This window comes from Ursus maritimus, unplaced genomic scaffold (assembly GCF_017311325.1).
Source record: "Ursus maritimus isolate PB19 unplaced genomic scaffold, ASM1731132v1 scaffold_9, whole genome shotgun sequence".
Lineage (NCBI taxonomy): Eukaryota > Metazoa > Chordata > Mammalia > Carnivora > Ursidae > Ursus > Ursus maritimus.
Window position 1 is genome coordinate 80600048 of NW_024427107.1, and position 70773 is coordinate 80670820.

Here is a 70773-nt window from a genome sequence, read left to right on the forward strand (position 1 = left end):
AATACTGAAAACCATCTCTGCTAAAAGAAGATTCAAGAAATCCATGCGCTATTAGAGGTTTCCTGACACCAAGGATTTGCTAAACTCAGACAAGATCAAACAAGCTACCACTTGCTTGTTTTTCTGCCCGGGCCCTGCTTAGTGTCATACAAAAGGTGACTGAAAGAAGGCAGTTTTCATGGCAAAATTACAAAGCAACATTTCAATATCGATTTAGCAACAACAAAAAGTGTTTAAGTATTGCAGGAGAGAACACTGTTTTCTTTATAAGTACCCACTGAGGCAGATAAATATCCCACAAAATATTGTTAAAAATTTAGTCCAACTTTTCATTTCACTGTTGTTGATTTTAGTATCTCCCTAGTGTTTTGTTCTGATTTTTACTTCATCAGGCTTTAGTGCACAGAATAAGACAAGTTGGGACAATCTTATTTTTCATCTATATTGGCATTTTTCTATTTTTTCTTATTTATAAAAGTAAAATTCACAATTAACTACATTTTAAAAAATTTCCATAGTCTTTGTACTCACCCCACTAAGTACAAAAATTCAAAACATGATTACTCTGATAAGATATTACAGGCATACCTCGGAGATACTGCAGGTTGGGTTCCAGACACCACAACAAAGCAGGTATCACAATAAAGTTAATCAAATGAATATTTTTGTTTCCCAGTTCATATAAAAGTTAGCTTTACACTATACTGTCATCTATTAAGTATGCAATAGCATTATGTCTAAAGAAACAATGTACATAACCTGTTTTAAAAAATACTTTATTACTGGGGCGCCTGGATGGCTCCGTCTGTTAAGCATCTGCCTTCGGCTCAGGTCATGATCCCAGGGTCCTGGAATCGAGCCCCATGTCCGCTCCCTGCTCAGTGGGGAGCCTGCTTCTCTCTCTCCCTCTGCCTGCTGCTCCCCCTGCTTGTGCTCTCTATCTCTGTCAAATAAATAAATAAATAAAATCTTTAAAAAATACTTTATTGGGGCGCCTGGGTAGCGCAGTCGTTAAAGCGTCTGCCTTCGGCTCAGGGCGTGATCCCGGCGTTCCGGGATCGTGTCCCACATCGGGCTCCTCGGCTGGGAGCCTGCTTCTTCCTCTCCCACTCCCCTTGCTGTGTTCCCTCTCTCACTGGCTGTCTCTCTGTCACATAAATAAAAATAAAATCTTTAAAAAAAAATAAAAATAAAAATAAAAAATAAAAAATAAAAAATACTTTATTGCTAAAAAATGTTAACTATTATCTGAGATTTCAGTAAGTTGTAATCACTGATCACAGATCACTGCAATATGTATAATAATGGAAAAGTTTCCAATATTGCGAGAATTACCAAAATGGGACCCATAGACATGAAGTGAGCAAATGCTGTTGGAAAAATGACACCAATAGACTTGCTTAAAGAGCAGGGTTGCTACAAACTTTCAATTTGTAAAAAACATAACATCTGCAAAGCACAATAAAGTGAAGCGTGATAAAATGAAGCGTACCTATATTTAATTTTAAAAGTTGCATGCTGGAGCGCCTGGGTGCCTCAGTTAGTTGGGCATCTGCCTTCGGCTCAGGTCATGATCTCAGAGTCCTGGGATGGAGCCTGGGTGGGGGGGGGGGGTGTCCCTGCTCAGCGGGGAGTCTGCTTCTCCCTCTCCCTCTGCCCCTCCCCCGTGCTCATATGGGCACGCTCTCTCTTTCTCTCAAATAAATAAATAATATCTTTAAAAAAGTTTTTAAAAATAGAAGTTAGATAAATGCATGGTTTTGGAGATGTCCTTCTTCACCAGCTCAGAAGTTAGTTCCCCATGTGCGTGGGTACCTTAAGAGACCTCTATGTAGGGGACATTCATCCTTGGGGTCTCCTTGGCACCAACTCTCACAGAAATGATCTGGGAGGTGGTACCGGAGAGGTTCCTAGCCATAAGATTGCAGGTGGAAAGGCCACATCCCTTCCAGTTCCTGGGGCCAGCCTGTGGCATGGGGGTCCCTAAGCGGTGAGCACCGGTAGCGGAAACAAGACGTGATGCCAATGAACACATCAAAGGCACCTTCTGGGAGGAAACACCATGTGGCCTCCATGCTCTCCTGGCACTCAAAGGAACACCCCACCCTGTGGGCACAGCAGACCTCTGCCGTGCACACATGTGCACATTCCCTGACCTAACTGCTGCTACCAGTCACCTTCCCCTTAAACACAGCCTTTGTTTGTTCCTCCAAAAGCAAGGTTGGGAGGGTTTATTTAGGAAGTGAACCCAGCAACCAAACTCCCACCACATACGGAGGCTGGGCTCTATGAGGACCCGACAGCATCCCTGAAGGCAGGGGGCTGGCTGTGCCCAAGATATGCCTGTGGCAGGAGAGCAGAGGCCTGGGGATGCCAACAGCCATAGCTGCAGTCTGCGACCCAGAGAGGCACAGCCCCCCCACTCGTCACTGTGACACCTGTGGCCACCCAACGCCCTTGCCCTCTCCAGTATGTCTTCCAGAGCTCTCCAATTCTTGCAGACCAGTGCCCCACAAATCTGACTCAATTCTGACTCCATCAACCTGCAGTGGGCATCAGATCCCACGGGTTAAGGGCTCAGTCCTACGAGACTGCCACCAGTTCAGATGCCACCTGCAAGTCCAGGTTGTCACTGGGGCTTCTGACCAACTGGGTATAAACTGGAGGTTCCCATGACCCCCTCTCCTCAGGTTCCATTAACTTGCTAGAGGGGCTCACAGAATGCAGGAAACGAGCTTACTCGCTAGATCACCAGTTTATTTCAAAGGATATGAATCAACAGCCAGATGAAGAGATACACAGGGCAAGGTCCCAAACAAAGGAGCTTCTGTCCCCGTGGAGTGTGGGGTGTGCCACCCTCCCAGCACACAGATGCATCCGGGGTCGCCAACTCGGAAGCTCTCCAAAGCCTGTCCTGTGTTTTTAATGAGGCATCGTTAGCAGGGATGACTGATGAAGTCACTGGCCATTGGTGACTGGACTCCATCTCTAGCCCCTCTCTCCTCCCCTGAGGCCAGGGGGTAGGAATGAAAGGTCCAACCCTCTGATCCCATGGTGGGTTCCCCGGCCACCAGCCCCCACCATTAGGGTCTTTCCTAAAGTTACCTCCTTCAGGCAAACACCCACTTCACCTTGTTGGCTCTGAGGCAATTTCAGGAACTGCGGACAAAAGACCAAACACGTAACGAAAGACGCTCCCACTGACCTTACTGCTTAGGAGATTCCGACGGTTTCGGGAACTGTGAGTCAGAACCCCACAGAGACCAAACTTATATGGATTATAAGTCACAGTAGCAACACCGGGTCCTTCAGCACATTCACCCCCACACAGAGGGGTCTGAACTCCCTCAGCACCACCCAGGCTACAGACCTGGAAAGGCAGCGCAGTGCTGTCTCCAGCTGCCAAGTCCGCAGGAACTTGTCAGAGCAGCAACACAACTTCCCTCCTCCTTGGGAAGTTTCGCCGTTGTCCTTCCTTGTCTCTCCTCCACGCTATCCCTCTCCCTCCATCACCCCTCTCCTTCAGATTTCAGTCACGTCCTAATACAGCCATATTAAAATCTGTGACGTAGAGAGCCTGCCCCTTTGTTCTCGCCAATGCATTCCCCACATTCACCACGACCTTGGTCTCTACTTCCTCACTTTCCGCGATCCCAAAACCCTCACCTGTGTCGCCACCACTCTGCAGGTCCAATGACTTCTGAGCCACTAACTGGCGCTCATATTGCTAAAGGACCAGGACCTCTCAGATGCGGTGCTCTACGCACATGTGACCGAAGAGAAAACTGGTGAAATGGAGTTTATCCAAATTCAAAACTGTGGGGACGCCTGGTGGCTCAGGACATTGGGCACCTGCCTTCGGCTCAGGTCATGATCTTGGGGTCCCGAGATGGAGCCCCGCACCAGGCTCCCTGCTCAGTGGGGAGTCTGCTTCTGCCTCTGCCCCCCAGCTCGTGCTCTCTCCCTAAAAAAAACTCTAAAGTGTGCTTCAAATGACATCATTAAGCCAGTGAAAAGACAAGCCACAGACAGAAAAAAGTATCTGCATATAATATATCTGATGAAGAACTTGTGTCCACAATGTATTAAAAACTCAGTAACAAGAAGAAAAACCACCCGGGCAACCCTCTTGGGTTCCCTCCTTCTTTGGGAGCTTTGTACTCTCAATAAACTTTGCTTTTCTATAAGAAGAAGAAAGAAGGAGAACAACAACCTAATTAAAAACCAAGCAGAATGTGAATAGACATTTCTTCAAAGAAGACCTACAAATGGCCAGACAGCAAACAAAGATGCTCACCATCACTGGTCACCAGGGAAATGCAAATCAAACCAGCGTGATGCCGCTTCATACCCATGAGGACGGCTACTACCGAGAAGGTGGAGAGAAACAACGGCTGGGGGGATGTGGAGAAATGGGGGCTCCCATTCACGGCTGGTAGGCACGCAAGATGATGCAGCCTCTCTGGAAAACAATTCGGCAGTTTCCTAAAAAGTTAAAGCATAAATTTACCACACGACCCAGCAATTGCACCCCCAGGACTGTACGCAAGACAAATGAAAACAGGTGTCCACACAGAGACTGGCGTTGAGCTCTCACAGCAGCACTACTCCTAAGAGCTGAAGCCTGCAAAACGCAGTCATCCACCCCCACGGACAGCGACAACCAAAATGTGGGTATCAGTACAACAAGATGCCCGAGCAATAGTCACCCTGTAGCAGACAAGTCCCATGTGGGGTGACTGCACGTACACAAAATGTCCAGAACAAAGAGGTCGGCAGAGACAGACAGCAGGTGAGCTGTGACCTGGCTGGCAGCAGGAAAGAGAGTCACAGGATCCCTTTGGGGTCATGCAGATGCTCTAAAACTGGATACGCTGCTGCCTGCACAACTCTGTAAATTTACTGAAACCACTGAATTCATACTTAAAACAGGTGAATTCTGTGTATGTAGATTATACCTGGACAAAGCTGTTAAAAACACTACAGGACAAATGCTGGCTCTCGGCAGCTTCCCTCCGTGTTTCACCACATGCTTCAGGACTCTATACAACTCACTGATGGCATCTGAGGCCTTCTCTCTCTGCAAGCACCCGGAGGAGGCGTCGACTCCACCAAGTATGCCCCATCTACAACTTCACACCTGCTTTTCTCTGAGCGCCACCTGCATGCTCAGCTCTCCGCCAGTAGCTCCATCCTACACCTGCCCTCTGCACCCAGGCCAAATCTGAGATAATCTAGACCCTCCTCACAACTCAATTCCATGTCATCAGACTCCGTCCCTCACAGGTCCCTTGTCATTAACTGCCACACCTTGTCCAGAGACCCAAAACAGTCCCTGGATACAGCATGTCCTCTAAGCCTCCTCCACCAAGGGCTAGTTGTAACCCCCATTTCACCGACGAGGTAGCAAAGGCAACATCCAGCTGGTCCAGCTCTGCGACAGGGAGCAGGCCCTCACTCTGCTCAGCGGCAGCCTGCATCAGCCTCACACTGCAAACACCTGGGCCAGGACAGGGAACCAGCAAGACGGAGTGCACACAGTGGGCATCCGCCCTGGAACCACCTCAGTCTAGGCATGAGAAACATCAGTTCCAGGCATTAGGTAAAGGTCAGCCCTGAGGTCAGAGACCTGGGCTGGACACTTTCCTTGGTGGGCACACTCTTCACTGCCTCTGACTCTGTGTCTATATCTGCACGGCAAGAACAGTTCTGCTCCTCTCAAGTACCCATCACGGTAGTCCTCAGGGCCTTTGCAGGTGCTGTCCTTCCTACCCAGAACACTGTCCCATCATCGGGGCATGACGTCACATCTTCTAAGAGCCCTCCCTGGAAATACACGCCCTGGGTTCCTGTGAGTCACAGCCGCTGCAGACGCATATCGCCAGGACCAGGCGTGTCCAGAGCATTCCAGCACCCCTGGCCAGGATGGCAGTGTTCATCTGTCTCCCCCTTGATAGAGCACAGTCTGGAAGCATTTGTGCTGATCCTTCTTAGATTGTGAAAATTATGCATCCGTACGGGTTAGGGGAGGGAAGCAGTCTGTCCATATGCTACGTTTCATAGTCAGCATGCTGAGGGTGGTACTGTGCCAAACACTGTCGCCTGTCCTCATTCTCACTGTGACAGACCCCAGGGATGCCTCCCCCCAGTGCCACCGTGCACATGAGCTGCCCACTCTCTGTTCCCACTGGACCTAGGATGTCGGCTCTCAGCAGCCTACAGTCACCCACCGACAGCCTGTAACTGTGGGTGACGTATGTGAGCGTGGAGGGAGGTGTTCCTCATAAAACAAATCAGCAACCTGGAAACAACTTTAAACTTGGACAGGTTAGGAACTTCAGTGGATGCAGAAAGAATAACACCTCAAAGATTATGAGAACAGACAGCATGAGCAACAGAGAGAGGCACTCGCCAGAGAGGACATCCAGCCGGCTGCCACATCCAGTGGGACTCCAGAAGACAGGCGAAGCACGCTGGCCAGCTACTGTACAAAGCACAGTACGGTGAATAAACAGAAATCCACCACTAGCCTCACTACCCTAAAAGCTACCAGAGACAAGACTTGTGGTCTGAAAACACACAGGAGGGTTCCTGGACATCAGCCTTGACCACAGCCGGCCTTACCAACTGCCTCCTAGTGGATACAACAAGAAAGAAGTGACACCGTGACCCCTGAGGGCTGCACAAGGCACCGCAGTTCCACCACACGCTCCTGAGACACGTGCGTTAGCTGCAGAGTAAGACGTCCCGCTTCCAGGACACGAGGCTGCAGAGGCCACAGGGGGCGGTCAGCACCAGCTGCTCCTCCAACACCAGCTGCTCCTCTGACCTGCCCCTGTTCCTTCTCCAGCCTGGTTCCAGGTACAAGTAAGGAAGACTGGCGGTGACCCAGCCCCAGGTGGTCACACACGATTGCTACAGGCCCTTAAGTTGTGGGACGATTTGTTATAACAGGAAACAATCATCTACAAAGAAATACCAAAGTTATTTCAGATTTTGGCATTCAAAGACCTTCAGTGTAAAAACTACTGAAGGATTCATTTTGGAAAGAAAACAGGCTGGAGAGAAATGATGCTACTCAGGGAAAACAGAAGATAAATTCAATCACTGACTGTTTAAAAGCTTTCTTATACTAAAAGCCGGAGCAAGTACCACTCCACAGGTATAAAGACCACCTGGGGGGGGCAGTCAGTGAGTGGCTGATGTGGACCAAAAATAAACGTGGACTATGAACATCAAAGAACAATTCTCAATCCTGGCTGCATATTTAAAACCACCTGGGAACCTTAAAAAAATTACTTTTAAGAGTAGCTGGTGGCAGGGGGCGCCTGGATGGCTCAGTCGGTTGAGCATCCGACTCTTAATTTTGGCTCAGGTCATCATCTCGGGATCCTGGGATCGAGCCCTGTGTGGGGCTCTGCACTGGGCATGGAGTCTGCTTAAGATTCTCTCTCTTCCTCTCCCTCTGCCCCTTCCCCTGCTTGCATGTGGCACACGCATGCTCTCTCTCAAATAAATAAATAAATCTTAAAAAAAAAAAAGTAGCTGGTGGCCGACTCCAGTACATTTTTAAAGTCCTCACGGTGATTTTCACCTGTGGCTGGAATCAAAAGTCATTGAAAAACAAAACAGAAATTAAGGCAAATGCATTAATAAGAAACCAAAGAAACTAGAAATATTAAGTTACACAAACACAACACTGGGCCTGACACCCAACTGTGCAGTCAAGAGTGGCTGAGATGATGAAAAGGAGCCTGTACCCCAAGGAAGCACAGCCCCCCCCATGCTGTGTTCTCTCTGCATGTCAAGTCCCCACAGAGTGACGTCACCAATACTGATCATTAGACACTCTGAAGACACTGATGCTTCACCTCCAGATTGTCATTTCATCTGCAAGGACCTTGTGTGCAGAAAAACGACCTACAAAATCTAAGGAACAGCCTTCTGTTTGCTGGAGCCAGGGCTCCACTCACGGCTGAGACTGGGCTTGTCCTCCTGGTGCAGCAGCTAGAAACTGGACAGGATTCTGCCAGCACCCTTGTCACTGCGGCACAACGGGCAGCACAGAGCTGTGGCCACTGGGAAAGGGAAACAAAGGAGTGAGCCCCGCAGTTCCCCCACTTCTGCCTGGAGACTCTTCCAGGCTATGGGGCAAGGACAGGGGTCCCAAGTGGGCAACTCACTGAGCCGAGAAGAGTCACCTCTAACTAGGAGAGAAGAAGGGAGGCAGTGAACTTGAGAGCAGAACAAGCACAGAGAAAACAAACAGGTTGTCAAGCAGACTAATATATATACCATTGCAACTCTCCCCCAATAGAGAGGATGATAAAAATAGTTGAAAAGGTAATATCAAATATTTTGTAAAATTTCAACTTGGGCTAAAAAACTACAAAACTAAAACCTACAGATGTAAGAAAGTCAATGATTACCAAGGAGAAAAACAAGAAATTGCACCCAGGCTCATCATTCTTAAAACCAGTAAGAAAACACTCATCAGAAGCCATGCACAATAGAAGAAAATGAACAGCATCTTTAAAATACTAAAAAACAGAGGCACCTGGGTGGTTCGGTAGGGTAAGTGTCTGTCTTCGTCTCAGGTCATGATCCTAGAGACCGGGGATCAAGCCCCACCTCACGCTCCCGCTCAGCAGGGAGTCTGCTTCTCCCTCTTCCTCTGCCCCTCACCCTGCTCATGCTTTCTCTCCCAAATAAATAAAATCTTTAGGAAAAAAAAAAAGGAAGACAAATTTTTTTTTCCTGAGAAACAAAAATGAGAGAATTAGTTGCTGACAGACCTACCCTAAAAGAAATATTAAAGTAATTTCTTAAGGTAGCAAGAAAATGATACTGGATAAAAAACTGAATATACAACATGTAAAAGAGTACCAGAAACAGCAATTAAGAAAGAAAATAAACTTTCTTCCTCATTTTAAGATTTCATTATAACTAACAATAATAAAGCATTGGGGGGGTTTAGAACAGATGTAAATGTGTACAACAGAACAGACACAGCTGGAGGGAAGAAAGAGAGGCACACACCGAAGGTTCTCTCATGAAATGTGAACTGGCACATTCTCATCATACAATCAGGTATAGCAAATAAGCCAATAATGGCAACAACAGTATACTAAAACCTGTATTCTTGATCTGAAAGAATGAAGGAAAAGAAAAAGAAGAAAAAAAAAAACCCAAAAGGGACAACTAGAAAGCAAACCATACTGATAGTTACATTAAGTGTAAATGGTCTTAAGATGCCAATTCAAAGGAAGAGATCCTCTGACTGGATTTAAAAAAAAAGCAAAAAAGAGCAAGACCCAAGTACATGCTGTCAAAGGAAGCCTTTATAAGTGCAATGATACAGATAGGTTAAAAGCAAAAGGATGGAAAAGACAGACCACACAAACACCAATCATAAGAAAGCTAGAAACCCATATATTATCACATAAAGCAGATTTCCAGAAAAGAAATACTACCAGGAATAAAGTCCATTCATTAAGAATACATAACATTCGTGTATACATCATGACAGAGCTTCAAAACACATGAGCAAAACAACAACAACAACAACAACAAAAAACACCAGAGTTGAAAAGAGTAAGAGACAAACTCGAAAATTTAGTCTAAGTATGTATATGAGACTGGAACCCTATGAACTCACTTACACTTTCTCTTGGTATGAAATCATACCAACTATGTTCTCTGAATGCAAGAGAATTATATTAGAAACCAATAATAGGGACACCTGGGTGGTTCAGTCAGCTAAGCGTCTGCCTTCGGCTCAGTTCATGACCCTGGGGTCCTGGGATCGAGCCCCGCATCTGGTTCCCTGCTCAGTGGGGAGCCTGCTTCTCCCTCTGCCTATGTGCTCATGCTCTCTCTCTCTGACAAATAAATAAAAATCTTGGGGGAAAAAAAGCTTTAGAAACCAATAATAGAAAGACAATCAGAATATTTCCAAATATCCACTTAAATAACATACTTCTACATAACACCTGGACCAAAAAAAAAGGACAAATGAAATTAGTATATCATATTGAAGGAAAATGAAATACGACAAATAAAAAGTTGCTGTATACAGCCAAAGCAGCGCTTAGAAAAAAATGTACAACATTAAATACTCAATGAGGATCTTCTTCAGGATGCCTGGGTGGCTCAGTTGGCTGGGTGTCTGCCTTCAGCTCAAGTCATGATCCCAGGGTCCTGGGATCAAGTCCCGCACTGGGCTCCCCGCTCGGTGGGGAGCCTGCTTCTCCCTCTCCCTCTGCCCTTTCTCCTTTCCCTCTGCTCGTTCTCTCTCTCTCAAATAAAATCTTAAAAAAAAAAAAAAAGGATCTTCTTCAACATACAATGGGGTTATGTCCCCAAAGACCCATCATAAGTTGAAAATGTTAAGTCAAAAATGCATTTCATGCACCTAGCCTACTGAGCATCACAGCCTAGCCCACATTAAATGTGCTCAAGACACCTACTCAAATCATCTAACACAAAGCCTATTCTATAATAAAGTGCTGAATGTCTCATTTAGTTCTGAGTACCTACTGAAAGTGAAAACCAGAATGGTTGTCAGTGTATCGATTCTATACCCTTGTGACTGTGTGGTTGGCTGTGGCCCACTGCCACTACTCAGCATCACGAGAGAGTACCGTACCACATATTGCCAGGCCAGGAAAAGATCAAAATCCAAAATTTGAAGTACAGTTTCTACTGAATAGCCCTCATGACCATAGATTAAAAAGTCTTTAAATTTAAAAAATTTTAGCAAACTGAATCCAGGTGTAGAGGATATCAAATCACACCCAACTGGGGTTTACCTCAGGACTGCAGGGTTGGTATAATATTCAAAGATTTATCAGTGTAATTAACCATACTAAAAAAGACCAAAAAAAGAAAAAATACATGATCATCACAGTAGAGGCCAAAAAAGCATCTAACAAAATCCACCATTCATTTTTAATTAAATCTCAAAGCAAAGTAATAATAGAAGGAAACTTCTCAACCGGATAAAGGGTATATATACAACCCTACACACACACTAACTAGTGAAAGACTGACTGCATTCTCCCTAAGATCAACAGCAAGGGGAGGACACCCGCTCTCAGTACTTTCCTGGGACATTTTACTGGATGTCCTAGGCAGTGCAATAGGCAAAAAAAGGAAAGAAAAGGCATTCGGATTGGAAAGGAAGAAATGAAACTACCTTTATTCACAAAATGACTGTACGTAATTAAAAATATCGTGTATTAATGTTTAATGCTAATGATAAGTTTTAATATTTAATAATAAATATAAATTTGGCAAAATATATGCACCGAGTGCTACAAAATACTGATGAAAGAAATTTAAATGGATCTCGATTTATGGAGAGCTGTACTAGGTTCATGGATTAGAAGGTTCAATCTATCTGATTCCATGCAATTCACTCTTCCCACAGGTGTTGACCCCAAAAGCACTCTCCAGTAAACTTTCTGCAAATCTCCATCCCAGAGTCTGCTTCCCAGGGAAACCAACATGGACAGTAATCAAATTGACTCTTGAACAATGTGGAGGTTAGGGGTGCCAACTGCCACAACTTGAAAATCTGCATGTGACTTTTGACACCCTCAAAACTTACTACTAATATCCTACTGTTAACCAGAAGACTTAACAATAACATGAACAGTTGATCAACCCAGATTTTGTACATTATATGTATTATATTCAATACTCTTACAATAAAGTAAGCTAAAGAAAATGTATTAAGAAAATCATAAGGAAGGGGCGCCTGGGTGGCTCAGTCAGTTAAGCGTCTGCCTTCAGCTCAGGTCATGATCCCAGGGTCCAGCAGGGAATCTGCTTCTCCTTCTCTCTCCGCCCCTCCCCCCCACTTGTGTGCGCTCTCTCTCTCTCTCTCTTTCGCTCCCTCTCAAATAAATAAAAATCTTTAAAAAAAAGAGAAAATCATAAGGAAGAGAAAACACATTTATAGTACCATACTGTATTTATTTAAAAAAAAAAATTGTGGGGGCACCTGGGTGGCACAGCGGTTAAGCGTCTGCCTTCGGCTCAGGGCGTGATCCCGGCGTTATGGGATCGAGCCCCACATCAGGCTCCTCCGCTATGAGCCTGCTTCTTCCTCTCCCACTCCCCCTGCTTGTGTTCCCTCTCTCGCTGGCTATCTCTGTCAAATAAATAAATAAGATCTTTAAAAAAAAAAATTGTGCATAAGTGGACCTGTGCAGTTCATACCCATGTTGCCCAAGGGTCAAATTTATATTATTTGGAAAGGAAAGAGAGGAGACAAAACTGTAGCCTATAGTAATTACAGTGAAAAGGTAGCTACCTGGATAACCAGCAACATGTCAACCCAGACAGTTAAAATATGATGTGCATAACTAGATTAGAACAGTGAAGGCTGGGAGAAAAACAACCAGGTAACCCCCTGTATGTGCTTCACAGCTGTGCTTTTGAAGAATGCTTAAAAAAATATTTATTTATTTATTTATTTATTTGAGAGAGAGAGAGAGAGAAAGAAAGAAAGAAAGTGCAAGTGAGTGGGAGGAGGGGTAGAGGGAGAGAGAAAATCTCAAGACGACTCTGCACTAAGCACAGCGCCTGATGCGGGGATCAAGCTCACAACCCTGAGATCATGACCTGAACGGAAACCAAGAGTCTGAGGCTTAACCCACTGAGCCGACCCAGGTACCCTGAAGAATGTTCTCCTTATACAATGGATAAAATCATATAAAATTGCCATTTTTCAACAATTTTTCTAACCTACAAAAACTGCAATTTCACATGGTTCATATGTATTTCCACTGAGTCCAACCCAATCACAACAAAATACCGGTCAGGCTAATGAATGCTCCCTTTTCAATCACCACAGGCCCTAGAATCTAAGTGTGAAAACACAAGTGCTGTCACTAAGTCAAGTTCAAAATCCAAGAGTCTAAAATGAAGACATTTTCTAGACTATTTCATGGGGTCTAAACCACGAGATGAGAGGATTCCAAATTCTGAGGAACTCTGGCCTTGGCTCATTCTCTGGTGTAAATCTCCACATGTTGACAGGTAACCTCACCAACCACACTCCCTCCCTGGAGGCTTCCCAAGCCCGGGGCCCAAACTGCTTCTCTCACCACCTTCCCCGGCTGCCTCATGGGCTCCACTTGTTCGTGCCCCTCCAACTGTGGGGCCCCCCAAGGCTCTCTTCCCTCTACACCACATCCTTTGAACTCCTGGTTCTTGTTCCACAGTTTCCACTATAATCTCTCTTAACTAAGTGCAGAATCTCTGCCCTGACCACCTCTCATCCAAATGCCAGGTGGACATGCCCTGGGTAGTGCTCCCAATGGAACTCTCCTCTTCGGATCTCCTTCCCAACCACGCACACACTTGGACTGCACGTCTATTTCTGTTTGTGGTAGCTGTGCCCCTACCCCAGCACCAGGTCCCCACCACAGCTCATCCCACCCACCGGTCTCAAACTGGCCATCAGTCCCGTATTCCCACACCTCCCAGCCTCTCATGCACATTCAGGACTGAATTCCCTCTTGCTGGTTACAGGTTAAATAACAGGAGATGCTCCATGCTTTCAGCCTCCTCTCCCCAATCCATCTCACCCCCACTGCCCACATTCAAGATCACCTCACATGGTAACCCCAAATAAAGGGTTGCTCCTCACACTAACACCTTCTGGAACTGTGCTCTACGAAACAGTTGCCACTGGTTACTGCGGCTGTTTACATTTAAATTCATCAAGATTACATAACGTTTAACATCCCATCCCACAAGCCACATTTCAGCCCTCGACAGCCATGTGTGGCTAGTGACTGTTGTGTTCCTGGACAGCGCAACTCGAGAGTGTGCCTGTCCTACCATCTTGGTCCAGAATCATTTCCCACTACTCTGTTCCAATAAAAACATTTTGCTAATTGCTCCTCAATTATGCTTTCCACTTGCCAAGCCTCACTCTTACCTGAAGAACATTGCTGTCCCTCACAAAGGCCTCAAGGAGTCCCCTGGGGTGATCACCAGTCCCCTCCCCCATTTCCAGACATCACCAGTCCAGCCAGACTTCAGGGAGCCCTCACAACACCTTCAGAATGCACCCAGTTCAAACACAGGCAACCTGCCACTCCCAGACCAGCACCACCCCCTTCATGCACACAGATGCTCACAGGCACAGTGACATACACACAGACACAGGCACACTCTATGTTCCCACAGTAGCCAGAAAGAGTTTCCTAAGAGTCTATTAAATGAAGTTGCTATGATATAAGGATTTATAAGAATCTATTTTTGGTCATCCACAGTTCCTAAAAACCCTCTTCAGAGCAAAGGTGAAATGGGTGTCTTATTAATGAAGGTGACTTTTGGGCCCCACCCAATGGGGGGTGGGCATGTTGGCTGCCAAGAGGACCAACCAAGTGATTAGAGGGTTAGAACTTTGAGTCCCGCCCCCCCCCACCTCCACAGGAGGGAGAGGGGCTGGGACTGAGCCCCTTCTCATACCTTCTCCTCTCCCAAACCTCCAGCAGCTCCTCCCCTACCCTCACTGAGAGCCTGCTTCCTACTCCTCTTAGAAAAGCATCAGAAGAGGACTTACACAGGCCACCATGGACCACCACACCTCTCAGCCCTCCTGCCAACCACCACCCAACATGCACAGCAACCCTAACACACTCCAGCCAAGTCTCTCTCCTACAGCCTTCTTCCTAAGATGTCAGCACCACTAGCACATAATTGGCTATAATTTCTTGCATCTTAAAAAACATGTGAATAAATAACCTTCTGTTGCCCCTTTGCAGCAAAAACCCTTGAAAAAGATGTCTATAATCAGTACCTCCAATTTCTTCTGTCCCATTTTTCTCTTAAGCCCACTCCAAACATGTTTCTGCTCCCCACCACACATAAACCCCAGAATCTGCTCTTCCAAATCACCAAGAACCTTGACCTTGAGCCCAGGGTACTGAAAACCACTCCCTCCTCCCCACTATCCATCTGGATCACCCCCTGCTCCCCATTTTCCACTCTGATCAGTCTCTCCTTCCCGCTATCCACCTGGATCACCCCCTCCTTCCCACTCACTGTCCACCTGGATCACCCCCTCCTCCCCAATATCCTCCCCTCAGTTGTCCCACCTGCACTCTGGGTGGGACTGCCCTGAGGGGGAGTAAGGCTCCCCGGGCTCAACCCCTGCAATGCATCTCCATGCCTACGATTTTCCTCAGAGGTCAAACTCCCAAATGTAGCACACCCAAACTAAGCTCCTAGGCTGCGCCTGTGATTCCACCAGGAATTCTTAGTGGTTAACCTCAAAACATGTCCAGAACCTCAATAAAGAAGACAACATGATTAATTACAAAAATATATCTCCAAAACATACATATACCTTGCCAGATTCCAAGATCCTGCCACCACCACTGCTGCCGCCTCACGCCTGACTCGTTGCAGTCCCCTCACCTCCCCCCTGCTCCCCAACAGTCTGTGCTCAACAGCAGCAACACTGTCACCGCTCCTCTGCTCCGAACTCCCCACAGGCTCCTCCCTCTTCACTCACCTCCTCTGCTCCCCTCCACACACTCTGGGCCAGCCCCTCAGACTTCTTGGCAGGCTCCCTCCAACTCCCCTTCAGGCCTCTGTAGTGGCTGTGCTCTTAGCCTGGAATCCTTCCTCCCCGATGTGTGATTCACCTCTGTCACCTGCTCCAACTGTGCTCAGATTCGCTGTCTGCGAAGGAGGCCCACCTGACCCCTTACTGAGGCTCGCACCCCAGCTTGTCAGTCTCCCTGACCACCTCCACTGTTTCCCTGCAGCACTGACACTCCTGACACAGGACGGAAGTCACTTGTTTACGTGTGCTGCTTGTGACTGCTGTCGGTGAGGGCAAGGACTGACCCATGTTCCTCACTGCGGTGTCCCAGCACCTACAACAGCACGCAGACACAGTGAGTTCAGTAAGTACTGTGTTCACACCCTGAGGTCAGGGAAGCCACATGGCATGAATGGAAGTATACCTCTACAGTTAAGAAGGAAAATTCCGGAGTCAGGACACCTGGACTTGCACGCTGGCTCTGCCTATGACCTACATAACCTGCTGGATTCCGTTTCCTTGTGTGCTAAGTGGAACCAAGAGCATCCACCATGGATGGTTCAGATGCATAAGTTATACAAAGCACAGAATGTGTTCAGAACAGTTTCTAGAACATAAGCATCAAATTACAACAATGATAACAGGTAACATGTAGCTTAAAAAATATTTTTCCCAGGGGCGCCTGCGTGGCTCAGCAGTTAAGCATCTAACTCAGGTCACGATCTTTTTGGCTCAGGTCACGATCTCTGGGTCGTGGCATCAGGCCCGCATCGGGCTCCCAGACTCTCCACTCGGTGACGAGTCTGCTTCTCTCCCTCTCTTTCTGCCCCTCCTTCTGTGCGCTCTCTCTCTATACAGATATAAAATAAATAAATCTTTGAAAAACTATTTTCCCTAGACTTTACAGGCAGTAACAGCTTCTTAGATGGTCAATGTTCAAACCACTGAGCAAGCTGAAAACACCAACTAGGTAGATTAGGAGAAATCACATCTGTAGCCTTTTTATTTTTTTTAACCTACTCCCAGAATTCAAAAAAGCTAGTGAACTGTCAGTCCCCTGAAAACTGACAAACTAGAGGATGGAATCTGTTCACACACCATTGTTTTCACAAAGACTTTTGTAAAATAAAGGCACTAAAAAAAATATTTTTTTTTAGATTTTATTTCTTTATTTGACAGAGAGAGGCAGTGAGAGATGGAACACAAGCAGGGGGAGCGGGAGAGGGAGAAGCAGGCTTCCCGCCGAGCAGGGAGCCCGATGCAGGGCTCGATCCCAGAATGCTGGGATCACCCCTGAGCCGAAGGCAGACGCTTAACGACTTAGCCACCCAGGCGCCCCTGCACTAAAATGTTTTAAGCATATAATTTTAATTGCTTATTTAGAACTATCAACCCAGTGGGACAAAGAAAGTCTGTACATCCATTTACTTGCCCATGACCTGAACACCCCTGCTAGAAGGACAAACAAGACTCTAAGGCAGCAGCTGCCTTCAGGAAGGGAACCTGGACAGCTGAAGGGTGAGGGTGGGAGAGACTTCTCACTTTGCATGCTTTAATACCTTTTAAGTTTTGAACATTTGTTCAAACAGAAAAAAAGAAAAAAAAATTTGAAGGACTCATTAGCAACAAAAAACCTGAAAATACAATTAACAAAGCAATTCCATTTATAATAACATTGAAAAGAATTAAGTATTTAGTAATAAATTTAATGAAAGAAATGCAAGACTTATATACTGAAAAATATGCAATATTGTTGAAAAAAATTAAAGACCTAAAAGTAGGATATCCCATGTTCATGGAATGTTCTTCTTAACACTGTTAATATGGCAAACACTCCAAGCTGATCTACAGATTCAACAGACCCTTATCAAAACTGAGCTTGCTTTTTTGCAGAAACTGACAGGCTGAACATGACAGTCATATGAAAGTTCAAGGGACCCAGAAAAAAAAAATCTTGAAAAGGAAGATCACGTGGAAGACCCACACTTTCTAACTTCAATACTTAAAAAACTACAGTAATCAAGACAGGATGGTACTGGCCTAAATACAGACATACAGACCAATGGAACAGAGTTAAGAGTCGAGAAATAAACCCTCAAATGTACAGGCAAGTGATCGCTGACAAGGGTGCCAAGATGGTTCAACAGGGAAAGAATAAACTGTCTTTTCAACAATTGGTGCTGGGATAACTGGATATCCACAGCAAAAGAACAAATTGGGACCTTTACTTCACACCTTAACACAAAAATTAACTATAAAATTCTTAGAACACAACACAGGAGTAAATCTTCATGACTTTGGATTAGGTATTGGTTTTTTAGCTACAACACCAAAATACAAGCAACAAAAGAAAAAGTAAATTGGAATTCATCAAAATTTAAAACTTTTGCACTGCTAACAATACCATCAAGAAAGTGAAAAGACAACACACAATGGGAGAATACATTTGCAAATCATGGATCTGAGCAGGGACTTGTACCTACAATATATAAAGAACACTTATAGCACAGTAACAAAAAGATAAATAACCCAATTTAAAAATGAGCAAAGGGGGGTGGCTGGGTGGCTCAGTTGGTTAAGCATCTGACTTCGGCTCAGGTCATGATCTCAGGGTCCTGGGACTGAGCCTGTTGGCAGATTCTGCGCTCAGTGGGGAGTCTGCTTGTCCAACTGCCCCCTCCCTCCTCCTGTGTGCGCGCGTGCACACGTGCACTCTCTCTCTCAAATAAAATCTTTTTTAAAAAAATGAGCAAAGGATCTGAACAGACATTTCTCCAAAGCTGACATATAAACTGCCAATAAGCACATGAAAAGATACTCAACATCATCAGCTATCAAGGAAGTGCAGACCAAAACCACAGTGAGACACTACTTCGCACCCACTAGGTTGGCTACAATCAAAAAAGACATACAGGGGCGGCTGCGTGGCTCAGACGGTTAAATGGTTAAGCGTCTGATTCTTGATTTCTGCTCAGGTCATGATTGCAGGGTTGTGAGATCAGGCCCCGTGGTCACACTCTGCACTGGGCAGCGTGAAGTCTGCTTAAGATTTTCTCTCTCCTCTCTCCCTCCAGCCCTCCCCACCGCCCTCCCCCACTCACACACACATGCGCTCTCTCTAAAAAAAATAAAAAAAAAAAATTAGGGGCACCTGGATGGCTCAGTCGGTTAAGTGTCTACCCTTGGCTCAGGTCATGATCCCAGAGTCCTGGGATCGAGTCCTGCGTCAGGCTCCCTGCTCAGTGGGGAGTCTGCTTCTCTCTCTCCCTCTGCCTGCCACTCCACCTACTTGTGCGCTCGCTTTCTCCCTCTCTGTCAAATACATAAAATCTTTTAAAAAAATTAAAATTAAAATAAAAAAGACACACAGTAACAAGTATTGGAGAGGATATGGAAAAACTGGAATCTTTATGCACTGGTGGCAGAAATGTAAACGAGTGGATCCACTTTGGGACTTCAAAAATAGACCTAGAGCTCCTATAAGATGCAGTAATTTCACCCGTAGGTAAATACCCCAAAGAAATGAAAACATATGTCCAAACACTGGTTCTTGAATATGCACAAACATTTGTACATAAACATGTACAAACAGCAGCATTATTCATAATAGCCAAATAGTGGAAACAACTCAAATGTCTGTCACAGATGAAAGGAACAACAACATGTGGTAGAGTCATAAATGGAATATTACTCAGCCCTGAAAAGGAGTGAAATTCTGATATGTGCTACAACAACACACCTAGAAGCAGAACAGCGGCAGCTGAGACCAGCGGCCCATGACAATCCCTCCTATCACCCTCCACATCTAACCCATCAAGTCCAATCAACCCGAGAGCTCTGCTGGCCTCTCAGCCTCTACCCCATGTTCACTCACCTGAACCGATTCACTCCTGATATGACAGCCAGGGTGATGCTTCAAAAAGACTAGCTGTTCAGGTCAGTCTTTTGGCATCTCCTACAGTTGGTAGGGTCTGGTTGGCCGCCTGCCTTGCCCCATCTCCTCTACTCCAGGCTCCCAATCCATGGGGCCCTGCTGCCCCAACGGTGCCACGGGAGCTGACCCTCCTCCCCACTCTCCATCCATACTGTGGCCTCAAACTCGCTATCACCCCCAGAGGTGTTTTCCCTGACCCATCACCTGAACAGGGTGCCCTAGGTTTGCTCTCAAAGTCCCACTCCCCATCTTTCAGAGGCTACACCACAGTGGTCAAATGCATGCCCGTTCCCTACACTGGACTCACACCTGCATTACCAGCCCTAGTGGATGGATGAAGGGAAAGACACAACCACCCCATCCAATTCCAACAATGCTGCCAGTACTGCTCCCTCCTCCCACACCAGAGACCATGACCACCCACCCGTCTCATACTCAGGAGGAAGTGTAGAGTGTTGTGAAGCGCTGGGGCAGCCGAGCTTCTCTAAATACCCACTGGGGTCTTCTACATACTGAATGCATGCCAATTCCAGTTTGTAAATTTTTTTAAAGATTTTATTTTAAGTAATCTCTATATCCAATGTGGGGCTCGAACTCACAACCCTGAGACCAAGAGTGACATGCTCCACCTATGGAGCCGGCCAGGTGCCCCTGGTTTGTCAATTCTTAATGTTGGGGACATTTCAATTGAGGGACTTCATAGTTAATATGAAATGAGGCCCATGTCATGTGTCTTGCGCTCCAAAAGGCCACCAAGCCAGGCTCAGAGGGACAGTGATGGAGCCCCCGCCCCACAGGATTTCTCAGCCAGCTGTGCAACGCCACCAAAAGGCACAAAGTCCAACTCTCACAAGTGATTTTATCACGCAAAAGACATCAGAATGGATCAAAGGTAGATAATACCTGCTTGTAAGTTCTGACGTGTTCTGAAAAGGAAGTGAGTGGATACAGCTAGAGCTAAAAAAGAATCTTGCAAAACTCCTTGCTGTACTCACCTGCATCTTGGCTACGGCAGGTGGGACTCTAGATGAGGGGGACACCCTTCGGGAGGTTCTCCAAGCTCTCAGCTTTGCAAACATGCCCCCACTTGCTGACCTGCTGCTCTGCCCAGCCCTGCCTCACCGGAGGCCCCAGCCACAGAGCACTGCTAGAAGCTCTCCATGCACCTGCTGTTTCCTGCCTCGTGCTGCCCCTTCCACCTGAGGGGCACTGTTCCTGTGCCCAGTTAATACCCTTGAAGACTCGATCACAGATTCCCCTCCTTTCTCGATGAGATACCCTTTCTTCCAGAAAGCCTACCCAAACTTAGTTCATGTCAGGCTAGGATAGCAGCCACCACAGGGGTCTCCCCAAGACCCCACAGTTGCCTCCACCACTACATCCACATGAGGTTATCACAATCCACACCCGTGTCCCCCCCACCAGGAGTCTGGTCTGTCTCCATCTCAGGGCACCTGACTGACAAGTGGCTGGCACACAGCAGGTGACAGGAGAGACCAGGAGCAGGATGAACGCGGGCGGGCCTGGCAGACACAAAACCCGATGTCAAGTCTTGACAAACCAATGGAGAAGGGGTCTACCCGTGAGCAACGCCCATCCTGGACCCCAGTGGCCTCAGGCAGGAAGACCCACACTGTTCCTAGATGGCCACCTGTGGTTTCCAAACATCCCTGCGAATACAGGTCTCTGGGGCCCACAGTGTTACTCCCTTCCAGCTTTTAGAAACCAGAGGCTACTTCTTGGGTTTCCCAGAGTTGGAAGAAATAGGAATCCTAGTAGCATAGCTGAACTGTGAATACAAAATGTAACGGCCAACACCACAATTAAACAGAAAAACAACAGAGTCCGGAAGCCGCTTCACCTTTATTAGTGACCCATGCAATCCGAAGCACGAATAATGTGAGGACTGCGGGCTGGGGAGATTTATATTGTATATGCTTCATCACAACCCTAATTGCAAGGAAGAACATGCTGGCCCCACAGAAACCCCAGGGAAGGGTTGAGGGGCTGTAACAGAAAACCACCAGCAGCATCTCAGGGACAGTATTACTGTGAAGCCCAACCATAAAGGAAGCACTGGCCACTCCGATTATTGCTGGGGCCTCTCGGATCCCCAAAACAAGACCAAGAGAGATACTCATGCCCCATCTGCTGACTGGAAGGGGTGGATCCAATTTTGTCATCTGTAAAATGGGGGTGATGAGGAGGGCCTCAGTGGACTGCTGTGAGGATGGGAGGAAGTGATACCTGCACAGGGCTTGGGGTAACGCGTGGTGGTCACTGTACCACTGTAAGGATGACAGGCGTCCCCCCTTATCCACAGAGACATGCTCCAGACCCCCAGCGGATGCCTGAAACCCCAGATAATACCCAACTCTATACATACCAAGTTTTTTCCTATACATACATACTATGATAAAGTTTAATTCATAAATTAGGCATAATAAGAGATTAATAAAAATAATAATGAACTAGAGCAATTCTTAATTGCTGTAGTTCTGTAAAAAAGTTACGTGAATGTGGGGGGGGGGGCGGCAGGGAGACCAAGAGAGGAAGCAAGACAGACAAAGCCACACAGTCAAAAAGGAAAATCAGCTGGAACACCAGAAGCCAGTGAGGGCTTCAAGCTGGGGTGACTGGTTTACTTGGCAGCCGAACACTGGAGTCTGGCTTGTCTTCAACCAGTGTCCACGAGGACAGAAAACGGGCTCTGCTGACTCATCAGCCTCTTGGTGTTAAGACTACTTTTTAAAACCCTTATACACATATAACACTCAGTAATTTACAGCATCCTCCAGAACTCAGTCCTGCTGCAGCAGGACAGACATCATCTAATCCACACACAAAAGCCCGGGCTTACATGTTCAGCAATTTATCTGTGATCAATTGCACCGGTCAGGGATTGAGTCAAAGCTTAAGTCCGCAGCAGGGCCAGAGCCGCGTCAGCTACACCAGGCAGCTCAGAAACCCACCAGGGATTTACTGCTCACTCCCCATGCTGCCCTCTGGGCTTCTCCCCACAACCCCAGGACTGTGTCAACACCAAAACTCCCGTGGGCTCCCACCCTGGAATGTTCCCTTCTGAAAAATTCTAGTTGCTCTTGTTTGTAACAGCTTTACTAAGATATAATTCTCATACCATACAATTCACCCATTTAAAGTGTACACTCTATCTACTGATATTAACATATTCACAAACATGCACAGCCTTCTCCACAGGCAATTACAGGATACTTTCTTTACCCCTCAAATAACCCCATGTCTCTTATCCGTAACTCCAGGCTCTGGCAACCACTAATCTACTTTCTACCTACGGATTTGCCTATTCTGGACATTTCATACAAATGAAAATATACAACATGTGGACTTCTGTGTCTGACTTCTTTCACTGAACACAATGTTTAGAGATCCATCCATGCTGTAGCATGAATCAGTACTTCATTTCTTTTTATTGCCAACTAATCCGTTGCATGGACAGACCATATTTTGTTTGTGCTCATGTGTTGATGGACACGTGGGTTGTTTCCAACTTTGGCTATCATCAATAGTGGCTGCTGTGGACATCCATATAGGTGCTTGTGTGCAGGGTTCTCCTAGTCACTCTCACCCATAAGAACACACGAAAAATGAGCCAATTTCCAATGGAGAAACTCATTTAATCTGATCATACCATATTATTTAAGGTATCGATAACTGGGAGAAATAAATGACCAAAGGAAGTGCAGAGTTAATGACCTGAAGAAGCAAGAGCAAAGCCTGATCTAATGGAATAAACAGTGATTAAAGAAAGAAGTGCTATTTCTGGGGATAGGTCCTACAGGCATATTCTCACATTACGAAACTCTGTACCTGCAAACTGATTTGTCACTGCACAAAATGCGGTATTCAGCAGTAGGGGCTAGTCAAATAGATCACAGCACCTCTGTGTAGCCAAAGACCAATGCAGCCATGAAAAGGAATGAACCGGGAAATGTACTGATGTGGGATGACTTCCCAAACATATTTAGTTTAAAAAAGGCAAGGTTCAAGAACTTTTTGAAAAGGGTAGGAAAAAAAGAATTTGCTTTTATAAGTCCAAAGTATCTCCAGAAGGAAGGGGACCAGGCTCCTGGGGTTAAAAACAGGACGATTTTCTAACTGCGAATGTGAATATGCTATCTATTCCAAAAGAAAATGTTTTAACCTTTTAGGAAGCAAAAATAAAGAGAATCTATGAGAATAAAAAACTTATACTTAAGAAAGCAAGAGACGAGAGGCCCTGGATAGTTGTAAGCCGCCAAAATGGAGGAAACAAAGAAGGAGCTGCTCCCGCTGCTGTGTTAACCCTCCTCTGGGGTGAAACCTACCCAAATCCACCATCTCTACTGAGGTCAATGCCCTAAGAAAATGTTGCAAAGAGATACTGAGAATACAAAGGTCTCTCCTGCCCTCAAAGACATCCCAGTGCAGAGGGGAGACAACTCTCATTTGTGCAGTGACCAAAGGCGCGGCTCAGAACACCATGGGGCGCAGAAGGAGAAGCTGCTGTATGATGGGAGGGATCAGGACAGGCTCCTCCTGGGCAAGCCCCATTGAGGGTCAAAGGAGATGAAGGGGCCGCTCAAGCTTTGCTTGTTTTGATGGGGATAGGGGAATGTGGAGCAGGGCTTGGGCTTTGTAGCACTGGTTAGTGTCACTGGACAGCAGAGTGCGAGTCACACACACAGGAAAGAACAGTCTAAGGGGCATGTGAGGCCAGGGAGGAGTGCAGGGCAGGGGGGCAAGCAGCTGGACACGCTCTGGGCCTGCTCTTCAGCCTGGGAGACTGGCCGCGGGGCTGTCTGGGATACCACAAGATGCTGAGCAGTGTTCCTAGCCTGCACACATGCAGTGCCAGTAGCACCCATCCCCAAGTTGGAACAACCAAAAACTTCTCCAGACAAATCCCCTCTGAGTGGGAACCAATCCTCTGCACTACACCACCTGAGCCGCCACGTGGAGGACAGAAGAGAGGGAGGGCACCCAGAAGGCACAGCCATAACGCAAAGGGCACAGGCCCTGGACGATACATCTGAGGAAGGATAAATCTGGTAACTACTCAGGAGGTACGTGAGTAGGACCCACAGCGAAGAGATGTAGTTGGGGGAGGACCTAAGACACCAAGCTCTTCCAGGTAGCAACCAACCAGATGATGGTCCCAAAGCACCCAAGAGCAGAGGTCAGAAGTAGAGAAGGCAGGGTCTGAGAAGCCTAAAAGGCTTTTGCATCCGGAGGCTGGCTCCAACTCTGAGGCTGAGGGGAGAAGTCTGGCTGGGACCACTGGCCTGGGTGAGACCACCCAGACAGAGCATGAAGCAAGCTCTTTTTTCCTCGGGGGGGAAGCCATTCCAGCACACACGCAGGAGAAAGGCTGGGATGGACATTTTAAAATCTATCTTTAGATATTTTAAATTTTGCTCACATAAGCTGTTTCATCACCATCTGTTCTGAACATTAAACCTTCTCACCCTAAACCCCACAAATGCCCAAAGACTCTACTTTAAAGGGAAAGGATTCCCCCTCCCCACCAAGTCTTAGTGTCACAGATTTAAAGGAGATGAGATGTAGTTATCTAGAGTAGTCTAAGATACTCTCCCTAGATCTGAGAAAGAGAATCATCTCTTTGTGAAATGAGGACTCTTCCTGCTTTGCTCTGAAGTTAAATCTTATTTCTTCCCGGGGCGCCTGGGTGGCGCAGTCGTTAAGCGTCTGCCTTTGGCTCAGGGCGTGATCCCGCCGTTCTGGGATCCAGCCCCACATTAGGCTCCTCTGCTAGAAGCCTGCTTCTTCCTCTCCCACTCCCCCTGCTTGTGTTCCCTCTCTCGCTGGCTGTCTCTGTCAAATAAATAAATAAAATCTTTAAAAAAAAATTATTTCTTCCCACACTTAGCAAAACAGCAAGTTACGGAACTGGTAATGCCAAATTCTCACTCTGTTGCTTATGTCCTCACTGTCATTTAAGTTTGTTAATAAGTTATCTTTACTATTTCAAGGATAACACTGTTAAGTGAAGTATAACAACAATAGCTTCAGTGGTTAAATTCGGAGAATTTCCCAAGAACTGCTCGAAATCTCATTGCTGTCTGCAACAACGCTACCAACCCCCAAGGACAATAAGTACTACAGGATTTCAGAGGGGCTCGTTAGCAGCTTTCTTCTTCTAAACAAATTTTATACAACAACTTATATATTACAAATCCATAACAGTTGATATATAATGTATCTAAGTACATAAGATCGGTTCCTCATTTACCTTTATAAAGACTTGGTTTTCCATATATGATCTCAGCTTGCTTGTGTAAGAAAAGAGAGTCAAACGCTTTAAGTTAATGTAAAACCAAGACGGTGACGTTAGCAGACAACTGAAGATCCAGCAGCCAAGCAGCAGGGCCCTGGAAACCAGACCCCGCAGTGATAACCCCAACACTTACATGGCACCTGACACAAAGTGTGTGAGTGTTCATTCACTGAGTCCTCACAACCTACCCTAGGAAGCCAATATCATTTGTGTTCCCATTTTACAGATGAGAAACCAAAGGAACAGAGTACAAAGCCAGTAAACAGAGGAGTCAGGACTCAAAGGCAGGCAGTCTGGCTCCAGAACCCGCCCTCTTCTCCACTCTGTTCTCCAGCTTCTTGGCAAGACAGCTGACTAGACAAAGTGCGGGCAGAGAGACCGACTGGCCTCTGTTCATTCAGCGAGCAAGCCTTTGAGGGTCATCAAGTCTGCGCCCAGGACGCTTTATGAAATGAGTCTCCTTGTTTTACAGTCACACCTCCTATCAAATCTCCTTCCCCTCCCCCAGCGAGGAGAAACACACCTAGCTCATTGTGAAAGGGGAGCCGCTGACCGGGAACCACCTGCTGTTTACAGAGGCACCCTGGACCCAAAGGGTTTAATTCCTCTCACTGGCTTCAAAGACAAATCTCCTATTGTCTACACCAGAAGAGGAACACGAAGCCTTGCAACTGTAGGTTTCTGCAGAGGTCACTGGAGGTTTGGCTAAACCCTACGACACGGAACGGAGGCGGGGGGAGGGCGCTGCATTTTTGCTGTTGAAGGTTGCGCAGCGCCCACAGCAGCTGCTGGTGGGAGCAGCATGTAACACACCCACAGCTGCCGCGGCCTCGCAGCCCGTCGCACGTTTTAAAATAAAAGACGTCCTGACCCCCAAGATGCACAGCTTGCCTCACTCGCTGCCCTCGGCACGGAACACTGCCTCCACCCACACCACTCCCGCAACCGGGAAGCAACAGAGGGAATTCCAGCTCCCGCAGGGCTGCGCCCCAGAGCGCCCCGGCCCGCCGTGCTGCAGAAGCCAGGTCCGCGAGGCCCTGCGGCCACGGCCCGCACCCAGAGACGCGCGTCCCGACTCCCTGCGCCGGGACAAAGCGCCCCCGCACCCCGCCCCGACCGAGCCCTGCAAACCGCGCCGACGCCCCACACTCAGGCCCTTGCACTCCACTCACGCCCGCCCTCGGGCCGGGCACACTCACACTCACCCATGGTCGGGGGACACTCACGCTCACCCTCAGCCGGGCATACTCACAGTCACCCTCCGGCCTGATACACTCACACCCACACTCACCCATGGCCAGGCACACTCATACACTCACCAATAGCCGGGCACACTCGCACTCACGCCCACCCTCGGGCCAGGCACATTCACACCCACCTCACACCCTGCCCCCGCGCGGCCTTGGCCCCTAGCACCTCGCGCCCCGTGCCCCCGCCCAGTCCGGCCCGGCACACCCACGCGTCCTCCGCTCCCCGCCCCCGCTGCGGCCCCGTCCGCCCCCTCGGTTCCCGCGGGCCTGGATCTTCGCACGGCCGGGCCGGGGACCTCCTCGAGGCCGGGCAGGGGCCGCAGAGCCGGCCTCTCCGCCATCTTCCTGGCCCGCGCCGCCCACCGCCCACCGCCCGCGCTCTCACCGGCCGGCTGGTCGCGGGCCGCGCCGCCACCGCCCCTCATCTCGGCTCGCGCTCCGCGCCCGAGCTCTCTGCGGCTCTCCCGCCGCCGCCGCCGCCGCCGCCGCCGCCGCCGCCACAGCACTCTCGGTCCGCGTCCTGCGCCGCTGCAGCCGCCAGCCCAGTGCGCCGCAGCCGCGCGTCCTCCCGTCACCAGCGCAACCCCCCGCCTCCGGCCCCGCCCCCGCCCTTCCCCGCTCCCGCCGCCAGGGGGCGCCGCCACGAACCCGGTGCGCGTGCGCAGGCGTGCGGCATGCCGGGAGCCGGAATCCAGCCGAGAGCGCGCGCGGCCTGCCGGGAGCCGGGAGCGCGGTCCTGGGGGCTCCGCCCACAAGGCGAGCGCGGGGCCGCGCGCGGTCTCTGAGAGCCCCGTGGGGTGGGGCCCGCCGGGCGAGGCGTCCACTCCTCAGGTGACGCCGAAGCTCTCCTCCGCGTCCCTCGGTCCGCACCCTTGTGGACCTTTCCTCTCCGGTCGCTGTGGAGTTTCTCCATTGTCCTTCGGTGGCGCAGTTATCGTTTCGGACGTCTCAGTGTGGATTTGGTGTAATTTACCTCCTGAAATCATATATCCGACCCCTGAATCTCAGATTTCCCTTTTCCTGGATTCTGGGAAATTATCAGCCATTATCTCTGAAAATATTGGTTCTCCATTCTCGTAGTCTCTCTCGTCATTTGTTAAACAGGTTGGACGGCCTGTGTTTCCCATCGTTTTGCAGTCATTCTTCACTCCCGGTAACGTACAGCCTCATCTCTACCAGCGCTCTCTCCCGCAGCTTCTAATGCGTCTAGCTTGTTCGTCACGCTTTTAAAAATCATTATTACCTACCTCCATTTCTAAAAGTTGTATTTGACTTGCATTTGGAAGCTGAACAGCCTGAAACTCTCCCACAACAGAACACAGAAGCCCACACCACCCAGTCTGTGGCCACACCCTGCATCCCGCTCTCAAGAAACCGCAAAGGGCTGGAAGCTCCCTTTCCGAAGCCGTCAGCGGGGTTCCTTCCTGTCCCGCCGCTCACGGCGCGCCCCACGGCTCGCATGCTTCTCTTCGGGAGCACCCGGCCGCGGACTAGCTCACCACGCGCACACCTCCCATGCGGACCATCCTCACACTGCACATCCATACGCGGGGACAAGTGGTCTCTGCTACTTTGTTTCTAGCTCCCTCTCCGCCGTAGGCACCTGAGAAAACCCACCCCGGATGGACCCAGCCATTCCCCATCACGACCACTGCAGAAACATCACACAACCAGGCTGGCTGGCTTCACCTGAAACTTAAAACGAGTACTTCACACCTCCTTGCAATCTTGGGATTTTCTCCAGTAGGGTAAGTCTCTCACTCTCCAATGACCATCACAATTTCTCAGGCCTCTCTAGTTGAGCCACCCAGGTGAGACCAAAACTCTTCTTATCACCAGACTCAAAGGGCCACCCACATCCATCCCCTGCTCTTCACCTTCCCTCCTGGTGATGTACAAGCATTATTTCCCGGCTCCTACCTAAGACAGTCCCTCCCCTGGTGAACTGGACCCACTCCCTCTTGAATTCCCAAGGATTCTGCTATCTACTGTCCTAATCATCTGTTTGTCTTTCTCTGTTTAACTGTTTCCATGAGCATACAAATACACTCTGATAGTTTTCACTACAAACAAAACAAAACAAAAGACTCCTTTAACTCCACATCCCCCCCTCAGGCTCCCTGGTGACTGTGCTGCTCAGACATCCCCTTCTCTTCTCACCCTCCAACTCCATGGAACACATCCCTGTTTAGGTCACTGGTTGCTAACTCCAGTGTACTTTTTCCTGTTGTCATCTGGTTGCCCTGTCAGGATCATCCAACATGTTGAGTCTGAGTTGCTTTTATTGATGGGAGCACTGGACGTCCAAGTTTTGGGCTCAGAGGATGTGACTTTGTGTGTCATCTGCATGTAACACAATAGGATGTTAGTATTTTAGCTAAAGACAGCAGATAATACATGTCCACATATCCTAGAAAGATGCAAACACCTATTTTCAGGGCTTCTGGGAGGTGGCCAAAGACTGCTCCATAATCCTTTGCCCTTCACCATTCTCGGTAACTGTAAACTGGGAAGTGAAAGGGTGAATGAAGGTTTCCCAGAAAAAGATGTAGACCTAGTAGTGTGTTTCCATTCTCCATCCCCACCTCCTGCCAAACATGGGTGAAAGTATTTATATAATGGATAAAATTAAAGTATGGAAAAATATATGTTAGTGGGAGAAATGATCCCAAATAAAACCAAGGTGGAAATTTAACATCAGATGAAACAATTGAAGTGCAAATCATTACCAAGGCAAAATGAAAATTATGTTCTGTTAAGTAAGAGATTACAAATAATTAACAATATTGTTAACTTTAAAAATAAAACTGCCAGTTATTTTGCCAGCAAAAATAGGTTTATTTAGTAACAGCAGAGAACTGTAATTCAGATTAAGCAAGCTAAAGCAAAACTATAGGCAAGTCCGCAGAGCAAAGGAGAGCAAAGCTCTTTTATAGAGGAAAGGGTGTAGAAAGTCATATCTACTTGCAAGGTACAATCTCTTTTCTGTTGGGTCTCCAAAAGGCCGCGAGGAGTGGTGAGCTCCCTCTGCTGGCCTCCCAAAGCCATCTTAACAGAGTTTCCTTTATTCAGTTTCACAATGTATGCAGTTGACCCCCAAACAACAGGGGCTTGAACTGTGTGGGTCTACTTATACGCGGATTTTTTTTCAATAGATGTATTAGAAAATTTTTTGGAGATTTGTGACGATTTGAAAAAACTTGGCAGACAAACTGTAGCCTAGAAATATCAAAATTTAAATGTTAGGTATATCAAGAATGTATAAAATATATGTAAGTACTAGTCTATTTTATCATTTGCTATCATAAAATACACACAAATCTACTTTAAAAAGTTAAAATTTGTCAAAACTTATGCACACAAATATTCACAGACCGTACATGGTGCCATCCGCAGTCAGGAGAAGTCTAAGTGACCTAAATCGTAACTGCATAAAACTACTGCAGTACTGATAAAAAGAAAGCTACAGGCCCAAAAGGACATATTCGGCCCAGTCCCCAACTAGGGCTTAATACCTAACCTAATTGCATTATCACCCTGCCCCAGAAATGTAGTCTTGGTCAGAAATTTTCCGGTCAGTACCAATAATGTAATGTTACATGGGTCTTTCCATCCCCCAAAGGAAGATGAGATAATCCACATACCAACTTTTTGTCCCCAAGTGAAGGTGACCTAACCTAAAATAATACTTTTTTCCTGTTCATGACTTCCCTGTTCTGCTTTCAAAAACCTTTCCCTTTCTGTAACCCTTTGGAGCTCCCCTCTACTTGCTACATGCTTGATTCACAAATCACCTAATAAAGCCAATTAGATCTTCAAATTTACTTGGTTGAATTTTATTTTATTTATTTTTTTTTAAGGTTTTATTTATTTATTTGACAGAGAGACAGCCAGCGAGAGAGGGAACACAAGCAGGGGGAGTGGGAGAGGAAGAAGCAGGCTCCCAGCGGAGGAGCCTGATGTGGGGCTTGATCCCAGAACGCCGGGATCACGCCGAAGGCAGACGCTTAACCGCTGTGCCACCCAGGTGCCCCAAATTTTATTTTTTAACAGTACCTACTATACTACTCGGATAAATACTGGCCACCTCCTATTCCTATTGTGGTGAGCTCGTGTTTCAAGGACCCACTGAAAACACCATGTGACATTAATCACTCTATATCAGCATATCGTCTCTCCAGTAAATGTATCACAATAAGAACTGATCTCTCGTGGTTCTCATGTATTGTTCATTGTATTTAGTGCAACATTATAAACCTTCAATAACACTATGGGACCCGTACGAACTGCCACTAATGATGCCGAATGTGCACCCAAGAAGGAGAAAAAAAATCATGATGTTACAAGAAAAAGTTGAAATGCTCAATATGTACTGTAGATTGAGGTCTGCAGCTGCACTTGCCCACCATTTCAAGATAAATGAGTCCAGCATAAGGACCACATTAAAAAGAGAAAAGGGGGGCGCCTGGCTGGCCCAGTCAGTACAGCATGTGACTCTTGATCTCAGGGCTGTGCGTTCAAGCCCCACACTGGACATAGAGCTTACTTTAGAGAGAGAGAGAAGGAAATTCATGGAGCTGTTGCTGCAACTATAACAGGAGGAGTGACAATCTTGCAATTTTTGCAAAATACCTTTTTAAAATCTCATATTGAAAATGCAGCTTTTATGTGGGTGCAAGATTGCTATAAGGCATACCTATAGACTGATACGATTTGAGAAAAAGCTGCATCACTCTATGACAACTTAACGTAAAAGAAGCTGAAGGATCTAAAGCTGGAGAATTTAATGCCAGCAAAGGATGGTTTGACAATTTTAGAAAGAGGTTTGGCGTAAAAAATGTCAAGATAAGAGGAGAAACAGCTTCTGCAGAAGCAAGCAGCAGATGAGCTCTTAGATGCCATCAAGAAAATCACTGAGAGCGGCGTGTGAGTGGCTCAGTCGGTTGAGCGTCTGCCTTTGGGCTCAGGTCACCATCCCAGGGGCCTGGGATTGAGCCCCAAATCAGGCTCTCTCTCCCTGTGCTGCTCCCCTTGCTTGCACTTTCTTTCTCTCTGTCAAATAAACAAATAAAAATCTTTAAAAGCAATCATTGAGAAAGGATATCTGCCTGAACAGGTTTTTCATGCAGATGAAAGTGTCTTATCCTGGGGGGACAAATGCCACAAAGAACATTTATTGGTAAGGAAGAGAAGCGAGCACCAGGGTTTAAGGCAGGAAGGGAAAGGCTAACTCCACTGCTTTGTGCAAATCCAGTCTCGTTTAAGATCAGGACTGTCCTTACCTATAAAGCTCTAACTCCCAAGCATTGAGGGGAAAAGATAATCACCAGCTGCTAGTCTTTTGGTTGTACAAGAAGGCTAGTTGAGAACCCATTTTCTGGATTGTTTCCACCAATGCTTGTCTGTGAAGTCAGGAAATACCTTTCCAGTAAGCGACTGCTTTTTTTTTTTTTTTTTTTAATAGGCTGTGGAATCCAGTGTATGGCCTCAACTCAGAACCCTGAGATCAAGATCTAAGCTGAGATCAAGAGCTGGATGTTTAACCAACTGAGCCACCCAGGTGCCCCAAGCAACTACCTTTTAAAGTCCTTTTCATATTGGACCATGCCCCTGGCCACCCAGATCCCCATGAGTTCAGCACTGAAGGCATCAAAGTGCTCTACTTGCCCCCAAACAGTGTCTCTAGCATAGCCTCTAGATCAGGGGGTCATGAGGACCTTTAAGGCTCACTATACATGGTACTCTAGGGAAAGGCTTGTCAGCACTATGGAAGAGAACCCCAGTATGAACTCAACGTGAAAACCTGGAAGGATTATACCACAGAAGATGCATCATTGTTATAGAAAAGGCTGTGAAAACCATCAAGCTCCAAACGATAAATGCTTTCTGAAGAAAACTATCCACATGTTGTGCATGACCTCACAGGGTTTACAACAGAGCCAGTCAAGGAAACCATGAGACTGTGCTGTAGCGAATAAGGTGAGGGGTGAAGGGCTTCAAGATATGCATCTCGCAGAAATTCAAAAGCTAACAGACACCGCACCAGAGGAACTGACAGAAGACGACGTGGTGGAGGTGAGTGCTTCTGAACCGGTGCCAGATGATGAGGAAGAGGGTGTACGAGCAGCAGAGCAGACTGATACCGGCGATCTAACAGAGGGTTCTGATCGTGCAAGACTGCCTTTGGCTTCTTTTACAGCACGGACGCTTCTGTGACACGGGCACTGAAATTAAACAGTGGAGGAGAGACTGGCACTTACACAAGACACTTCAGAGAAATGAAAAAGCCAAAAAGTCAGACGGAAATGATGACGTATTTCTGGAGGGTTCCACTGAGTGTGCCTCCCTCCCCTGCCTCCCCGTCTACTTCCTCCACCTCTGCCACCTGAGAGAGAATGCCAAGCCTTCTGCTTCCCCTCCTTCTCAGCCCACCCAACGTGAAGTCAAGGAAGATGAAGAATTTGGGGATGATGTGCTTCCACTTAATAGTAACTCATCATCACGCAGCATGGTTAGCAGACTTGCCTGCTGTGCACGTGTGTGTCCTCGTGAAAACCTAACAACTGAACGGCGAGAGCTGCATGGGACGTGTTGTGTCATCATCATCATCAACCAGGTATTCATCAGGCGGAACATCGTGGGCAAGACTCGCGTGGAAGCAGACAGCCAACCCTTACAGAGGCATAAGGTGAGTGATACTTAATATAAAATTAATGTGTCAGCTTTCTGTTTTATAACATCGCTTTCACAGAACTGCTCTCTCCCCTCGTTGGAGAAAGTGCGCATCAGCCTATCATCACAGGTAAGTGGGTTTTTTTTAAGTAACAGTTTCCAATACTGTATTATGAATATGCCTATAACACTATATGCCACACATATTTTATGACAATTCACTTATTGGTGTATAGACTAAGCTAATGTGAAGTAACCATACCAGTTATACTAGGCAACCATAAAGCAATCACATTGCTGCTTCATTATCAGTGCATAGATTGTTAAACCTGTAAATAAATACGAATTTTTCACATTATCTTTTCATTTTTGTTGTCTAGTATTAGTAATACCTATAATATCTACAGTGTTTTGTATCATATAAGAAATATTGATGTGGGTACTGACAGACGATTCATCTTGCTACTGGACAATGTAAACACAGTATCAATACAGTACAGTAACGTAATTTTCTCTTCCTTAGGATTTTTCCTTTTTAAAATTAACATAGTGTTATATTATTTTCAGGTGTCCAATATAGTAACCTGACAACTCTAGACATTACTCATTGCTCAACAAGATGAGTGTACTCTTAATCCCCTTTATCTATTTAATCCATCTCCCCACCACCTCCCCTCTGGCAACCACCAGCTCCTTCTCTGTATTTCAGAGTCTGTTTTTTGTCTTATTTTGCTTTGTTTGCTCATTTGTTTTGTTTCTTAAATTCCACATGTAAGTGAAATTATATAGTATCTGTCTTTCTCTGACTGATATTTCACTTAGAATTATACCCTCTAGGTCTATCCATGTTGTTGCAAATGGCAACATGGCTAAGTAATATTTCATTGTGTATATACTCCACATCTTCTTTATCCACTTATCTATTGATGGGCACTTGGGCTGCTTCCATATCTTGGCTATTGTAAATAATGCTGCAATAAACATAGGGGTGAATATATCTTTTCAAATTAGTGTTTTTGTTTTCTTTGGGTGAATACCCAGTAGTGAAATTACTGGATCAAATGGCAATTCTATTTTTAATTTTTTGAGGCACCTCCACACTGTTTTCCAGAGTGGCTGCACCAACTTACATTCCGCCAACAGTGCACAGGGTTCCTTTTCTCCCACATCCTCGCCAACACTTATTGGGTTTTTTTCTTGTGATTTTAGCCATTCTGACAGGTGAAAGGTGGCATTTCATTGTCATTTTGATTTGCATTCCCCTGATGATTAGTGATGTTAAGCATCTTTTCATGTGTCTATTGGCTATCTGTATGTCTTCTTTAGAAAATTGTCTGTTCAGGTCCTCTGCCCATTTTTTAACTGCATTATTTGGGGGGGTGGTGGTGTTGAACTAAGTTTTTAAAATATATTTTGGATAATAACCCCTTACCAGATAGAGCATTTGCAAATATCTTCTCCCGTTCAGTAGGTTGCCTTTTTGTTTTGCTGATGGTTTCCTTCACTGAGCAAAAGTTTTTGATTTTGGTGTAATCTCAGTAGTTTAACCTTATGATTTTCTTAATGACATTTTATTTTCTCTAGCTTACTTTATTGTAAGAATACAGAAAATAATAATATATAACATACAAAATATGTGTTAATTGATTGTTTCTGTTATAGGTAAGGCTTACAGTCAACAGCAGGCCATTAGTAGTTAAGCTCCTAGGGAGTCAAAAGTTGTATGTGGATCTCCAAGCGCATGGGAAGTTGGTGCCCCAAGCCCTGTGCTGTTCAAGGGTCAGCTGTATAAACAGAACTCTGCATTGTGTTTACATTTGCAACATGCCTCCCATCCTTTCACGCATTCGTGCAACAAATGGTTTGTGTATGCCGCCTGTGTACAGGCATTCTTTTAGGTGTTGGGGTGGAGAGCAAGCAAAGCCAAGTCCTTGTCTTTGTGGTATTTGCATTTGGGTTTGGGAGAACATTCCAGTTTTCAAAGGAATTCTCTGTCCCTACCTGATCTGCTGTCATGTATTTATTTGCTTATTGTCAGTCTCCTCATTAGAATGTCGGTTCCAGGGGACAAGGTCTTCAGCCATCACCAAATCCCCGCACTGGAGCAGCGCCTGGCATGTGGAAGGCCCTCCGCGAACATCTGTGGAAACGCATCCGCGAGCTTCTTTGGAGTCAGCACCTGCTTTGTGCGGTGTCACTGAGACGCTGCAGAGACCGGTACGAGAAAGCACCGGCCCTCGGATTCTCAGGTCCAGCTAGGAGGATGGGCACAAACAACTAACTGATTCGAGATAAAATGGAATAAAGTCTTCAACAGAAGGGATAAAGCTCTGATCAGGCTGACGTACAAGCTGCATGAAAACTTGATTTGGCTTAGTCATAAGAGTAACTACTTTCTTTCTCCTTTCACAAGGAAGCTTTAACTTTTTACTCTTTGTTTCAGATTCTCAGGTCAAGACAAAGCACAAACAGTCAACTCCAAAGGAGAAATCTTCTGAAGAAGAATTATAAGAAGTAACTCACAAAAATTTTTAATGGTAAATCCAGAGGTGTTTGAGTTTCAACAACCTTGTGGGGCTGAGATGAGAGCAGAACACTTGTGGGAAAAAAATCACAGTAAAGGCCAGGAGGAAGCCATTTCCCCAAAGGAGAGGTTCTGGGCAAGTGTTCAGCTTCCTTCTCAAAAGTGATAGACCAGGGGAACCTGGGTGGCTCAGTCACTTGAGTGTCTGCCTTCAGCTCAGGTCATGATCCCAGGGGCCTGGGATGGAGTCCCGCATCAGGCTTCCTGCTCTGTGGGGAGTCTGCTTCTCCCTCCGCCCCTTCCCCTGCTCGTGCTCCCTCTTCCTTTGTCTCTCTCTCTCAAATAAATAAAATCTTAAAAAAACCCAAACAAACAAAAAACCAAAAACTAATAGACCAGAGAAATGCCAGGAACGTAGGAAATTTGGGGAAAATTTGACTCTAGGCACAAACCTGTTGCACCTCAGAGGGACCCAGCAGGAGCGCGAGCTGGTCAATAGAGGATACATGGCAGATGCTTTCCATGTGATTCAATCCAGAACGCACACCAGACAGGTCCCAGTGGGTTAGGGCTCAGTGGATGTAATCTGTGCGGGAAGTCTTGCAGCAAGTACTCACATCCTGCTCAGCACCAGAAAATTCGTACGAGGAAGAAGCCTACCTGTGTATGGAGTATGGGGAAAATTAATCAAGACTCAATCTGCATACAACATCAGAAAATTCACAGTGAAGAGAAACTGTAATCAACATGACAAGGGGTTTAGAGAGACAGCAAAGCTTGTTAAACATCAGAGAATTCGTACAAGAGAGAACACTTGAATGTAAAGAGTGTGGGAAAAGCTTCAGTCAGCCACCACACTCGATTCACCATCAGAGTATATATTCTGAAGGGAAGCCCTGTAAGTGTGATAGGTGTGTTTGGTCAGACATACTGGTCAATCATCAAAGAACACACTGGAGAGAACCCTTGTGTGTACCAAGCGCAGGAAAGGCTTTGTTCAGATGTCACACTTGATTCAGCAGCACACAACACACTCTGGAGAGAAGTGAATGTAGTGAATGTGGGAAATCCTTCAGTCAGAGCTCAGTACTTCTTAGATATCAGGTCATTCATACCATGGAGAATACATGTGAATTCAGTAAATGTGTCAAGCTCTCAGTGTGAGTTGGCTTCAGGCACTACCACATGATTCCCTCCTAGAGGGAAACACTTCACACAGGAAGAAGACACATCCAGGAATACAACAAAGGTGGGAAAGCCTTTCACTGTTGCTTGTTATACAACATCTGAGAGTTCCTATTGGAGAGAACTCTGTGGATGTAATGAATGCCGGCAAAGCATTTACTTGGAACTCACACCTTATTTGCAATCAGATACTTCACAGAGGATGTGATGGATAGGAGGGGCTTTTCTTGTCTTTGTTTTGTTTTCAAGAGAGGTTTGGTGTTGTGGGCAGAAGGTGAAACTCTGGGCGCCCACCATTGCCAGTCACTCCCTTTGAACAAACTGCCCAACAATTCTCATCCATGGAGGGCAATGCTCTATAAGTGGCCTGTTGCCTTTAGACCAGGGTGTGGGATGGAGAAAAGGATAGCCTTATTCCCATGTTAACCTTAAAAATAAAACTGCCAGTTATTTTACCAGCGAAAATGGGTTTATTCGGGAACAGCAGGGAATTGCAACCTGGAACAAGCGAGCTCTGGCAAATCCACAGGCAGGTCTGCAGAGCAAAGGAGAGCAGAGCTCTTTTGCAGAGGAAAGGGGGAGCTGGGTGCTGCTGTCAGTTAGAAGTCCGGGAGTAAACTGGGAGCTGGAAGTGTAGTGGCTTGTCCTCCTTGGCTCCACTGCTGCCAGGGGAGCAGGAAACCTTCCTCCTGCCCGGGCAGGGGCAGTAAAGTGGTAGCTGAAGCAGTAGCCACTTGGAAGGTCCCTGTTGGGTGTGTAATTGACAGGAGCGCTCCCCCTGCTGGCCCCCGGACTCCATTCTAAGTGAGGTTTCCTTTTACTAATTTTCACACCGTCTATAGGGGAGGCTAGTGATCTATGATGTGGTTAATCCCAAAGAGCGGAATACAATGTGCAGAGAAAAGCAGGCAGAGAAACAAGTCTCCAAGTGGATTCATAGAAAAGGGCAAAATTGCTAGAGTTAGTGTTGGGTCCCTGGAGCTGCTTTTTCATCCTGAATAATGATGAGCAATGACTCAGGGTCTTCATGAAACCTACATGAGGACTGGGACAGTTTCCTACATTTCTATACCAAGTTTCTTAAACCTCGAAGCATGTAGAACGGGTGTCAACCCCACCTCCATGTAGCACCTGAGTTTTCATCAGAGTGAACCAATGGAAGTACGGGCCACAGTGAACACTTCATTCTAAATCAAGCCTCCCAAAATAAGCTCAATTAAACGATATATACAATAAGGTCATTAAAGTACTTCAAACTATAGATATAACTAAACAGTTGGTTGTTTGTACAACACGATCGTTGAAATGTTTCCGACTTTTTCTGCAATGAGTTTGCTCCCAGAACACAGGCATCATGAAAACCACTCTTAAATCCAAGCCAAAATGGGAAAAGAAAAGACTCCTATCAAAATTGTTGTCTTTGCATATGTAGCTTTAGGCAAGTCCACTGCTCTTGGCCACCTGATTTACAAATGTGATCTGATCAACAAAAGAACCATCAAAAATCTGAGTCTGCTGAGATGGGAAAGGGCTGAGGATGCCTGGGTCTCAGACAAACTGAAGGCTGAATGAGAGTGTGGTATCACCATGGATATCTCCCTCTGGAAACTTGAGACCAGGAAGTATTACATGACCATCACTGATTGCCCAGGACAGAGACTTTACCAAAAACATGATTTCAGGCACATCTCAGGCTGACTGTGCTTCCTGACTGTGGCTGCTGCTGGTGATGAATTTGAAACAGGTATCTCCAAGAATGGGCAGACCTATGAGCATGTCCTTCTGGTTTAGACGCAGGGTATGAAACAACTAATTGTTGCTGTTTACGTAATGGATTTCGCTGAGCCACCCTACAGCCAGAAGAGATAGAAAGTCACCTATAAAAATGGCAATGCCAGTGGAACCACATTGCTTGAAGCTCAGGGCTGCATCTACCACCACCTTGTCCAACCGGCAAGCCCTGTGTCTGCCCCTCCAGGATGTTAAAAAATTGGTGTATTGGTACTCTCCCTGTGAGTTGAGTGGAGACTGGTGTTCTCAAACCTGGCATGGTGGCGACCTTTTCTCCAGTCAATGTTATGACTGAAGTTAAGTCTGTGGAATTGCACCATGAGGCTTTGAGTGAAGCTCTTCCTGCGGACAGTGTGGGCTTCCATGTCAAGAACCTGCGTCCCAAAGATGTTCACCGTGGCAGTATGGCTGGGGACAGCTGACATGATCCACCCATGGAGGCAGCAGGCTTCATGGCTCAGGTAGTAATCGTGAAACCATCTGGGCCAAATCAGTGCTGCCGATGCACTTTGCAGGGTTGTCACACAGATCACTGCCTGCGGGTTTGCTGAGTTGAAGAAGATGGATCACCATCTGGGAAAAAGCTGGAAGATTACTCCAAATTCTTGAAATCTGCCGATGCTGCCATCACTGATATGGTTCCTGGAAACCCCTGTGTGTTGAGAACTTCTCTATCCTGCTCCAGGTTGTTTTGCCATTCTTGACATGAAACAGACAGTTGCTTTGGGTGTCATCAAAGCAGTGGACAAGAAGGCTGCTGGAGCTGGCAAGGTCACCCAGTCTTCTCAGAAAGCAGAGTAGGCTAAAGAAATATTGTCCCTAATACCTGCAAATCCATCCTTAACCACAGGTGGAAGAACATCTCAGAACTGCCACAATTGGCCATTTAAGTTGAATAGTAAAAGACTGGTTCATAATTACAATGATTCATAAAACCTTAAGAAGGAAAGGAGAATGTTTTGTGGATCTTTTTTTTTTTTCAGTACTTTTTAGTTGAAACAACTTGACCAAAAATCTGTCACAGAATTTTGAGACCCATTAAGACAAAGTTTAATGAGAGAAAAAATAGTTTCTTTTTTTGTTGTTGTTTATATATCTATTTATTTAAGTAATCTCTACCCCCACCATGGGGCTTGAACTCACGACCCCAAAATCAAGTGTCGCATGCTCTTCCAACTGAGCCAGCCAGGTGCCCTGAGAAAAAGTAGTTTCAGATTAGATTTCCTCCTTTAGGCCCAATCCTAGGAGAAAGGAGGAAAGCCTTTGGAGAGGCACCTGGCTGTTGCGTGTGCCCAGCCCTCCTTCGCCACCAGACAGTGGCACAGACTGACCCAAGTGCGCCTGTCTTCTGGGGCCTCCTCTTGAGGAGCCCAATGAGAGCAAACAGGCCCACATCACACGTGCTCAAGGGCTCCACGCGCCCAGTCCTTGGTGGAAAGAGCAAGCTGTTGCCTTACACTTGTCAAAAAGGAAGGAGGTGGGGGGATTTCTGAGTCTTGCCCTCAATTCCAGGCTCCTCACAGGGAAAGGAGAAGTAGATGTTGTCACAAACAGGCACTTCCTTAGGTCGCTGATGGAAGGCTTGCTTTCTCCCCACCATCTGTCCTGCTGTGTGTACCACAGGAGCACGGTGGGAATAGTGGCTGTAGTCAGGAAGGCTTGATGAGGAAGAACTGGAACAAGGCTTTGAAGAAGGATGATGGCATAAGAAGGCAGAAGTAGCACAAGAAAAGAAAGAATCCTGTTTTCCCAGATGCTGGCAAGATGGGAATGTGACTGGGAAGTGGGGCAGGGCCTGGCCTTTCAGGCTCTCCTGGAGAGTGTGGATTCAGTCCTAGAAGCTGGGGAGCCTTGGGATGTCTTTGAGAAGGAGGGAGGCATTGCCCACAGAGGATTTCAGAGTTCATATTCAGGCTGCATAGGAATGTGGGGTGTGAAGGCGTCTTGGGAGGTACTCTGTGTGGCTCATCTCACCTGCCACCCAAGCGTAATATGGAGGCTTACTCAGAGATTGTAAATCAATTTCCTGATTACCCAAACCTCATGCTCTGTTTCCTTCTCGTGGGACTTGAGAGTAAAGATCTCATCCAGGTTGTGGCTGAGTGGGGTCTATGTCTGGTCAGGAGCATGGAAAGCCAGTAGGGAGGCCATCCAGAGACATGCTCACCAGCCCAGGTCGGCTCCTCAGCTTTGAAGACTGGTTCATTCCTGTGCTGAGACGCCTCCTATATTCCAGGAAGTAGACGTAGAAGAGCAGAGAACTAGGACACAAATGTGGGTCCTGCTGGAGCCTGTCGGGTGTCAGCAGCACCAGTGTTGCCACTAGGATTGCACCCTTCTTTGTACACAAGGTTCCAGGGAAGCAGGGAGTCAGAACTTGGCAAGTGGGTCTTAGGGTTCAACTCTCAGTGGCTCTGAGCATGGACAGTGCGGCTTCATCTCCACAATAAGGATCAAGTCACATGTGTGGTCACTGCTGTTACTGCCCAGCCACAGCTGCCCTGGGACAGAGCTTGGATGGTGTCTGCCCACGTCTGGCTCTTTATGTGTCCCTTTTCTTTCCTCTGAGGTGTGGAATCTAAGCTGCATATAGGTTTCCTCAGACTTTCTCTGATGAGTGATCAGGCTTCCACTTACTAAAGTAAAATTACATTCTCTTGTCCTCTTGGGCAATAAGTTTAGGGTTGAAGAAGGTTTAGAGTGACTCCAAACTATTTAGTAACACACCCGCAATCTCTTGTTCTGTCCGCACAGATGACCAACTATATCCATTATGAAAGTCTGGGGCTTTGGGGGGTGGACAGACAGATGTGGGTTCACTTATATAATCACAGATCATTTGTGTAACCCCTCAACCTCAGTCTTCTTACCTGTAAATGGTGATGTTAATACCTGCCTGGCACCACCTGGCACTTAGCAGGTGCTCAGTGGGTGGCCGATACTGTCGTCATCGTCAGTGCATTTTACCAGGTTAAGGCCCACAGGGAAACAAACCTTTGTGAGTTCTGAGTGCTGAGGAGATAGCATTTCCTTAAGTCAGTGATGAGACCCAGGCTCTGACATGTAGCTTCTGAGCTCATGCTGTGGGTTTCATCTTCTACCACAGCCATGCAGAACCCCTCAAAAGATGCCTACTTTATCTGCCAGAAGTAAAGTTCTGTTTTCTCCTTCTCCACGGATCCCACTAGTCCTCAGCAACATTAGGGTCCTGATGGCCTCCCCCCCATGAGGGTCTCTACAGAACCAGCTCCATGGGCTCTAAGGCCCTTACCACTGAGGACCACCCCAACAGTTCTCAGACCCCAAGATGGCACCTTCTTCAACTGCTCAGACCTTAAGAAGCCACAGGGGCACAAGGGCCTCTTCCCATTCAACAGTCTTTTTGGGTGACCTGTGTGTTCCAGTGGTATCAGAGGCGTCAATACCCACCCCCCACATTTATGCCCACAACCCAGATTCTCCTGCCTACCGCAGATCGCGTCTCCGTGTTTGCGGGTGAGCTCCAGGCATTGCACACTCGGAGCTGGGTTCCTCGCCTGCCCCTCCCCGACGGCTCTTCTTCTCAGGACCCTGGTGGGCCGAGTCGCTCAAGTCAGAAAATCTGAGGACTTGTTACCTGAGCCTTCCTCTGCCATCTGCCTCACCAACAACCTCGGGGCTCTTTCCCTGCAACCTCCGCCGTCCTCCCACCTTTCCTGTCCCCTGCTTCCACCGCCTGCCGGGCCCTGGCCACCCAATCCGATCTCGTCACATACCGGGGGGCACCCCCAGTCCCAGCACCGGTACAAGCCACCCCACGTCAGCCACTCCCATCCCACCGGGCTGAGCCCCCCACCTTCAGGAGCGCCAAGCCTCCACGACGTTGGAACAGGTGCAGGGATTTACGATCCGCGGGGAAGGGACGCGGCTGTTTTGTCACCGCTGTATCTACGACCGGCCTGGCAAAGAAGGGCCTCTCCGCAATTCCTGCGTCAAGGACCGAAGAGAGGAAAGACAGGAGGTGCCACCTGGGACCCGCCCCGCCTTCTCTGTCCCCAGCGCAGCGGCGGAGCAACCACAGAATCCGACGTCTTCCCGAAGTCCTAGAGCGGCCCCAGCGCGCGTGCGCAGACCCCGCCCCGGAGCCACTTCCGCCGGCGCCGGAGGACCAGCCGACCCCGGGCGGCGAGCGGGCGGAGTCCGCGGCCGGCGCCGGTCCTTGGCGGGGTTGCTGCGCGCTGCTGGCCGTCGCTGGCGCCGTGGCGGACTCGAGCAGCGGTTGCGGGCATCCCCGAGGGCAGCTGCGGGGAGCGGGAGCACGCCGGCGGGCCGGAGCGTGAAGATGGAAAGGGTGGAGCGGGGGCTGCAGCCACATGCATCCTCCCGGGGAGTCTCTCAGAGCCTTAGTCTGGGTTTGAGGGTTTTGTTTCTCTAGGCTTGAGTTTTTCCAAAGCCGCCGCCCCAGTTTACATTCCCGCCCTGCATCCACCCTTACAGGCGGCAGTATGAGGTCTTCTTGACCGTAGGTTCCGTAGAAGGCTCGAAAAGAGGGCTTTTGTTTCGTGGCCTTCCTGCGTTTGACCTCTCCTGCGTTTCTCCTGTGAGGCAGAGTCCGTTTCCATTCTTGGCTTGGAAGGATCTCATCCAGGGGTTTTGCTACCAGAGGGAGATTGAGCGCTGTGGGAATGCGAGTCTCGGTGCTCGGATTCCCTACGAAAGGATCCGCGCTCGAGTAGAGACAGCCAGAAGGAAGGCAGCAAGCAGCACGCAGTTTATGAAGGACAATACGCTCTCAAGGTGGGAGAACGGCCCGCCCAGAGGGGGCAACCTCACTGGATTAGGGGTGTGTAATAGATTGTGGGTCATAGCGAGGGTGGGCTCCGACCGAGGTGGTTTCTAATCATCTAAGGGACTCCTCTCACCCGTCAGATGAGTTTTTGGCCCTACGGGGTTCTCCAAGGCTCATGGCCATCTTCCCCCTGGGTGGGATGGAGGCTGTCAAAACCGCAGTGTAAATATAAAGACTCTGCGTTTTTGTAGGACATGGGCTGGGAAGGAGAGTGCGCGCTCTACACCTGCTGTTATTGGTCTGATAGCTGGCGGCGGGGCGGGGGGGATCACAAAAACCACTGTTTACCACCGCCCTTGCCTCGGGCTCCTATGTAGCTAACTGCCTACTCTGTCATTTTCAATATCTCCAAACGCTTGTTTGCAGGTATTTACCTCAGTTTTCGGTTGGAGCTTTCTGCTTCCTTTGAACTCTAGTCACCTTGGCTTCCATGGACTCCCAGCCCAGCATCTCTGAGCAAACAGAGATAGTTTACCTAGCTTACCTTTTATACAGAGGGTTTAGCCCTCTGGGGTCCAGCTCTGGACAGGGGCTTAGGATCCTGCTATCATCCTGGAATCACCCAGGCGTCATCTGTTGTCGCCACAGAGGCTGTAAATAGGCAAAGGCCCCCAGAGCTGCCATAGCTCAGTTACTAACTTGAAACTTTGATTTTCATTTCACTCTTCATTTTTAGCACCTGAGATGTTCCTTCATTCCCTTGTTGCTTAACCATGAATTTTCCTTGATTCCACAGTAAGCAAGGGCAGCAAGTTATAGCCACATGTGAGCCCTGATTGCACTAATGCTTCCTCCAGGTACACACATGAGATGTACGCTTTTTAAGGGGATTGTCATGGGGGCACCGGGGTGGCTCAGTTGCTTAAGCGTCCGACTCTTGATTTTGGCTCAAGTCATGATCTCAGGGTCGTGAGATCAAGCCCTGTCTTGGGCTCTGCGCTGGGTGTGGAGCCTGCCTAGGATGTTCCCTCTCCCTCTGTACCATCCCCTGCACACGCTCTGTCTCAAAAAAAAAAAAAAAAAAAAAAGGGATCGTCACTGTGGGACCCTCCAGTAGTTTAGGAGGAACAGGGTTGTCATTCCCAGTGTGCCTTGTAAACAAGACACAGGGGGAAATGTACTGCGTCATACTGCTCACCATGCACATATGGCCTTCAAGTGACAGTGTACTTTCACGACACTGTTTTTCCTTCTTCCCTCTCTTTTTTCCCAAACATATCTGAAGCTCCTATCTCACATGCTAGAAATATAAAAGTGCATAAGACAAAACCTCTGACAGCAAAGAGCTCCAGGTGGAATGCAGGAGAACCAGGCAGGAGTAAAATAAAACATGAGTTGTGACGTGATGTGGGTATGAAGGTTGTGCTGTGGGATACGAAAGTAGGAGAGGTGCTTTTTCTGAAGGGTACACACCAAGTGGAACAAGTACAGGAGTCCGCCCTGTCCATGGGTAATATGTTCTAAGACTTCCCATGATGCCTGAAGCCAGAGAGTGTCAACTTAACTTGTAAGTCAGGCACAGTCAGAGATAAACAACAGTAATAATAAAATAGAACAGTTATAACACTATTTTGTAATAAAAGTTCTGTGCATGTGCTCTCTTTAAATATCTTGTACTGTACTCACTCTTGTGATGATGTGAGGTGATAAAATGCCTGCATGATGAGATGGAGTTGGGTGAATGATGTGACAAAGCGACGTCCTACTACCGACCCGACAGTACATCAGGAGGAACATCTGCTTCCAGACCAGGGTTGACTGTGGGTGACCGAAACTGCAGGAAGCAAAACCATGGGTCGTGGGCACACACACACACTCTCTCCTGTATTTTTATCCCCATTTTAGAGATCGGAAAGACCCAGTAAGACGAAATGCTTTACCCAAGTTCACAGGGTAAGCCTAAGGCAGAAGGGAACTAGCACACAGGCCTTCAGATGGATCATGCAGACCCTTCCACACAGACCACACACACTAGGGCTGGTCAAGCCCACACTTAGAAGTTCTGTACCTAAGAATTTTAATAATATAACGGGAGAGACAGAACATGAGCAGGTGGAGTAGAACAAGCAATCACACAACAAATGTTAAACCAAATGCAGAAGTGGCCCGAAATTTCTAAGAAAAAACTGCAAGGGTAGGAGCAGAATTTAACTGAGGAGGACCCTTGAAGGGGTGGTATTTGAGTTGCTTCTGGAGAGAACGAAGAGTAGATTAGAAAAAAGATTCCTCCAGGTAGAGTCTCAGAATTGAAAGTTGGGATGTCAGAGTGGTCAGACTGTAGAGATTAAGTAGTCCAGTGTTTTTCAAACTTCCAGTGAAAGTTTAAATAAAAGCCCATTACTCAAATCACAGTCAGTAGGGAAATGCAGATTAAAACTATGGATACCACTATGTCCTCACTTATAAAACTTAATACCAAGTTCTGGTCAGGATTCAAAGCAAGTAAACTCTCATATGTTGCCAGTGGAAATTTAAGATGGTACAAACACTTGGAAAAACAGCTTAGCAGTTGCTTCAAAAGCTGAACATGAGCTTACTGTATAACCCACAATCTCCCTTCTAGCTATTTACCTAAGAGAACTGAAAAGTAGGTTCACAAAACATCCTATCTTCAGTGTTTACAGCAGCTTTATTCATTTCCCCAAACTGGAAACAAGCCAAATACCCTTCAGTGAGTGAATGGGAAAACAAATCGCTCTATCCACACCACAGAAGGCTGCTCAACAGGGAGAGGATAAACTATTGATACACACAGCACCCTTGATGAATCTCTGATACACTGATAAGTGAAAGAATCCAGACTCAAAAGTCTACACACAAAATGATTATGAAATTGCGAAGGTATAGGGACAGAAAACAAACCAGTGTCTTCAGGGGCTGAGGGTGAGGAGGGGCTGCTTACAGGAAGTTGGTAGTGACGGGCATGTTCCAGATCTCAATTGTGGTGGTGGGTATGTGACTGTATGTTTTTGTCAGAACTCATAGGACTATATACCAAAAAGAGTGAATTTTATTGTATGTAATTATTCTTGAGTAAAAATGACTTACCAATAATTACAGTTTCAGAAGTAGGTTACTTGGCAGACTCCTGCCTTGATGGCCCCTGAGATACCTCCCTGGCCAAACTACAGAGCTATTTAGGATGAAAAAAAAAATAAATTTTTGTTTTACAAACATGAACACTGGGGCTCCAAGTTTGGCAGGGGCTCCCACTGCAGTGACTCTGGACTGGTGGGGAAGACAGGCCAGACCAGCTTGATGGTGAATAAGGCTTGAATATGCCCAGTGGGCAAGGTTCTCTGCACATATGGGGAGGCAGTCGTGTAGGACTGAAATTAGGTAATCTCAATTTCAAGCCTGGGTTTAGGACTGCAAAGATGAGATTAAATGGACCACGTAGGGGTGGACAGAGAACAGGGCGAGCTCACTTTTCATGCTTCCATTCACTCATCTTGAGTGCATGGTAGCGATTAGAGTGCAAGGTCACCTTCCAGCACAGTGGAAACTTACGCAGAGACAACCATATTTTCCATAATAAATTCTATGTTTAAGTCCAAGTTTAATGACTTGATAGTCAACAGAACTGTTTATTTGGCATTGCTAGTAATATTTAGACCCTGTTTGATTGTCATTATGTCATCCTATCCAACAAAAAATGAACAATTACATTAAAAATGTCTCTCTTTACAATTAGATTATTACACTCATGCGGAATTTAAGAAAAAAACAGAATCATAGGGAAAGGGAGGGAAAAATAAAACAAGATGAAATCAGAGAGGGAGACAAACCATGAGAGACTTTTTATTTTCCTAAAGATTTTATTTATTAATTTGAGAGACTAAGAGAAAGAGCATGAGCGGGGGCGGGGGCAGAGAGAGAGGGAGAAGCAGACTCCCCATGGAGGAGGGACCCCGATGTGGGGCTTGATCCCAGGACTCTGGCGTCATGACCTGAGCTGAAGGCAGATGATTAATGGACTGAGCCACCCAGGCACCCCAAGAGAGACTCTTAATCATAGGAAACAAAGTGAGGATTGCTGGAGAGATGGGGGAATGGGGCAACTGGGTGCTGGGCATTAGGAGGGCACATGATGGAATGAGCACTGGGTGTTACACGCAACTGAGGAGCCACTGACCTCTCTACCTCTGAAACTAAGAATACACTCTATGTTAATTAATTGAATAGAAAAATTCATCTTTTATCCTTATTTGGTAAACCTCAGAGAAGATCTCACAGGCGCCCCCCTTCCTTGCCCTGTTCCCTCCATCACCCTATCCCACTCCCAAGTTGAAATTAAATGCAGCCTTCTTTATGCTTCCATAACGTTTTGTTCACGTAGTCACCACATCTCTTACATCATAATTGCATATATGTCTGGTTTCCCCACTGGATAGCAAGTTCACTGAGATCAGAGAATAGGGTTATTCTACTTTTTTCTCTCCAGTGTGCCTTGAAATAAATGTCTCTTGAATTAAATCAAATTGAAGACAATAAAAGTACTGAAAATTTGAAAAAAAAGTCTTTCTTTAAAAATCTTTTTGATGTGAATAAAGTATCTTTCAGATTCACCATTTACAGGAGGTTTCTCTCCTACATGAGTTCGCTGATGCAGTTTGAGTTGTGAGCTCTGGCTGAATGTTTTCCCACATGCCAGGCAATAATCAGGTCTCTCACCAGTATGAGTTACCTAAGGTTCAGTAAGGGTTGAACCCAAACTGAGGGTTTTTCCACATTCGTGACAGGGCTTTTCTCCAGCACAAATTTTCTGGTGTTCAGTGGGATGTGAGGTGGGACTGAAAGGTTTTCCACATTTACTACACCCAAAGGGTTTCTCACCAGTAACTTGTCCAGTGTAGAACAAGGTTTGAACCGCAGCTGAAGGCTGCCATGCCCATGCCACACAGACAGCATTTCTCTCCAGTGTGAATCTGTCCATGTGGCCTAAGGCTGGAGCCGTGAGCAAAGGCTGGACTACATTTTCTGCGTTCATGAGGATTCTCTCCAGCATGAATTCTCTGATGCTGAGCGAGGGTTGACCTCTGGCTGAAGGCTTTCCCACAATCACCACATCCATAGGCTTTTTTTCTCCAGTGTGAACTCTGGTATAGGGCAAGTTGTGAACTCTGACAGAAAACTTTCCCACATTCAATGCACTGATAGGGTTTCTCCCCAGTGTGACTTCTTTGATGCTAAGTGAGTGTTGGCTTCCAACTACAGGCTTTGCCACTCATTACAAATATAAGGTTTTTCTCCAGTGTGAATCCTTACATGTTCAGTAAGGTGAGTTACAGCCAAGGGCTCTGCTGCACTCATTACATTCACAGGGCTTCTCTCTGGCATGAACCCTGTGATGGAGGAAAAGGCTTGAGCTCTGACTGAAGGCCTTCCCACACTAATTACATTCATGGGGTCTCTCACCAGTGTGAATTCTCTGATGTTGTGTTAATTGTGGGCTCTGGCTGAAGGCTTTTTCACTTTCATGACATTTGTAAGGTTTCTCTCCTGTGTGAATTATATGATGTTGACCAAGGTTTGAACTTCCACTGAAAGCCTTCCCATGTTCACTACACCCAAAAGATTTTTCTCGCATTTGAATTCTCTGATGCAGAAGGAGATGGGAAGTAAGACAAAAAGTTTTCCCACATTCATTACATTTAAATGGTTTCTTTCCATTGTGAGCTCCATGGTGCAGAATAAGGCTTGGGCGTGCCCACACTGACCACATTCATAAGGCTTTTCCCCATTGTGACTTCTCTGATGTCTAGTTAGGTCTGAATTATATTTGAAGGTTTTGCTCCACATATTATATTTAAAGGCTCTCTCTCCTGTTATTTCCTTGAAGTCTAAAAACGTTTTGGTTTAGATTCAAGTTTCTATCAAATGCACCACACTCCTGGGTTTTTTTCTCCTGGAGATCTTCTGTACACATGACAATTTTTTCCCTAAGAACTAACTCTCTTGTGAAGATGGGGTTTCTTCAAATCTGCCCGACAGAACTGTCCTGGTATTCTAGACTACTCTCATAGTCCCAAACTTCTTGAAACTCGAATGCCTGTGGATTACCCCTTGAGCGTCTTCTTGATATCAGTTCTGGGGCTTTTACTTCGGATATTTCTGGTGTAGAATGAATAGTTCCTTCTCACTCCCAATCTCAGAATCTGCTACACAAAACATAAGGGAATTACTAGAGAAAACCATCCATCAGGGATAACATCCATAATGTATTAAAAGCTCCTATAAATTGTTATGCAAAAGGTAAATGCTCCAATAGAAAAATAAGTTACAGGCAGAAATCAGAAGTAGAGATGATCAATCAACAGGATAAAAAAAATAAAAATCAACAGGATAAAAATCAAAGAAATAAAAAATTAAATTATTATTTTTTAGTCTACAGAATTGGCAAATTGATCCATTCAACAAATATTTAGAAAGCCAGGCATGTGTTACGTAGAGAATATCATCATTAGGAAGTCAAATACAGTCCTTCACCTCATGAAGGTTTACATTATATTCAGTAGACAGACAATTAAGCAGGCAAATTTTTAGCAAGGATGATAAACCACATGACATAGAAACTGTAGGGAAATATGTGAAAATAAGTCATGGTCTTCAAGCTAGTCTACATGGTAGGTTTTGTGTTTCTAGGAATTTGTCCATTTTATCTAGGCTATCCACTTTGTTGGCAGACAACTGTTCATAGTACTCTCTTATAATCCTTTTTATATTATTTTATTTTTATTTTTAAAGATTTTGTTTATTTATTTGACAGAGACAGACAGCGAGAGAGGGAACACAGCAGGGGAGTGAGAGAGGAAGAAGCAGGCTCATAGCGGAGGAGCCTGCCGTGGGGATGGATCCCATAACGCCGGGATCACGCCCTGAGCCGAAGGCAGACGCTTAACGACTGCGCCACCCAGGCGCCCCTTATTTTTGTATAATTAGTAGTAATGTCCTCACTGTCATTTCTGCTTTTAGTAACTTGGGTCTTCTTTCTTTTTTCTTTGTCCATTTAGCTAATGGTTTGTCAATATCGTTGATTTTTCAAAGAACCAGCTCTGGCTTTCATTGATTTTCTCTATTGTTTTTCCATTCTCTATTTCATTTATCTCTGCTTAACCTTTATTATCCCCTTCCTTCCACTAGACTTGGGTTTAGTTTGTTTTTCTTTCCTGATTTGTTAAGTTGTAAAGTTAGGTTGTTGATTTGAGATCTTTCCTGTTTTTTAATATAAATATTTATAGCTATATATTCTCCCCTGCACTTTTTTGCTGCATCTTACAAATTTGGTGTGTTGTGGTTTTGTTTTCATGCATCTCTAAGTATTTTCTAATTTCCTTTGTGATTTATTCTTTGATACATTGACTGTCTAAGAGTGTGTCATTTGATTTCAACAAATTTGTGAATTTCCCAATTTTCCTTCTTTTGATTTCTAAATTCATCCAAATATAGTTGGAGAGTTACTTTGTATGATATCTATCTTTAAAAATCTATCAATACTTGGGGCGCCTGGGGGGCGCAGTCCTTAAGCGTCTGCCTTCGGCTCAGGGTGTGATCCTGGCGTTATGGGATCGAGCCCCACATCAGGCTCCTCCGCTATGAGCCTGCTTCTTCCTCTCCCACTCCCCCTGCTTGTGTTCCCTCTCTCGCTGGCTGTCTCTATCTCTGTCTAATAAATAAATAAAATCTTTAAAAAAATCTATCAATACTTAATTTGTGGCCTAACATATGGTTTGTCCTAGAAAATGTCCTGTGTGCACTTGAGAGTAATGTGTGTTCTGTTCTTGTTGGGTGGAATGTTCTGCACATCTGTTAGGTCTAGTTAGATATTGCATTGTTCAAGTTTTCTTTCTTTACTTATCTTCCACCTTGTTCTATTATTGGCAGTAGAGTATTGAAGTCTTTAGTCATTATTGTAGGACTGTCTATTTCTCTCTTTAACTCTGGTGATTATTGTTTCATATATTTAATCCTCTGTTATAAAGTGCATAAATATTGATAATTTTCTATCTTCTTGCTCTCTTGAAATTATTATTAATATATAATGTCCTTTTTTTCATAAACTTTTTTGATTAAAAGTCTATTTTGTCTGATATTAGTATAGCCACTTTTGCTCTCTTTGGTTATTATTTGCATGGAATATCTTTTTTCATCCTTTCACTCTCAATCTTTCTATATCTTTGAATCTATGGTGAGTCTTTTGTAGACAACATTGGGTGGATCATGTTTTTAAAATCCTTTCTTCCAATCTATGTTTTTTGATTGGAGAGTTTAATCCATGTATATTTAAAGTAATTACTGTTAAGAAGGAACTTATTTTGGTCATTTTCCTATTTGTTTACTATATATCTTATACTTTTTGACCCTCATTTCCTGCATTACTATCTTCTTTTGTGTTTAGTTGATTCTTTTAAAGTGAAGTGTTTAAATGCCTTTCTCATTTCCTTTTCTATATATTTTATAGCTGTTTTCTTTGTGATTACTATAGGGATTACATTTAACATCCTAAAGTTATAACATTCTAATTTGAATTTATATGAACTTCACTTCAATAACATATAAAATCTCTGCTCCTTTACAGTTCCATCTACAACCTTTCAGATAATGATGTGAGAAAACAAAATGTGGAGTTAAAAATCAAAGTTGCAATAATACTATCTTCCAGACTAAAAACTGCTTTTTAAAATGTATTAGTATCTTAATCCTGTAGGAAAAAAATGAAGTTGCAAACCATTGTTACACTAATACTAGATTTTATAATTGCCCAAGTACTTATCATTACTGAGAACTTTATATTTTCATATGGATTTGAGTTACTGTTTAGTGTCCTTTCATTTCAATCTGCAGGACTTTGTTAGCATCTCTTGCAGGACAGGTCTAATGAGACCAAATTCCCTTAGCTTTTGTTTCTCTGAGCATGTCTTTAATTCTCCCTCACTTTTGAAGGACAGTTCTTCTAAATATAGGATTCTTGGCTGACGGGTGTGGTTTTTTTTCTTTTAGCACTTTGAATATATCAGCCCACTGACTTTTGGCCTCTAAAGTTTCTGACCAGAAATTTGCTGATAATCTTATTGAGGATCAATTGCATACGATGAGCTGCTTCTCTTTTATTCCTTTCAGGATTCTCTCTTTGTCTTCTGAAAGTGTGATTATAATGTGTCTCTGTGTGGGTCTCTGATTTCAACTTACTTGGAGTTAATTGAGCTTATTGGATGTTTATGGTCATATCTTTCATCAAATTTGGGAAGTTTTCAGCCATTATTTCTTCAAATATTCTCTCTGTCCCCCATCTCTCTCTTTTCTTTTTCTGGGAATCCAACAATGCGTATGTTGGCCTTCTTGATAGTGTCCCACAGGTCCTTTAGGCTCTGATCACTTATCTTCAATCTCTTTTCTTTCTGTTTTTCAGACTCAAAAATTTCTATTGTCCTAACTTCAAGTTCACTGATTCTTTCTTCTGCTTGCTCAAATCTGTCTTGGTATCCCTCTAGTGAATTTTTCATGTTCATTACTGTACTTTTCAGCTCCAGATTTTCTTTCTGGTTTCTTTGTAGGTGTTCTTTTTATTGATATTTTCATTTTGTTCATACATTATGTTCTTCATTTTCTCCATGTTATCCTTTAGTTCTTTGAGCATCTTTTAGACAATTGTTTTAAAGTCTTTGTCTAGTAGATCTGCCATCATGTCTTTTTTTTCAGGACGGTTTCTGTTGATTTATTTTCTTCTTGAATGGGCCATACTTTCTTCTTTCTTCGTGACTTTTTATTGAAAACTTGACATTTGGCGGCACCTGGGCAGCTCAGTTGGTTAAGCCTCTGACTCTTGATTTCATCTCTGGTCATAATCTCATGGGTCATGAGATCAAGCCAGGCATCAGGCTCCCTACTCAGTGTGGAGTCTGCTTGAGATTCTCTCCCTCTCCCTCTGCCCCTCCCCCTGCTTGCCTGCACTCACTCTCTCTCTCTAAAATAAAGAAATAAATCTTAAAAAAAAGAGAGAGAGAGAAAACTTGACATTTGAATCTAATAATGTAATATCTCTGGAAACAAGATGCTCTCTATTTGCCAGATATTGCTGTTTTTGTTTGTTTGGTTGGTTTGTTTTCATATTTGTTTGTTTTTACTTTTACTTTTATTATGGTAGGCTATCTCTATGTCAAGAATCAGCCTAAGATTTAAAGACTTTTGGCACAAACAACTTCATCCACTTCCCGCACTGAGATACCTGAACAAACTAGCATGGCTTCTAGCAGCCTAAGGCAGTGTCTCTAGGTTGACCCCAGGCCCTCTTAAAATGCCTACCCAAGACATTCTATGCTGCCAAAAGAATCTACTGTTTGAACCTCAGGAGGGTTCCTTCCTTTCTCCCCTGTGGGGCCTTGCACCATGCCCAGTCCATGCGACTCAGCCAGGTGTGCAGCTGGCTCAGTAAGTGCTTGCTGAGTTCTGAAGAGGTTCTCAAGACTTGAGGTCTCTTGGGGAATAAGAGGAAGCATGGGACCCTACAGCCCTGTCCAGAAGTGTGGGACCACTGGTCTGGAGTGGGTGTCTGAGCAACGTGATCATGATGCTGCTTCTTGGGGAACTCGGCTGTGAGTGGGAGGTGTGGGTGGGGTGTGTTCAGAAGGGAGAAGCTGGGTGCCGCAGAGGTGTCAGGGATAGCTCATGGAGGGTCAGGCCTCCAGAGGACTGAGGGGAGGAACAGAGCGGGGGGTCAGAGTGCGGACGCATAGGGGCCCGCTGCTGAGAGAGGGGTGAGTGGAAACAAGTGGGTGTGTATCGCATGATACACACACGGAATGGGCACTAATCCTGTTTATGGGGCCCTACCCTTATGACCGAATTCCCTCCCAAAGGCCCCATCTCCAAATACCATCATATTGGGATTAGGGTTTCAGAATATGAATTTTGGGGGACACAAACATTCAGTCCATACCTTGTCTTTTTGCTTATCACCCTTCTAATAGTATGAAATGGCAGCTCCCTGTGGCCCTTCCCTAATGACCAACAATGGCCAACATTTCTGCCCATGTTCATTAGCCATTTTACATCCTCCTTGGAGAAATATCTATTCAAATCTGCTCGTTTTTTTAAAAAAGATTATTTATTTATTTATTTGACAGAGATAGAGACAGCCAGCGAGAGAGGGAACACAAGCAGGGGGAGTGGGAGAGGAAGAAGCAGGCTCCCAGCGAAGGAGCCTGATGTGGGGCTCGATCCCATAACGCCGGGATCACGCCCTGAGCCTAAGGCAGACGCTCAACGACTGCGCCACCCAGGCGCCCCTGCTCATTTTAATTGGGTGGTTTGCCTTTCTTTCATCGACTTTTAAAAATAACAGCTTTATTGAGATATAATTCACATACCCTACAGTTCACCCACTTAAATGCACACTTGACAGGTTAAGCACGTTCGCACTGTGGCCCAGCCATCACCCGCAACCACGCAGGAGGACGCAGGCTGGACTTCCCTCGGGTGGGGGCTGCCCAGGACCCTGGGGTCTGTGCCGCAGGCCCTCCTCTTCCCGGGCCCTCCTGGTCCCGTCTCAGACACCAGCGGAGACCAGGACCTGCCGGTCCGTGAGGGTCCTTTGAAATCCTCGCAGAAGGATGGCCGCAGGTGCATCCCGCAGATTGCGACCCCTTCAGCCCCTTCAGAACAAACGCTAGAGGCGTCAGATGACCGGATCACAGAGGGCCGGATCCTCCCGGCGTCCTAGAGTTGCCCGGAAGTGCCTCTGGGTCGCTTCCGGGGACCTGGCCCCGCTTCCGGTCTGGCATCGCCGCTGAGTTTCGCCAGGTCTCTGCCGCAGACTGCGCTCTGCAGGTTCGGGGGCGTCTCTGGCTTTGGGGTACGGGGCGTGGGGTCGCTCTTTCCGGGCGAAGGCAGCGGATCGCGGTATGGCTCCTTGGCCGCTGCATCCGGGAAGCTCTGGAGGCCGATCCGTGGCAGCTTAGGGCGGTGCCCGACGGCGCAGACTGCCGTTCGTGGGCGGCCGCTCGGCCGTACGACAGGTGGCCGGGACCCCCCGTCGGCGAGCAGGCGACAAGACTCCAACCGGGCCGGTCTCTGTCAGCTGCTTCCTCGGGGCCGGTGGCCAGGAGAGCGTCAGCGGGACGCAGAACGCTAGCCTCCTGGGAGCAGGGCCTGAGCAGCGGGGCGGCGGGGGCAGCGGAGGGCAGTTCCTCCTGGGACCAGGTGCTTGGGGAAAACGCGAGTTTGGGCAGTGGGTGGTGGTTGACTGGCAGGGCGAAGGGGGCCCGGCCTTCCCGGGAGAATGGGATACGATGAAGCCAGTAGAGGGCTCCCTGTGCTCCCGGGCCCCCCGGCGCTTCGCCGCGCCGCATCTCGCTGTATGGTGAGGACCCTGGGCCTGGTGGGCGCCTTGAGGACAGGATCTGTGCTCTGCCGAGCTCCGTTCCAGCGCTTGGAGCGGCCGAGCCCTCTCCTGTATAAGCAGGTGTGTGGCTCGGTCACCTAAGATGTGCCATGACATTATACTGCCCTTTCAAGTACTGACACAGACCTTTTCTCCAGGTACCACAGGTCCCTCTGTTGGCACGTGCCCCTCAGCCCCTCCTGCCTGAGGGACTGTGTCTGTGTGGAAACAGTGGGGACTTCCGGTAGACAGGCCTGGGTTCTGGTTCTTGGGCAGTTGGGTTTGAGCCTGTTTACTCATTGGCTCCTGCCGTTGTGACGATTCAGAGTTGAGTGACCCTAGTGTGTTTGGTGGCACTGGCTGGTACATCCCTGTGTTCTCTGGATTTTTCTTCTCCTTCACTCTTATCTCCATTATGTATTTGGAGAACTTATGTGTCCTCTCCTGTTTTCTGGTTCTCTTCTCCTCCCCACCCTGTCTCCCTTCCCTGCCAACTCCTGGGTCTTCTCTTCCCGGGATTAAAGGGGGCCCCTCTGCCACCTGCTCCGGGGGCACCTCCCATTATACTGGCTATCATAGGTGGTTCATGCTGTCAGCATCTTGAAGGCAGAGGCCATGCTAGTCATTTTCTGGCCCAGAGCACATGGGAGTTACTGGACTTCTCTTCTCCCCCAACCCTGCCAGTTGCAGCTGGGACCTTTCCTCTGGGCTGCCTGATCAGAAAGGAGGAAGCAGCGATGTCTGCCATGGGGACTGCAGCTCCTTACCTGCATTACCCTGGCGATAGTCACAGTGGCCGGGTGAGTTTCCTGGGGGCCCAGCTCCCCCCAGAAGTGGCAGCAATGCCCCGGCTCCTGGGAGACCTGGACAGGGGCACATTCAGAAAGTTGCTGAAGCTGGTGGTCAGCAGTCTACAGGGAGAGGACTGCCAGGAGGCTGTGCAACGCCTCAGGGCTGGTGCAGACCTGTCGGAGGAACGGCTGGGGGTCCTCCTTGCAGGCACGAACACATTGCTCCAGCAGGCCATCCGCCTGCCCCCAGCCAGCCTGAAGCCTGACGCCTTCAAGGACCAGCTCCAGGAGCTCTGCATCCCCCAAGACCTGGTCACAGACTTGGCCAGTGTGGTGTTTGGGAGCCAGCGGCTTCTCCTCAACTCTGTGGCCAGGCAGCAGGGGGCCTGGCTGCCCCATGTTGCCAGCCTGTGGTGGAGGGTGGATGTGGCAATCTCTACCAGTGCCCTGGCCCGCTCCCTGCAGCCAAGTGTCCTGATGCAGCTGAAGCTTTCAGATGGGTCAGCATACCGCTTTGAGGTCTCCACAGCCAAGTTCCAGGAGCTGCGGTACAGCGTGGCCCTGGTCCTCAAGGAGATGGCCGACCTGGAGAAGAGGTGTGAGCTCAAACTGCAGGACTGACCATGCTTCCAGCCCCACTGCAGTCACCTGGGAGAGCTGGCTCTGACAGGTGTCTCCAAACAAAGCCTGCCCTTCCAGGATGCATTCCTCAGTGAGTTGTTTGACTGCAATCATGTCATTGTCTGTTTAGTTGAGAAAGCTGGATCCTCCCTTTTTATTGGAAATAAAGCAACTATAAAAAAAAGTGTCCTCCTGGGTGGGCATCAGACTGCGCCCCCCTCCCCTGACTGTTGGTCTTGTTACTGGTGAGGGCCCCTGCTGCTCTGGGTGGCCGTGTGTGGTTCTGGTTTGGTTGCCGTCAGCTGCCGGGACAAGGCCTTTGTGTGGATACTGTGTGGTCACTCGGCCTGGCCTCATGTAGCATCTGAGCTCTCTGCTCATTTGCTTTTGTGAACCCTGTGTTTTAGCGTGGACATTCCATTTTCCTCTCATACCCTTGACCTCATGGGGCCAACATTCTAGTGGTGAGGGGGAGACATTACAAAGTGTATAATACAAAATGGCAAAGCTTGTCAGAGGAGGGCAAGTGGTGCAGAAACAGAGCAGGGGCTGGCCCCTGGGTGGCTTGGTTGGTGAAGCGATCTGACTCTTGATTTCCGCTCTGGTCATGATTTCGGGGTCCTGGGATCAAGACTGTCCACTCAGCAAGGAGTCTGCTGGAGATTTTCTCCCTCTGCCCCTCCTCCCACTTGTGCTCTTTTTCTCGCTCTAAAATAAGTAAATACTTACAAAAGGAAAAAGAAAGAGGGACGCCTGGGAGCTCTGGATTAAGTGTCCGCCTTGGGCTTAGGTCATGATCTCCGGGTCCTGGGATGGAGCCCTGTGTCCAGCTCCCTGCTCAGCACCTCTACCCCCCACTCGTGTTTCTCTTTCTCTCAAATAAATAAAATCTTAAAAAGAAAAAAGAAAAATAGAGCAGGGTCCCAGGACGGAAGGCAGGATTATGGAAGAGCTGGGCTGTCATCCTAAATTGGGTCATGGGCTGGGGCCTCCTTGAGGACATGGTTTATGAGCAAAGACTTGAAGGAGGCAAGGGAGCAGAGCAGTCTGAGGAGTGGGGACTCTGGGTGGGGGCAGCAGCTTGTAGTGCACAACCCGAGTAGCTGTGGCTGGGTGAGGGGTGAAGAGAGGGCGCGGAGGGCAGGCCCCGAGGGCCTCTGTAAGAACTTTGGCTCAACTCTGAGCAAAGTGGGGGTGATCTGACAGTTGCTTTAAAAGGATCTCACTGGATGCTGTGTTGAGAGCAGAGCAGAGCACAACGATGGGTTGAGAGCCTGGTGGAGAGGCTGTTGCCAGGGTTGAGGTGCAGTTGGGGAGAGGGGGAGAGGGGCCTGTCCTGGAATCCTCTAAGTGGATGTCTCAGGCAGCTCGGGCTGCCATAGCACAATATCCTAGATTAAGTGGCTTAAACAACAGAATTCTATTTCCTCCCAGTTCTGGGGGCTGGAAGTGTGAGGGCAGAGTCAGGTCCCGGTGAGGGGCCTGCAGACAGCCTTTCCGCAGGCCACGTGCACGTGTGAGGGAAGAGAGCTCTCTCTTCCTCTCATTAAGGACACGAATTGTGTTGTTGGGTCAGAGCCCCACCCTTACAACCTCATTTAACCTCCTGAAGGCCCCACCTCCGTAAACAGTCACACCGGGGGTTAGGGCTTCAACATGAACTTGGCCGGAGACACAATTCAGTCCTTAGCAGTGAGAGTGTGCAGGGTAGAGGGGAGCGGGTCTCTGCTGGGTGCCGCCAGGGTGGAAGTGTTCAGGGCTGGTGGCCAGTGTCGCACCCTCCAGCAGGTAGGGTGCTCCCGGTCCTCCTCTTTGCAGAGACATTTGCTGTCAGTCTGTGTTCCCCTGGCGGTGTCCCCGCCTCCACGGTCTGCTCTCCGCTAGGCAGGCAGCTCACAAGTCTCCTGGGATAAACAGGCCTGAGCAGCATGCAGGAACTTCCCTTGGAAGAGAGCTAATGAGCCCTGCCCTTTCCCAGAACCCCCTTCCTGCCTCCCCCTGCTCTGTGCCGGGCCCCTTCGAGGGCAGAGCACTCCCACCCTCTCAGTTACTTCTCCCTCCGAGTCAGGGTCCTGGCAAGGTAGGTGTGGAGACTGAGGACAAGGCGGGGTGGTGCTGCACACGCAGACGTAGGGTTTCAGAGGCTGAGCCCCCAGGTGGAGCCCCGGCCTGGCTCAGTCCTCCTGCACCCTGCTGCTCGGAGGACTGGGCTGCCGCTGGGCCCGTGCATGTGCTGAGCACCGTGGCTGCCCACCCAGTGATGTGCCAGGTATGTCTATCGTGACCATTAGACGTGTTCAGGGAATATATACTCAGGATACCTTTGGGGAAAAAAAAGTAAAAAGAAAAAAGAATTTCAAAGTCCTCTTGCCCATGGACAGCCATGGAAACTGCCTTCGGCTGTGTCTGTGGTAGCTCAGTTCACTTAACTCCTCCCGAGGGCGCTGGTCGTGGCCCATGGCTGCAGGCACGCCGTTCCCCTTGGCGGATGTGCTGTGTTTTCCATAGACACAACAAACTACAGGTTGGGCAGCTTCAACGTCGTCTGTTGCTCACGGTTCTGGAGGCTGGTGGTCTGGAATCAGGGTGCTAGCATGGCCGGGTTGCAGACTTCTCCCTGTGTCCTCACCAGGTTCAAGGGGTGAGGGAGCTCTGGGGGCTCTGAACCCATGACCTAATCACCTCCCCAAGGCCCAACTCCTCCTACCATCACATTGGGCATTAGGGTTTCAACATACAGATTTTGGAGGTGAGGGGGTGACACAGACCATAGCAGCTTTCTGTGTTTTTTTTTTTTCTATTAAAAAATCACAGTGATGTTAGTGGTAAAACCACTTTATGTACTGAAACTGTTTAGAAGTGGGAATGGAGGAGGCAGAATGTGAACATTTTAAAGCCCTTGATATCACTGTCAAACTGTGACCCAAAGTGCATTGTCAGTACGTGTTTCTCAATCACCCCTCACGGGCCAGTCCCTGGCAGTGCAGCTGCGAGCAGAGTTACAGGTGTGGCGGACAGGTGCGAGCACCAGTCCAAGTACTGCACGTGTGTTCACTGACTCACAGGTTGAAGTTCCCCCACTTCATGGAGGTCAGAGGCTTGCCCAGTGTCAAACAGCTGATGGGGGTGCTGGAGTGGTCAGCCTTCCCTCCCGACTTGGACGGGGCTGCCCTGTGGGCAGTGTCCTTCGTCTGCTGACTGGGAGTGACCGTGGTTGGCTGGAGGGGCTTCAGGAGGCTGTCCTTGCTGGCTCACGTGGGCAAACCTTTCGGGTTGAAAGCCATTGTGATTTAGGGGCTGCTGCTGGGCAGGATTACTGGAATTTGGCCAGTGCAACCAGGAAAGGAGACCCAGGGTCCGAGTCAGGCTTACATGCCCCAGCAGGGCGCTCCAAGTTCTGCTACCACCAAAAGGCCATGTGGCTGGGCCTCCGTGGTTCTAAATTACATGCCTGAGCAGAGAGGAGAGGCACTTCCCAGGCCACTCCGTCGTTGGCATCCTGAGAGGCCCTCGGAGGACAGAGCTCTCACTCGGAGCCCACTTGAAGCCCCTCGGCAGCTCCTGCAGGGAGAAGGCACTCTTCCACTCCCAGATGTGCCGCCGGAGGCTGAGTTCCAGGAGTTGCCCAGTGGGCAAGCACCCGGTTAGCATACCCTTTCTCTGCCCAAGGGGCACAGAGGCCTAGTCCCCTCGCCGTCGTGCACCTGGCTGGGATGGCCCGGCAGTTTGTCTCCACAGCTGTGTTGGTGTCCACTCTGCAGGCCCCCGGAGGGTCTGGGATGGTCCTGGGCCCCTCAAAGGCACAGCATCTGGTCACACGCCCTCTGCTTCTGCCGGGTTCCAGACACGTGGGGGTGTAGTGCTCTGCCCACCCGCCAGCCGCCTACCAGAAGGCACAGTCTGTGCTGCTGCTTTCACTCAGTTATAGTGGGAGTGGAGCACTGTCCTCCATCCTTGGTAGATTGGACATGGTGGCCCTGAGCATGCTGTCCCTCCTGTGGCAGCTGCAGGGCCGTCCTTCCCTCCACTTCCCTGCTGCTCCACAGACCCGGAGTGACAGGAGACGGCCGGGAGTGACTATGCCAGCTCTCCGGGTTACGAGGGTTCTGGCAGCTCTGCCGCTGTTCCTTGACAGCAGCCAGACACTATGAGAATCAATGGGCACAATCATGTTCCAGTAAAAATTTCTTACTGGTGTTGAAATTTTAATTTCATGTGTCACAAAATCATTTTGTTTTCAGCCATTTAAAGACCATTCTTACTTCATACAAAACCAGGTGGCAGGTGGGGGCGGCTCTGCTCCACTTCCCTCAGCCCAGCTCTTGCCAGGCTGGGGTGTGTGGACCCTTGTGCCCAGAGCAGCTATCCACCCTCATCTGTGGTCAGTCCCTACCACTGACAGGACTCGAGGTCCACCTTGTCCCCAGGCCGGCACAAGGCCTTGTACAGAGAATGGACATTCATACTTGTAAGACTACCCTTTTCCATTTTCTGGATCTTTTTCAGGTCTCTGTGGACACTTTTTTTTTTTTTTTTAAATCTTTACACTCAACGTGGGGCTCAGACTTACGACCCTGAGATCAAGTCGCACGCCCACCACTGGGAGCCCGGCAGACACCCCTCTGTGGAAGGTCTTGATGCCACTGCATTCCCTCTTCCTGAGTTTGAACAAGTGAATACTGCTTTGGGGGAGCACCTAGGCTCTGAGGTCAGGACATCAGACAGACGTTTCCTAGACTCTGAGTGCAAGCCACACAGTGTGAACTCACCTGGGCTCGGCACCCCCACCCCTTCGTGAAGCTTCCAGGAAGTTCAGTGGTTCCAATCCAATGTTATACATCAAAGCTTAATCTGGTAATTGAATAAAAAGCAATTTCAGGGGCGCCTGGGTGGCACATCGGTTAAAGCGTCTGCCTTCGGCTCAGGGCGTGATCCCGGCGTTATGGGATCGGGCCCCACATCAGGCTCCTCCGCTATGAGCCTGTTTCTTCCTCTCCCACTCCCCCTGCTTGTGTTCCCTCTCTCGCTGGCTGTCTCTATCTCTGTCAAATAAATAAAATCTTTAAAAAAAAAAAAAAGCAGTTTCAGGTCAAAATTATGGGTTTATTGGCTCCAACAGAGAGATCCAAGATAGTATCTACTCTGAAACAGAGTTCTGGATAGTCTTAAAAATGCTTGTTTTATGCACTGAAGCCCAAATTGGGAGATACAGCTTGAAAGTAGAACGCACTATCCCAAAGCTTGCACTACCCTAACAGGGGGCCCTTGTCCGCTCCCTCTCTGCAAAGAGCCACCAGCACGTGTGATGCGCGCAGATGCCCTTCCTGGGATCTCGAGCCCACGCATTTCAAGTGCTGAAGCATTCTGATTTCACAAAGTCTGCCAAGCAGGCCAGTATGGTGCTTCTCTTTCACGTGCACGGAGCTGAGAAAGGACCCCTCGCCCTATACTTCTGCAACTGAGGCTCTGGACTGCAATGTAGGACTTCAGGGTTATTTCTATTGAGTTCTTGTTGTATTGGGACATTTAAGGGAACAAACCACACTAAGAACTGAGAGGAAAAATAAATTCCTCAAAGGTTGGAGGGCATGGAGTTTTTACCCAAGTGAACAAGGCAAGGCCAGCAGGTGTGAACTTTGCTGGTGTCGTACGAGAGTGGCCACCTCTGTTCCAATAAACTTTATTTGGTCACCCTGAATTGTGATTTCAATATAATTTTCCAATGTCACAAAATGGGCTTTTCCCCCCACTTAAAAATGTAAAAACCCTTCTTAGCTTTTAAGCCTTGTAAGAGGTAAACTGAGGTGCATCGACGTGTTGAAGGGTTTATTTGAGCAAACGACTGGAACCAGGCAGCACCCACCTGAAAAATCAGAGTTCTGTGCTGGCAGGAGACGGGAAAGGTCTTCACAAAGAAGACTGCTTATGGCTGTGACTGCTTGTCCTTAAATGTTCCTCAGATGAGTGTACTTACAGGAATCGACTCTGGCTCAGACTCTGGTCTCCTGTGTAGCCACCAAGGCATCAGAGCCACCCAGTCTAATGGCCTCTGTGTTTATGTTCACAGGCCACGGTTTGCCAGCCCCTGATCTAGGACCATGTCAATCCCAAGAAAGAATCCAGGTGCCAGAGATGGCTTAGGTGGAACCCTCTGGCCCTCTCTGGCTGGCCTGGAGCTGCTGTTAGAGGACAGCATCATGCCCAGGCTGGAATCTGGAAGACTTCATGGAACCACCCATCCTCTGTCCTATCACTACCCAGGAAGTGGCAGAGAGAGGATTCCCTTCTGGGGACGGCACCGTCAGTGACCAAACTGCCTTCAAAAGGCATGTGGGCCCACAGTCCCTGGTTCTCTTGCACTGATCCTTTTGGACATAAGTTCTGGGTGGAGTAGGGACAGCTGGAGAGGTGGTTATAGCTACTGAAATGGGCACAATGATTTCATAGTGTCCTGGCACCTGGAGAGGGGACACCTCCAAACGTGCAGGTACAGGCTGGGGGCACGATCTTCACCCCAAGAACTAGCACTGTGGCCTGAGAACACATCACACATTGTGCCTGGCGAAGCAGCAGCGGCTGGTGACCAGGCCGAGATCCAGGTCCATGTGCTAGAAACACAGAAACTGACACAGACTTGACCATCCCAAACTCTGCTGTTCCCAATGCCACTGGGAACCTCCCAGTGCAAACACAGGGACCAGCCAGCCCTTTTTTCACCTGAAATAAATCCATAACCTGCTATTGGGCTTACGACACTGGGCCATTAGGCTGTATCTCAGGGACCTGCCCACAGGCTTAGCCAGACCGGTGTGATGGTGACCCAAATCAAGTGTTGCCATAAACCCCGAAGTGACTGACCTGCGTCCCTCTGGGTGACCTTTCTGTATGTGGGAGCAATGGGCCTCTCCACCGCGATGGGGAGGAGGGTTCTTTGGCCCAAATTTTGCCCTTGTGGTAACTGGCAATGACACCAAAGATGGACAGGTCTCGAGTGAGTGGTACTGGGTAGTAGTCAATCGGAGTAAGACTTCTGGTCCCCTCGAACTTTTTCACAGTTGGTGAGTCCAGGACCCTAGGGCAGGGCCACTATCCACACTGTGGTTAGCCTCATGCTACTGGTGAGCAGTCTGTCTCCACCTCCATCAGCCTCTGGGAAAAGGCAACAACAGGCTCACCTGTCAGCTTCAAACTGGCCCAGTTCTGGCAGTTTGTGTGGCAGGACAAATTCTGAGAAGTCTGGTAAGCAGCAGGAACAGTACACACCCTGGCCTCTGGGTGGCATCCGCTGGGCTCTCCTGAGCTCTTCCTGCTGAGGCCAGGTCTGCACTGGGTTTGGCTGGAGATGCTGGCTCGGGGTCTCGGTGTGGGAGGGGGGAAGCTCTCGTACACAGTTCAATTCTTACGGTCACCCTGTAACGATGCTGGTAAGCAGACTCTGGATTTCAAGGACAGTGACACCCCAGAGTCACAGAGCAGGTCTCTGGCCCCGGGTGCTATTCCTGGAGTCCTGCACTGACGCGAGCTCCTCTCTGAAGAGGCTGGCACCAGGCCCTCTGGCTGTATCCCTGGGTCGCTCTGGTGGGGCTGACTCTGAAGAAAAGGAGTCAGGTGAAGGTGGGAGAAAGGAGTTCTGGGCCCCCTTCTGTGGGCTTCCACTAGCATGAGCTAACACACCCTGACTGCTGAAGCCAGTCTGAGGGACCGTGCTCAGGGAAGACACTTTGGGTAACTTCTAAGCTACCTGTCTGGCAAAGCTCACAGGCCTTTTCCCATGACTCAACTCGAAACTCTACACAGGGGCACCCTGACTTGAAGGACACAGGCTTTGCTGAGTGGGCTAAGTCACACGTTCCAGCAAAGGATCATCCACTTTATAAGAATTTGGACATTTTCTTTCTTAAGAGAGTAATTTGGAATCTATCCCCACATTCTAAAATCTTGTTAGTATAAATGATCCCATATAAAATACGTAAAGTTAAGGCTGTAGGTTTATTCACATTTATACACATTTATAAAGGTAAGTGGTCTATCCCATGTGAATTTTCTGATGTTGAGTAAGCCTTGAGCTCCGATTAAAAGCTTTGCCACATTCGTTACATTTGTAAGGTTTCTCTCCGGTGTGAATTCTCTGATGTATGATGAGATGTGAGCGCCACCTGAATATTTTCTCACATTCATTACACTTATGCAGTTTCTTTACAGTATTGACTTTTTTACGGCTCACGTGGGTGGAAGCTTCCAAGGTATTCCCATACTCGTGGTACCACTGGGCCCGGGTGTGGATCCTCTGGTGCTCGATAAGATAGGAGCTCCGACTGAAAGCTTTCCCACACTCACTGCATCCGTAGGGCTTCACTCCTGCATGAATTATCTGGTGCTGGAAAAGGGTTGAGTTTTGACTGAAGGCTTTCCCACACTCGGTACACTTGTAGGGTCTCTCCCCAGTGTGGACCCTTTGATGTATCGTGAGCTGTGTGCTCATACTGAAAGCTTTCCCACATTCGAGGCACTCATAGGGCTTCTCTCCCTTATGGATCCTCTGATGGTAAATGAGGCTTGAGCTCTGGCTGAAGGCTTTTCCACAGTCACTACACTCATAGGGCTTCTCTCCAGTGTGAATTCTCTGGTGCTGAATTAGGTGTGAGCCCTGGACAAAGCCTTTCCCACACTCCTCACATTTAAATGGTTTTTCTCCAGTGTGAGTTCTCTGGTGACGAATAAGCCGTGAGCTACAACCAAAGGCTTTTGCACACTTGTTGCATTTATAAGGTTTCTCTCCAGTGTGGGTCAGCTGGTGCTGACTAAGGCGAGACACCCACCTGAAGGCCTTCCCACATTCGTCACACTTAAACGGTTTCTCTGTAGCATGGATTCTCTGATGTCCAACAAGGCTGGGACTATCTGGGTTCCTTGGAAGTTGAGGTTTGTCCCCAGCATGCATTCGCTGGTGCTGAGCCAGCGTTGAGCTCTGGCTGAAGGCCTTCCCACACTCCTGGCACTGGTAAGGCCTCTCTCCGGTGTGGGTCCTCTGGTGTCTGACTAGCTGGGACTGCTGGCTGAAGGCCTTCCCACACTCCCGACAGCCATAGGGCCTCTCTCCCGTGTGGACCCTCTGGTGGTGGATGAGGCTGGAGCTCTGACCAAAGGCCTTTCCACACTCCTCACACCTGTAGGGCTTCTCTCCAGTATGAATTCTTTGATGCTGAATAAGTTTGGAGCTCAGACGAAAGGCTTTCCCACACTCGATGCATTTGAATGGCTTTTCTCCAGTGTGGATTCTCTGATGCTGGTTAAGCTGTGAGCACAACCTGAAGACTTTCCCACACTCCTCACATTCATACGGCTTCTCTCCATGGCAGTTACTTCCGTGTTTCCCCTGTAAGCAATCAGGTGATTTTTTTTTGCACTCTGGACACCTGTCAGGTTTCTTCTGCATATTACCGTCTTGATGCAAAGCAGCGTCTGATGCAGACCTGAAACGTGTGCCACACATGTCACATCTTCGGGGTGTCCCTTCCACAGCACCTCCCTGACTTTTGCCAGGCTGACCGCCCAGGCCACCACTGCTCTCCAGCTCACCACGTCCCTGGGCACCCTCCTTGGCAAAGGTCTTCCCGGGAGCCACAGTCCCTGTGTTTGAGTGGTTTTTCTGGAGGAGGGAGCTTGGCTTACTGTCTGACCAGGCCTCAGAATGAGAGGTGTCCCTAAAGCTGGAACTCTGAAGAAAACCCTGTGGGGGGCTTCTGACCACTGCCACACAGGGCTCTGGTTTTAGAACACCCATGTCCGCACAGGCCTGCTCGCTTGCAGTCCCAACCGCAGAATCTGAAAGAAACAGGAAATAAAATGCCCCTTCTCCCCTGTGCTTAGAGACAGAACAAAGACCAGGGGTGGGGACGGGGGCTGCACATCAGCCCCGGGAACTGAGCTCCCTGCCAGGGAGGCTGCATCAAGCAAGGGCACACCCACATGGAAAAACACTACCAGAAGTCAGGCCTTTGACAGTTTTCAAAATTTGGTTTCATTAATATTTTTCCCTTTATGCATTCATTCACCGACCATGTACTCGTGTGTGCAGGTATGTTAGGAGAGCCCTGTCCTGTGGGCAACTGGGATGAGTGAAAGGCCACAGAGAATGAGCCTGAGCGCCTGGGTCCAGAGGAGGTGGAGTGGGGGCAAGAGGGACTGAAAACTAGGAGTGGCCGGACAGGCAGGCTCTGGGGGACACAGGGCTGATAGATGCCGAGGGCACACCAGGCCTGAGCCTGAGGGGGCAGGGTTCTGAGCAGGATCCCAGGCCTGAACTCTGCTTCCTCCAGCTGCCGCCAAGCCACCCGATGCACACGTGACCATGCACATCCATTGCCTGTGGGCCCCTCAGCTTCCAGGAGGCCACACCCAGGGGCCCATACCGCCTTCTTGCTCCCTTGGGGTTCTGGAGGCTCCACCTACCCCTCCCTGCCCCCCACGAGGCCTTCCTGACAGCTGCCTCCCTTTTGGACTCTCCAAATAAGTGTCAGTCTCTTTCCTACTCTACAGTCCCAGAGAGCACCTTTGCTGAAGTCAGACATCTCTGTGATCATGTCCGGGGTCATAACTAGCATCACAACCAACTTCATAAGCAGTGTGATAACCAGTTACAAGCAGCCCATTACTACCCCACAGTGAAATCCTCCATGCGCCCAGTTACAGGGTTCTTGGTGGTTCCTAACATCAGTGCCCTCTCCAGCGCCAGTGATCTGCAGCTCTCGGTCAGTCCCAGGTGAGGCAAAGGCCATCACACACTGAGCATCTTCTGTGGGTAAGGAATACCTAGTTCCCAGCCGTTCCTCAATTTGTATTCATGACAATCCAGTGAGGTCAGCAGTGGAATCACCACCCCACAGATAAGGAATCTGTGGCTCCTCGGTCACACAGCTAATGAGAGAATCAGGAATGGACCCAGGTCTGTTCCCCCAACACTTGCCCTTTCGACCTCTCTGTGCCCTTATGACACGGGGTATCTCCTGCCTGGTCCCCGATGCACCACACACCCTTCCACAGGGCAGGACTGGCCACGTGGTGCTGGCTCATTCAGCCCTCTGCCCTGGCCTCCCTGTGCTCTGGAGATGAGCAAATAGACAAGTACTGCTCTCCGCTGCCTCCTGCTGGAAAGCAGAGGCCTCTGTGGACTCCAGGGAAGAACAGGGTGGAGATGTCTGTAGTCGTGGGCCTGGGACCTCCGGCTCACAAGAAAATAAAAGATAACCCCACGTGGCTAAGTGGTCACAAACCCACCTGACCCCTCTGGAGTCAGCCTCCACCTGGTTCCCTATAACCAAGCCTGAGAACCCACCCTACACAGCATGCCCCAGAGCCAGCCTCAGGCTCAGCTCGCACATGCTCCCTCTCTTCAGGTCCATCACATCCTTGGGGACTCCCAACTGAAGCCCAGAGTTCTCACCCTCCCCTGGAACTTGACAGCTCTTCGCAGCTCTAGATAACCTCTGAGGAGACACGAGCACATGTTAAAAAACAGCCTCATTCTGGAAGTGGTTTTCCCTCAGGGAACAGATGTGTTCCGGTAGGCTGAAGACAGGGGTGTGGCTCTGCACCCTCCTGCCACTCTGGGCCACTCCTCTGTTATCTGCTGCACAAGTCAGGCAAAGTAACACCTCTGGACACATGCATTTTTCTAACACGCTCCACACGTTTTCATCTGCGAGGCCGTGCCCCTGCCCCGGGCTGTCGGGCTCAAGAGGAGGTATCTCATCATGGGGATGTTTCTTTACTGCTGCCTCATCACCGTAAAGACCACTTGCTCCGTATAAACCCCCTGAACCACCCAATTCTGCCAGCTCCAGCTAGCTTTTCTGCCACGGTGCCTCTTTGAAATCTCCCCTCCACCTTGGAAATATTTAACAGTGGCTGGGTTTTAACAGGGCTGGCTTACAGCATTACCCCCTTCCCAGGAAGGGCAGGAAGGCAGGGCCTTCGACAACACAGCCAAGGGTGCCGGGCGGGGGTCAAGGTTCCCAACACTCCCGCCCACACGATGATGCGCGTGACGATGCTTTACAGATTGGTAACCTGTGTTAAGGACGACTCCAGGCCTTCCGGGCGGGAAGAGCACAACCCTTAATTGTCACATTCTGAATCTCCAACTTGCTTCCAGCCAGCCAGGGACCACGGCATGTGGCACCAGGCCCTGCTCTGCTACAGCAGTGACTGTGCGACATGGCAGTTAGCAAGGAGGATTCCTTTCTGTGGTCAAGATGCATGCGATCCCACTTCCCTGACCAAACTGGGCAACATGTCTGCCAGGGAGGCTCAGACAAGGCTGGAGGCAATGGCATCTCCTCAACAGAAGCCCAGTGGGAGCCAACGCTGTGAGGTGGCCGGTACCCCTGTTATGGGCTGACTGTGCCCCCCAAAAAGATGTACTGAATCTCCAACCCCAGGACCTCAGGATATGACCTTACTTGTAAACAGGATTGTTGAAAGNNNGTGAGTTAAGATGAGGTTGCGCTGAAGTAAGGAGAGGCCTAACCCTATACAACTGGTGCTCTTTCAAGAAGACATGGGGAGGCCAGGTGACGATGGAGGCAGAGACGAGTGACACAGCCACAAGCCAAAGAATACCTGGGGCCCCAGAAGCTGGAGGAGGTAGGAACAGTCTACAGGTTTCACAGGGGACAGGAACTTGCTGATGCCTTGCTTTTGGACGTCTGGCTTCCAGAATTGTGAGACAGTTCATCTCTGTGGTTTCCCACAACCCCAGGACACTAACAGAGCCCTGAAGCCTGATTTGAGAGGGCCCCACGAAGTTCTGGAGGGAGCTGCTGGCGGGAGGGAGGAACTGATATTCACCTGAGAAGCTGCTAAGAGCCAATCTTAGTTCTTCCCTTGGATCTATACCTTTTCACCTTTGG

General features: G+C 48.0%; 3 protein-coding genes and 1 long non-coding RNA gene across 12 annotated transcripts in view; 1 reads left to right on the plus strand and 3 right to left on the minus strand.

Moving 5' to 3' along the window:
* Window positions 1-1628: 1628 nt before the first annotated feature.
* Window positions 1629-27523, minus strand: LOC103656641. The gene is made up of 4 exons (XR_005833795.1): window positions 27457-27523; window positions 4298-4485; window positions 3106-3159; window positions 1629-2914 (listed from the first exon to the last, which is right to left on the minus strand). It is a non-coding gene; the product is annotated as an uncharacterized LOC103656641 (long non-coding RNA).
* Window positions 27524-40224: 12701 nt separating this feature from the next.
* On the minus strand, window positions 40225-44194 carry LOC121101669. The gene is made up of 4 exons (XM_040625614.1): window positions 44145-44194; window positions 43079-43523; window positions 42713-42813; window positions 40225-40927 (listed from the first exon to the last, which is right to left on the minus strand). Exons 1-4 carry the CDS (start codon window positions 44192-44194, stop codon window positions 40648-40650), a joined length of 876 nt encoding a protein of 291 aa, XP_040481548.1. The 3' UTR covers window positions 40225-40647.
* An 11589-nt stretch (window positions 44195-55783) lies between these two features.
* Window positions 55784-58086, plus strand: COMMD5 (COMM domain containing 5). 2 transcript variants are annotated; one of them, XM_008684043.2, is made up of 2 exons: window positions 55784-55897; window positions 57135-58086. In XM_008684043.2, the coding sequence occupies exon 2, from the start codon at window positions 57188-57190 to the stop codon at window positions 57860-57862; it is 675 nt and encodes a 224-aa protein (XP_008682265.1). In that variant the 5' UTR covers window positions 55784-55897; window positions 57135-57187; the 3' UTR covers window positions 57863-58086. The 2 variants fall into 2 exon arrangements, with proteins under 2 accessions (XP_008682265.1, XP_008682266.1); XM_008684044.2 differs by lacking the exon at window positions 55784-55897 and adding an exon at window positions 55912-56269.
* Window positions 58087-65832: 7746 nt separating this feature from the next.
* ZNF7 (zinc finger protein 7) overlaps window positions 65833-70773 on the minus strand; it is a 10495-nt gene continuing 5554 nt past the window's right edge. For all 8 annotated transcript variants that reach the window (XM_040625912.1, XM_040625910.1, XM_008684046.2 and 5 more), the window contains one exon: window positions 65833-67687. In XM_040625912.1, coding sequence (XP_040481846.1) covers window positions 65889-67687 — 1799 coding nt within the window. In that variant the 3' untranslated portion in view covers window positions 65833-65888. The remainder of the gene's footprint in view (window positions 67688-70773) is intronic.

Coding starts and splice junctions, on each gene's coding strand:
- LOC121101669 (XM_040625614.1), bottom strand. CDS start 44,194: ATGGCCATGAGCCTTGGAGAACCCCGTAGGGCCAAAAACTCATCTGAC. Junction 43,524..44,144: donor GCCAAAAACTCATCTGACGG/GTGAGAGGAGTC, acceptor CGCTCCCCGCAG/CTGCCCTCGGGGATGCCCGC. Junction 40,928..42,712: donor ACACGGAGACGCGATCTGCG/GTAGGCAGGAGA, acceptor CCTTCTTCAAAG/CCTTGTTCCAGTTCTTCCTC.
- COMMD5 (XM_008684043.2), top strand. CDS start 57,188: ATGTCTGCCATGGGGACTGCAGCTCCTTACCTGCATTACCCTGGCGAT.